Below are 72,089 nucleotides of genomic sequence, written 5' to 3'. Positions count from 1 at the left end.
TTCATTCTTAAGTTCCTCAAGAGCAGGAACCCAGATTATATATTCCTTTATAAATCCCCACCGCATAGCCTAGCACGGAGCTGGGCACAAATCCCCAGTTCATAGCTGCAGACAAAATAGACCCCAATACCAGGATGGATCTGATTTTCCTTACTCTCCCATTTCTAGGCCCCTCGACACATTCTGGGCTTTCACAGGCAGCTTGCGAGCCAGTAGTCTTCCTGATTTCCCGTTGGCATAGTGTGGCTTCTCCCCTAAATGAGGACCTGAGACTCAAATACCTACCCAGGTCTGGTGAGACTGTCACTTTAAAGAATCAGCAGACCTGGGCCTCTTTTGATATCACATTCATAGCTTCAAGTATTCATGAGTGGGTCTTAAAGGCCCATGACATGTAGTAATTTGTAATTTTGCTGAGGCATAAATTTGAATTGCATATACTTTAAGGCTGATGGGAGGGAGCAATTGGCTTCATCAGAAGGTGATAGTTCTTAGGAGGAAAATAGAAGTTTTGCAGAAGAAACTGCATGCCAGTTTGTGTAATTGTGGCATTGGTGAACTGGAGGGAGGTTGGAGATAAACTTTTCTGGATGTCCTTCCTGAGTGTGAAGGGTTCATTGTACTTCAGTTTCCTGATCACAATACTCCCAGAGTTAGCCAGCACATATTGGTTTCTCCTTAGTATTCATTCGATTAAAACTTTCTTAAATGCGGGGAGCCTGGGTGGCTCAGTGGGTTAAAGCCTCTGCCTTCGGCTCGGGTCGTGATCCTGGGATCCTGGGAACCTGTTTATAAAGTGAGGAGTTTAGAGCAGATTATCTCTAAGATTCTTCCAGGTAAAACATCTTAGGAGTTCATGACCTTAAGCTGCACATCCGGTTTCATTTGCAGCTCTTTTTTCTCAGTGACACCTTCCAGAAGAGATCAATACTTATCATTACTGCATGCCCACAGGACCAAAGCCATCAAATCAGGAGGATGCACTCACAAGTAGCTTTTCACCCCAGGAAAGGTGTGGACAGCTCCTAGGGCATCATTGGATTTAAATAACCAACCAACCAAATGAACAAACAAACAAATGACTCATACACTTTTATCAATTTGGAATCTTTGTTTAATTCCCTGGGTTTTCTTTTGACTTCAAAAGAGAAACATTGTTGTACTCTCTGATATTTCTTTTGAATTTTAATGTTTACTTTCTGGAACTAGAAAAGTGGACCAGGGATCTACCCTTTATTTCAGGGGGTTCAGCAAATAGAGGGCAGTGATCCAGAAAGCTTGCTGCCTCAGGAGTCAGAGAGGAAAGGTGGGATGGTGTCCAACTTGGAGTCATAAATTCGTCCTCACTGGAAGAGAGAACGGAACAATTACCTTTTGCTAGATGGAGGCGGAAATGGAAGCTTAAAGAAGGGAGGTAACTTCCACTCAACATTTATTTTAAACTTATACATTGAGTACCTAGTGTGTGCCAAGTGCTGGGGATATAGTAGTAAACCAGGCAAAGGCCCAGCCTCATGGAGCTGACATCACAGTGAATGACAGACGCTATAACATTAATATGTCGCACAAATAAATATGACATTTCCTAGAAAGGAGAGGTATGTGGTGCCATGGGAACGTAGGATGCAGTGCTTGACCAGGTCAGGAAGATCAGCAAATGCCTTTCCGAGGGAGTCATGCTATGGCAAGAGCTGAAAGATGGGTAGCAGCTAAGCAGGTGACAAAGGGGCCCCATGTTTGAAGGCTTGGTGGCAAGTAGTCCGTAACTAGCACCAGGAACTGCAAGCTGGCCGTCGTGGCTAGAGAGGAGAGAATTCAGTACAAGTAGCACAAGACAAGGCTGCAGCGGTGGACAGATGCTGGGCTGTGTCCAGTCCCTGTCCTAAGAGGATCTAGAAGCTGTTGGAGGGTTTTAAGCATGGAAAGGGCACAGCCATATCTGGGCTTTTAAAAGATCACTCTAACGAACTTGGGGCTGAGAAAGACACATAGTGAGAGACACGGCTGGGGAGGCAGTTGGGGTCCAGCTGAGAGAGCTCCTGAACTACAGGCTAAGGAATTGGACTTAGTTGTGTGGGCAGAGAGGACCCATCAGAAGCAGGGGCTGGTGAACTGGATGCTTATAAGACAGTCCTGTGCGAGCTCCACAGATGTTACTCGGATTTGGTACAAACCATGAAGGGGCCAATGAGAAATGGACGCCTTGGTCTTCATTCTCCATATTCTGAAGATGGCAACTGACACAGACGATCAAATTCTTGGCCTTCATCTAACAAGAAGTGTGATGCTATTTCCCCAAACACTGAAGTCACTGGAGAATATACCAAAAATTGAATTCTCTCTTACATACCTTTAACTCCACAAGGATTTATAGAGCCTGCGTTATGAACCCAGTTGCTAGGCTCATAGTATTAGTTATCTGTTGCTGTGTAACAAATGATCCCCAAACTTAGCAGCTTCTATCTAAACACATATATTATCTCACAGTTCCTCTGGGTCAGAAGTTCAGGCATTGGCTGGGCTGGGTACTCTGCTCAAAGGTCTCTCACAGGCTACAACTGGCCAGGGCTGGGATCTCATTCGAAGGTTGAACTGGGGAAGGATGTGCCTCTAAGCTCATGGGGTTGTTGGCGGAACTCAGTTCCTAGAGGGCTGTTGGATGGAGGGCCTCGGTTCCTTGCTGGCTGCTGGCCAGAGATCACCCTCAGTTCCTTGCCCTGTGGGGCTTTCCATCATGGCAGCTTGCTTTATCAACGTGTGGTGGCCAATGACACGAGAGACTCTTGATGCTTGCTCTCAGGGATTTGACCATCTCCTTTAGGGAAGCAAGATCTGTATATAGGGAACAACTGGCAGGCAATGAATGTGGCAGACTGTAATTAAATGTCCAAATGTATGGTAATAAGCTGAAGGATTCATGGCATTTTAATGGAGAGAATCAGTGACATAGGAAGCTAGAGCGTGCAGCGATATGGAGGCGGAACAGTATGGTATATTCAGAGGACAGCGAGACTGGCAGTCTGGGTGAGTAGAGCACAAGTTTTGAGGTATAACAAAAGCAGAAGAACTGAACAGATTCCAGGCGTGCCTCGGAGAGCTGAGGGAGAATCAGAGTCATTTGAGGGAAGACTCATCATCTTGCCAATGGATATTCCTGTCAGGGCCCAAGGGGGTGACCATGTGCCTGGGCCTCAAAGGCTGACACATTGATGAGTGTGTACTTTGACAAGAATCATGATTTTTAGCATTTACAGGGTAATTCAATTTACATAATCATTGCTACATGCAGGATATTTTTCTGAACATTTCCCTTTCAGAACAAAATAATTGGGCAGTAGCTTTTCTGTTGACTACTTTATGTTTCTTTTGTCCCCAAGAGTAGGCAAGAGAAACTTTTCTTGTTGCGTGGGATGCACCTCGGAGGTCGATATTAGGACGTCTTTCTCTCATGTCCAGTTCCCTAGCCCCGAACAGGCTCACCCCACTTTCCATCCACACGATTGTAAACTAACAAAAGAGTGAGCATTGCCAAAGAGTTGAAAATGATGGGGTTGGTGCATTTCATTTGTAGTATTCTGTGGGGATTAAAAGTGATTGGGGGACATGATTTGCTTTGTTCCAGCCCCTAGCCCAATGCCACGCAGCATCTGATAGCTGTGCCCAGCAGATGGACTGACTGAGCACAATGCCAATGATGTTTCAAACGTGACAAGGAATTTGACTTGACCCGGTATGATTTTACCTGGTTCCTTGTGAAAAATGAGAAATCAGTTCAGATGCAGATCACATTCGTATCATTTAAAACTGCTCTGGGGGCTCTCCACCTCCCAGGTAGAGGCTCTGTAAAACAATAAGGCAGTTTATCAGAGATGGGATTTACTGCTCGTTGTTTTTCTATTAGGGAGGAATTACGCTAAGCCCCACAGCAGCCATTTTGTGTTTCCATGGCAGCCCATATTTCCTGCAGGGTTGTGACCCCTAATGACTACAGTGGGAAGGCAGGAAAAATAGAGACTCTTTGAAGATTAGTAAATAAATGCACTACTTATGCAAACCGTCTCTGAGATGGCCCCACAGTACAGAGGAGAAACGAGGAAGCTCTTCAGACCCAGACCGAGCAAACGGTTCCTGGTAAATACCTCTCATTTGCTCTATTTCTTTAAAAGTCTGTTGGGGCCGATAATGAAAGTAATACCAACAGGACTTCATTCTCGACAACTCATCTGTTTTTCCCCCACTCGCTCTTCAGATATAATGTGGCTCCTGGAATGATTTTGCAATGTTCCTCGATGGATCATGGACAGGGGAAAAAAAATGGACATATTAGACTTGATGTAGGCACTGAGAAAGCAGCCCACCTTCCCCTGGCTAGAGTGGTTCAGTATTGGTTTTGGCTGACTTGATTTGTCTTAATGGACCTGATACGTTTCTGAACATGAAGCTGAAAATAGGGCAAAATCAAGCATCCATTTGGGGGTACTCTTTGTAAGGTGTTTTCTTAGTATGTACTTTTGACGTCACACCTACATTTAATCGTACAATAAATGCTTATTGAGTCCCCACTATGCTACTGTTCTAGGCACTATGTTCCGGCAAAAATGGATCTACCCTTGCCTTGTCTGGGTAGATCAAATACAAATGGATGTGATTTGCTTGGTGTATCCTCTGTCACTCTTGAAGTGAGTTATTTTGTTGAGTACAAACGGAGGGAGAAATATGGTATAAAGGGAGTTAACCACATACATCTGGGGTGTTGCTGATTCATGTCTTTTCATAGTGTGTTTACAGGAGAAATATTTATTTATCGGGAAGCCATTATGGGCCAGGGAGAGCTCCAGCCACTGGGGATGGAGCTGTGGGTAAGACGTGGCCTTTGACCTCAAGGATAACATGGGACAGCTGTGGTTCCGGCCGCTCACTTTGACTTGGTAGTTTGCCCTGCTGGTGTCCTAGCAGACAGAAGGGGCTGCATCAGGGACAGTGTCTCTGGTGGTGCCGATTGATTTGTGCTGACCCGTCGGTGGCCTCTCACCTGGTTCTCCTCATATCAACAGCGCAGATCTTGGCCAGGCAGTGTTCACTTCCATTTTATGACTTAGTCCTGCTATAATATTTTATACTGTATCTTCTGCGTGTTCTCTCTAGCCAGGAAGATTTTTCAGAGCTTTACTCTCTAAAGTTGATATATAAAAAAAAAAAAACCAACTATAGGAATGTTGTGATTTTATTCCATGCACTACCTCTGTTCTGTTCTTCGAAGATTCCATTATACCCTTCCTTTTGCCCCTCCCCACCCCCCAGCAAAAGGTTGAGACTTACTGGGGAAACTGGTCTAGAAATCCATTCCTCAGTTTTGGCTTTCATGGCTTTTGGCAGGTCTAGAATGAATTTGCTGGATGAGGAGGCCAACGTTTTAAGTCCTTGAAATTCCTTGGCCAAAAGTGCCAAATAAAATTTTACAGGCTACCACTCTAAAAGGCAGGATTTTAACAGGAAACACACATTGGAGGTGGCTGTCCCTTTTCCTCATAGAAACGAGACCTCAGCCACCGACACAAACCAAAACCATTGTTGTGCCTTGGCTCTAAGGTTGGAATGGCAGGTTCCATGCAAGGATAAATGGGCTAACACCTATTCCCTCTCCATGCCATCCCCAAGGGTGCTAGAGAAGGAAAGGAAGTGGAAATAGCCAAGGCCACTGGGAAGGGGGTGCCCAGGAAAATGGAAGGGGTTGATGGGATTGAGCACTACTGTGAAGAACTAATGTCAAACTAATGTCGTGTCTCCACGCTCAGTAGCCAAAAGGCCATAAGCCTTGACTTGGCCGACTTGGTTGCCGCTGATTGTGTGTGTGGATACCATCATGGGCCGTCCATCTGGTGCCCTTGGAGGCAGCCTCCTACTCCCTTGCTGTAAGGCTGGGAGATGAACACTTCCAGCCATCGGAGATATTTTTGGAGGGCAGTTTCTAGAACTCACTCAGTATTCTGTCCTTTCTTGCTTTCTGGTTTCCCTTATAATTATTCCACACAACTTCCTAGATCATGGCCTGAGCAAGAGAAGAGAACCTTTATCTTCGTCCCTTTGCAAATTCGGAGAGAACGAGACTTAATTGCCCAACAGCTGTGCAGCTATCGCTAAATAGAGGCTTTGGATGGCACCAGGGAGCAGGCACATGGAGAAAGTTGTGCCAGTGAGTCCCACTGCTGCTTCACCCTGCCTCGACCTCTTCCCTCCAGGTTCTAGGCATCTTCCCCAGACCCAGTATAGCTCCCCGGTATGGTTTCCCGCTACAACTTCAAACCAGAGAAGTTCAATGGCTGAACTTGGGCCATCCGAGCCTGTAAAAGGAAAAGGAAGAAATGTCGCCACCAGAATGCTGCACACCCCAGTGTGTTCCTTTATGGGGCCTGGGGTTGGCCTCACTCCTGTCCCTGGCTCTGGCAGCATGGAGACCCAGGAGTGAGGCCTCCGTACCTTTCCTGCCTCCGAAGTGAAATATTAGCTATGGGAGAGAATGAGCAAATACTCTTAGCAGGTTGCCGATTACAGAGAAAAGTCTTTCAAAATTGCATATGGATGGACTGCAGAGTAGTCTTCTCTGTCTGGGCCAGAAGAGCTCGTAATGGAAAATAGACCTTAACACTGTTTGTAGCATTCAAGAATTATTTTACAGGCAATCTCCATGACAAGACTGCTGGTGGAATCTGACAGCAATTCTAGGGGAGGGAATTTATGGAAAGAAAAATAGGGCTGTTGAAAGAAATCAGGGCTCAGAAAATGTAGGGAGATGAGCAAGGTGACAGGATGATTGGCGTGGCGTGTGGAGCCACACAGAAGGCTCCCAGGGGGAGGACTGCATTAACTGACCAGGATCGAGGGGGCTGGCCCTGGTTCGAAATTGCTGGTTGGCCACGAGGGGCTTGGAAGAGCGCTCCCGAGGGGCTCCAATAGAGAAGGCAGCCACCGTGTGAGGACTGGCGTGGCTGGGCTTAGAGACAGGTTTGCTTTGCGTTAGATCAAATCTTGCTTTCTGACTACAGGTGCCAGCATGCTGATGGCAAGAGTTCTGGAAAATACTGAACATTGTGCAGAAACTAAAAGTAACTCATAATTCTACCCCCCCCCCGAGATAGCCCCTATGAACGTGTAAAGTGCATACCCCATATGGAAAGTTCTTTATACGTGTGGGATCAGTATGTTTTATAGCCTGTGCTTGCCTCCCACATAACATGTTGTGGTTCTCCTCTTCACCTGTCTGAATCCTTCTTCTATCTGAGGGCTTGGCCGGAGCCTCTGTCACTCCCAGCGCCTTGCCCTGCACCCCAGATAAGAGGTACAGTCCCTATTCTCTGGGCTCCTGTGGCACCCTGTTCCTGACGGTTGTCAGTATACCTCCCGTTTGCTCATTTCCTGTCTCTTCTATGAGAATATGGGTCCATTTTGGTAGCTGCTATGTTCCCAGAGTCTAGCCCATAATGGGCAAAAACTCAGTGTCTGTTAAACGTGTGAATGAGAATGCTCGTGACCAGTATCTTAGGGGACCTAGAATTTAGGACCAGCACGGATGCATTAAGAAATCCCAAACTTGGGATCTAGGGTGGAGGCAGGGAGATGGATGGTTTCTCTGCACCATCCTATGCAGTCACAACTCACCCCGTCTGAATAAGGTTGATTTTTCAAGGCTCCTTACTTTGCAGTCAAGTTACTTTGTTCTTGCTCCACCGCTGGATGAACCCATGATGTGGAGAGGAGTTTACAGAAACATGATGCTGGAGTGGGGGAAAGGCTATGGTACAGAGGCTGCCATGATCCAAGGTGTGCTTCAACTCCCCCACTCCTAGGCTCTTAGAGCAAAGACACCGGGGAGCCTGGATATCTGCCTTCATCAGGCTTTGCTCCGGCACAAACAAAAAAAACCACATTCATTAGGTCTTTAAACCCCCTTGGTAAGGAGCTGCTAGGTGCAGCCGGAGGAAGAGCGTCTATATGGAGAGAAGACCTCAGCCACTCAGGACCTGATGGAACCCTGGCTCACTGCATGGAGGAGGATTTTCATCTATTTCAGGAAAGCAAGGCTGCCTGATGGATCTCGTTCAGCGGCAGCGCTGCTCTCTATAAATGTAAGTGATCCAGCCACCAGCTAGTTTCTTCTTATACTTTCGATGAAGCTGGAGGAGAGTAGACACTTTTGACAATAATTTTATTGAGAAGTTTTTTTTTTAAAAAAGTCCAGTAGAGTCTCGCCAAGCCAGTTTCTGTCATCGATACTGTTCCTGCAACAATGAAGTTAAGAGAAAATGATTGTTTTGATTTCTGATGAAGGGAAAGAATTGTAAAGTGGAACTCCTAAGTGTTTGATCATCTGGTAAGACTCTTCTCTGTCATTGAAAGGCCAGCAATCTTTCCAGAAGTGGCAAAGCCCACTCAGCCTCCAAGCAGTGTATGTTCCTTGTACATTTCTACAGTTAATTGCCTCTTCTTGTTTTCAAGGTTCTAACCAAGTCTAGGACTATACGGAAATGTCCTGTAAATTTAAAAAATAATTCCATTCGGAATTCTCGGTACAAGGAGTGACCTCCTTAAGGTCTACCATACATTACTCCATCCATTTGACAACCTACCATGGAAGCACTGGGCTGTGAGCACAGGGGCAAACAAAGGGACCCAGTAGAAGGAGGCAGAACCCTTCTGCCGAGCAGGTCCCAGTCTAGACCCATAGCCTTCAAGAGCTTCAATGTCAAAACTCTTCTGCTGGGCTTTTGTGGCCCTTTGCCTCTGAAAGTGATGTGATGCCACCTACCCTGGAGATTCTTTCTTTTCCCTCTTTTTTGAGATGTAACACACCGCATGCAGCCTAGCTCTTGTCCTCACACCTGTCGCCCTCTCCCATCCTCTCAAGACTCAGCTCAAAGGTGGTTTCCTCCGCATGTCTTCCTGGCTCTACCTGCAAAATTCGTATCCTGAGATCAATCACCTTTCACTCCCTCCACTGCTGCCATCCTGATGCAAGCCACCGTCATTGCTTCCCAGGATTGTTTGTAGGAGTCTTCGGCCTACCTCTCTGCTTGTACACGTGCACACCAAAGTCTGTTCTCCACATGCTCAAGTCCCATCGTGTCTTCTCTCTCTGCTCAGAACCTTCCATCACCTCCCTGTCTCATTCAGAGTCTGAGCCAAAGCTTTTGCCATGGCCTACGAGGCTCTGCATGACCTGGCCCCTCTTACTTTCCTGACCTTATTTCTCACTGCTCTACCCTTACTTCCTCTACCCTAGAGGATCCCAAACTTAAAAGATCTAGTACCCTTTTTTGATAACAAATACTTTTAATGCACCTTTTATTATCATGAAATGAAATGTATACATAAGATAACTTGCCTATGCCCGTATTTTAAAAACATCAATATAATGCCCCCCAAATGACATAAAAGAAACACAAGGAAATAATTTATAACAAAATCGTAGTTTAACATTCCATATGTCAATCCTGGGCCATAGCTACACTTGCCAATGTAATGAAGTAGTAAGAAGCTTTGCGTTACAATGAAAAGTCACAGCGAGAGGCACGGCTTGACAAAAGCATGTGGCACAGTCTATTCTAATACACAGAACTGCATTGCTGCCACTGATGTGGTTTTTTCCCATAATGATATGTATTTCTTGATAAAGTTCCAAACAAAATGAAATACGATCTTTCCTGCCACCCACACCCCTCTTCCAAGTAGGAAGTTCTAATCACTGGAACAATTGAGAAACAAAACAAAACAAATCCCCTCCCCTCCCCAAACACCCACTCATGTTTTCAAAATGCCCTCAAGGGGGCACTGGTGCCCCATTGAGAATTACAGCTCAGCCCATTGACCTTGTCTTTCTGTATCTATGCAGAGCTCATTCCTACCTCAGGGCCTTTGTACTTGCTGTTCTCTCTGGAAAGCTCTTCCCCCAGACATTTGAATGACTCCCTCCCTTTTCCCTTAGATCTCTTGTCAATAACGTGACTTTAGAAAACCCTTCCAGGACTAGTCTATATAAAATAGTACCCTTGCCCCATAGCCTTCTAGAGATCTTTCTACTCTTCTTAAATTTCCTCATAACACTATTACCATTCCTATCTAATATCACCTTTGATGTCTCTTTGACCATGCGTTTATTGCCTGGCTCTCCTACTAGACTCCAGTGACTAGAAGAAAATCTCCAAAATGAATGAGACTTCTGTCTTTTACATGGCTCTATTTCCAGGGTCTAGTAAGTGTTGCCTGGCCTATAGTAAGTGCTCAATAAATACTGGTTGCAAGTGTGTCTGGAAACCCCACCCCCACCCCATGCAAATCTGCCCAGTAATGGGCAAGCACTATGACATGTTGAGTGTGGCTGCAGTGAGGCTGGGGACCGTTGTCTTCAGCGGGGCTTTTCTTGTTATGAGCAGGTGCCAAAGCATCCAAAGGCAGGTGGCTAGCCATGTCATGTTTACATTTTTTTTTGTTTGTTTGTTTTCTTCCCATCCAGGGTAAGCATTTCTAAATCAACATTTGAATTATATGCAAGATAATGCTGTTGCTCTGCTTAGACATGCATGATTAATCTTCCTGGGCAGGCTAAAACATTGTCCCTAGGTCTGGGTGACCTCCTTGTTTGTTTGTGTTTGTGATTTTTTAAAATTTAAATTCAATTAATTATTAGTTGATTAATTGATTAATTACCATATAGTGTATTGTTAGTTTCAGAGGTAGAGTTTAGTGATTCATCAGTTGCATATAACACACAGCGCTCATTCCATCAAGAGGCCTTTTGACTAAGTATTTTAACAAACCAAACAAGGCAGCTTACGGGGTGTCTGATCCACGCTGTGGGAGAGGGACTGTCAGCCAGGTGGCAAGGTGAGGTCCCAAGGACAAGGGTTTGATGAACAGTGGGGGAGCTACCTGAGTGGCAAAAGATAGAGGAACCAGACAGTCCATGCAAACTGCATACACGAGAAAGCACCCAAGAGTCAAGAGGGGAGAGAATGAGAAAGAAGAACAAAAGGTCAGGAGTTGGATAAACACGGGGCTAAAGGACAACCTCGTTGGGGGTTGGGTCAGGAGGCAGGTACCACAGAGGGCCATCCCTCAGTTCATTCAGGTCCCTGTTTAAATGTCACCTCATCAACTGGATCATCTGTCCGATGGTGGTGGGCACGCCATACTCACCAGAAAAGTTATCTGTGGACTGAATGGGGGAAAGAATGTACCAAGGTCTGGGAACTTCCAAGAGACCTCTGCTTGGTGTCCAGTGTGGAAGTGGGAATACCCTAGTCCCGCCGTCCCCAGGCACCATAAGAGAGCCCTGAGAATAACATGGAAACAAACATGTTTGTCAAAGGGTGGCCTTTGACGCTATTCTGAAAGGTCATCTGTAGAAATGTTCACCGTGGTTGATTACTTTCCCTGACCGATTCCTTTATTTTCTTCTCTTCTTCCCTCTTTCACATTAAGGTAGACTGAAAGACCACAGAAGAAGGAGTCACCAAAAGTGGCCCCCATCCCCAAATATCTGAGTGACCTTGACCAGCTGTTAGGGGATCAAAAGTTCTACAGGAATGAAAGATTAGAGTCTAGACCACATATTCCTGGACATCTAGTTCCTGCTCCATTAGGAATTCATAGAGATACCAGGAGAGTTTATTAATGGACCCGGGTTTTTTTTTCCCTCTGATCCCAGGATGTCATGAATCATCAGACTTCCAGCCATGAAATAATCATAGTTAAGAGCTATCCCGATTATTGAGCAATTGCCATATACTGTGTATGGGGCTGTGTTTTAATGACAACCCTAGGAAGTAGGTATTATTATCAGGGAGGTTACTTTATTTGTCCAAGATCCCTGAGCTTCTGGTAAGTGGCAGAGACTGATTTTTTTAATATACTTTGCAATAAGTGGGAAGGGTAGGACTCAATTAAGAGGCAGTCCTCCCCCGAACCCCTTTGCCAGGCTAGCTCAAGAGTGAGGACTAATAGCTAAGCTGACACCTAGGGAAACTTCAGTGAACTTGGTACACACCCAACCTTGGCCAGGGATGTCGATAGGCTTGAAAACAAATACTGCCTCCCCCGTCCTTCAAAAAACCCCCATTTTGGGGCACGTGGGTGGCTCAGTCATTAAGCGTCTGCCTTCCACTCAGCTCATGATCCCAGGAGGATTGAGCCCTGCATCAGGCTCCCTGCTTGGCGGGGAGCCTGCTTCTCCCTCTCCCTCTGCCTGCTGCTCTGCCTACTTGTGCTATCTCTCTGTCAAATAAATAAATAAAATCATTTTAAAAAAACACCATATTTTCCCAACTTCTCTGCCCATTACTGTTATTTGTATGTACATATCCTATGTCCCCAACTTAGTAGAGACTCCAAAAGCCCCAGGGACCAAATTTTAGTCAGCTTATACTCTCCTCAGTAACCTTCAGCCTTCCAACCAGACTGTCCTCCCCCATCTGTCATGGAGCTTTGTACATCCCACTGGACGGTCCCTGGAGCTCCATGTGACACTTAGATATGCAGCATGCACTCAGTATATACTTATCGTTTGCTCGCCGTGTCATCTTTTTTTAAAAAAAATATTTATTTATCATAGAGACAGACACCGAGAGAGAAAGCAAAAGCACAAGTGGGAGGGGCAGAGAGAGAGAATCCAAGCCGACTCTGTGCTGAACGTGGAGCCCGATGTGGGGCTCGATCTCACAACCCTGAGATCACAACCTGAGCTGAAAGCAAGAGTCAGACACTTAACCCACCAGGCCACCCAGGTGCTCCTTGGTCTCTTTACAGCAAAACACCAGGCCCTCTCACTTTCTGTTTGCCCTCACTCATTCACTCATTCATTCCTTGTTTCCTTCTTTCTTTTATAAAACAATCTCCCTCCTTGAGTTTCAGAGAGAATAGGAATCTCTGTCTCTGTCTCTCTGTCTCTCACTTTCTTCTGGTCTGATCCCTGTAGCCTGAACTCGGGGCACGTATAGACCCTAACTGCTTAACATCCTCAATGACCCTTGAGGGTGATAAAACTCCCCCCAGGCCTGGGACCCCAGGTGGGGACAGCGATGATACCTGATACCTATGCTGCTCTTATCTCCGGAGTATTTCATATACCTCTTGTTTGCACACCATAGCATTCCTGTGAGTTAGGCATTTGTTATAAAAACCCCTTATACATATATATGGGAATATGAGAAAATAAAATAGGATATATATTATATTATAGATAAGGAATTAATCTTTGGGAAGTATAATGATTTTCCTAAGGCCACACAGTGAGTAGAGTGGCAGAACTGGAATTTAAGCCTGGGTTTTTGGATGTCTAGTTCAAAAGATGCTCTTTCTGGGAAACGTTGGGGGAGCAGAAGACCCTGGGATCTTTTTGCCTCTATCCCCCAAATCCAGCTTTCTGCCCCCAGTACCTCACAGGGATGGATAAATGGGAAGAACGGTTTCACTTCTCATGAGGTCTCTGTTGCTCAGTGTCCAGTTTGTTAACTAGTTATAAAGAGGAAACTGTTCTAGATCTCCCAAGCGGAGATAGGCTTATGTTCTAACCAAAAGCCCGAGGCCAGCCTTACTGGACCAGGCTTAAGTGTGAGAACCGTTGGCCTGGGCCAGACCACATCTGCTGAACACCAAACCACACTCTCTGAGACACCCCCTACTTCCGTTCTGGGCTTCTTTCTCCCCATTTGAAAGTTGCTACCATCACCTACATTCTGAAGATCATCCCCATTCACTCCTGTTGGCAGCATGTGCTGAACTCAGCCTGTGTTAATCAAAGAAGGTACCAGTCTCAACGCAAATGGCTCTGATCCAGCTCACCTCAACACAGCCTCACCACCATCCCTGGGAAAAGTTGGGCCCCAAAAGCCTGCTCCCTGAAAGAAATGAAAGAAAACCTGAGCAAATGGAAAGGCATCCTGGGTTCGTGGTGGAAAACTCACTATTGTTAAGATGACATTCCCATCCAAAGTGATCTATAGATTTAATGCAGCCCTTATTCAAAACACAACAACTGTTTGTGAAGAAATGAAAGTATCGATCCCAGGTTTCACGTGGAATTACTGAGAAACCTGATTAGTCAAAATAATCCTGAAAAAGAATGAAATTGGAGGACTGAACACTTGCCAATTTCAAAACGTACTACAGAGTTACAGGAAGCAAGTCAGTTGCAACTGGCATAAGCAGAGACATGTAAATCAATACAAGGGAACCAAGTGTCTAGAAAGGAACCCGTATGTCTATGGTCATCTGATTTTTGTGCAAAAAAAATTTTTTTAAATCTTGTATCTGATAATTCTAGCATCTAGAATATATAAGAACAACCCAATTTTCAAAATGAGCAAAGGACTTGAATAGATATTTCTAATATATTTTTATCTATATACATGGAGAGAGAGAGATGGTCAAAATTCATATGAAAGGTACTCAGTGTCATTAGTCATTAAGGAAATCCAAATAAAACCACAATGACGCTACTTTATAACCACTAGGGTAAATGTGTGTGTATGTATGATTTATTTATTTGAGAAAGAGAGAGAGCACACATGTGGTCAGAGGAGTTGCAGGGGGAGAAGAGGGAGAGAATCCCAAGCAGACTGAGCATGGTGCCTGACGCCTGGCTTGATCCCGTGACCCATGAGATCATGACCTGAGCCGAAACCAAGAGACAGATGCTCAACAGACCAAGCCACCCAGGCACCCCAGAGAGAGAGAATCTTAAGCAGGCTCACTCCACTCCCAGTGCAGAGCCCAACAACCCTGAGATCCCACAACCTGAACCCACAACCTGAGATCATGACCTGAGCTGAAATCAGGAGTCAGATGCCCAACCAACTGAGCCACCTGGGCACCCCAGCTGTGTATGTATGTATATGTATGTATGTATGTATCTATATATTTAAAGGCATATACATGGTGGCGAAAATCTAAAGAAATTGAACCCCTTGGGCATTGCTGGTGGAAATCTTATAGGGTGCAGCCCCTGTGGAAACCAGTTTGGTAGCTCCTCAAAAAGTGAAACACGTAATTACCACCTGACCCAGCAATTCCACTTCCGGGGAGATGTATTGCAAACAGGTGCGCAGAGGAATGCCTGTACACCAGTGTTCGTGGCAGCCCTATGCATAGTAGCCAAAAGGAGGAGTCAACCCAATGGCCACGGACTGATGAACAGAAAAACAAAATGTGTTGTAGTCACATACTGGAATAGTATTCAGCCAAGAAAAGGAATGAAGGTGCAATAATGCCACAACACGGATAAATCTAGAAAATATGACTCTAAGTGAAAGAAGCCAGGTACCAAAGATCGTGTCTTGTGTGACTCTCTGTAAATGAAATATCCAGAACAGGGAAGTCCTTAGAGATGTCAGTACAATAGGGGCCGGGAGCAAGGAGGGGCAGGGCCCTAGAATGTGAGTGCTTGACGCATACAGGGTTTCCTTCCGGGGTGAGGAAGTGCTTGGGGACAACATCATGAATGTACTAAAGGGCCCTGAATTGTTCATTTTCAAATGGTGAATTCTAACTTGATAAAATTTTATTTTCACTCAATAAAAACATCCTGCTGCCCTCCCGTGCAGCCCTGTCGCTAAGAGGGCTTTCTCCAGGGGCACCTGGGTGGCTCAGTGGGTTAAAGCCTCTGCCTTCGGCTCAGGTCATGATCCCAGGGTCCTGGGATCGAGCCCCACATCGGGCTCTCTGCTAGGCGGGGAGCCTGCTTCCCTTCTTCTCTCTCTGCCTACTTGTGATCTCTCTCTCTCTCTGTCAGATAAATAAACAAAATCTTAAAAAAAAAAAAAAAAAAAAAGAGGGCTTTCTCCAAGCACCGGGGAGCCTGGCAGTCTGGCAGGGGCTGAATCCAGGAGCATTTCTGCTGGAAGAACAGCATTTGGCCACCACTGCTCTGTGGGCATATGTGATGGCACCGAACCATCCGACTCACACCCTCTCAGGGACCCCCAAGGGGTGCAGCAAAGCCCCCACCCCATTCTTCCCACAACAGCTCTCAAAATTTGAGTTTGCCTGTAGCAGAAGAGTCACGTGGAGCTCACGGGCTCCCCTGGAAGCAAGGAAGAACACATTTTTCCCTCAACCATGAGGTCTCAGCTGAGCCTCTTTATGTCAGTGGAATCAGAGGTTTGTAAATGATTCTAATGTGCTAAAGATGAGAAATCGGATCTCCGCTCCAGTGAAGGATAATGTTTATTACATACTAAAGAGCGTTCAAGGAGATGGCAACTAACACGGTAGTTGTATGAACATGTGTGCCATTAAAAATCGTAATTAAGCCAACTCCCTGAGCACCAATAATGAAACCCAGTGAAGGCGTTTGGGGGAGGGTTGGGTTACAATTCCACATTGTAGAGGGATCTGTGACAGCATCTGCAAGGCTGACCGAAGCACCAGCATTGACCATGGCTCTTGGAGCAGCAAGGGCCAGGAGACCCAGGGATACTGGGATTCACCTGTCTCCACTTAGCATTTGGCAAGAGTAAACACAGCGGCATGGGTACAAGTGATAGGAAATTCTCAGGAAGTTACCGAGAGGGAAAGCAAATATGTTTGGAGATCCCAGAAGTAATTTCCAAGGAACACAAAAACAAATGGTAATGTTTACTGTCATTTTACTGTGTACGGGCACTCTGCCGAGCTCTTCATAGAAATCCTCTTGTTTAATTAAGGTAGGTGTTAGGATCAGCCCCAACTTACGGATGAGAAAGCTGCAGGTACGAAACCAGATTGTCACCTGCCCAGGGTCACACAGCTAGTGAATTAGAGAGCCAGGGATCAAACCAAGATGACTGACTCCTGGGCAGATAAGTGGGGACTTGTCTCAAGACCTTACTTGGGGCCTTGCTAAGGACGAGGGGTGGGAAGGGTGGGAAACCAACTTTTATTGATAACATATTTGGTCTCATTTCATCCTCACAACTCCGCTGGGAGGTGGATTCTGATCTTCCCACTTGACGGCTGAAAGAGTTGAGTGTGTCAGTGGCTGAGTCGGGCGGGGAGAGCTGTTACTCGGGATAAAGTGTTTGAAACCTTAGGAAGGAGCTTGAGGGCACTTCCACAGGCATTGTTAGGCCTCTGCGGGATGGTTTCAGGGTCTCCCCTGGTCTGTCCTGATTCGGACTTCCTGGTTTGTGCATATATGCGTGTGACGCTCAGCACATCACACATCAGTGGGCTGGGGCTCTGCGACCCTACAACGCCTGACCGCCTTCAAGTTCCTGTAACCTGGAGGGGTACACTGTGCTCAAGTGACCCTCCTTTCTGGTTGGGTTCTGTTGGTTTTGCCATTTTGTTGGGATGCACTTTGAGACTTTAAGATTCGAATAGACTACCGGAAAAATACTGGCTGCTGAGAGAGGCCGTTCCAGAGACTGGAGATGGGGGCTAGGAAAGGCTTAGGCTGCTGGTTCAGGGAAGTCACCAAGTTCATTCCCCCCTTAGCCATCCAGACTGCCATCCAAAACACCACCAGCTTCCCTGCTTCTCACGGTCGGGCTGTGCCGTGGGTGGGAAAGAAAACCCTGTTTGCCGTTGACTGACCTCACCATAAAAATGCAGCCTCCTTCAGGTGTGAAGTCCTTCCAGGCTTCAACTTGACCTAATTCAATCCTCACGAACAACCCTGGGTGGCACGTGTTGTTATACCCTGGACCCGCTGCCCTGCCTGTTTCTACTGATGAGGCACCTGAAGCCCAGAGAGGTCAAGTGAGCTGCTCGTGAGCACGGAGCCAGTCAGTGCTAGAGCTGGGATCGAACCCTAGTCTTCTGGGCCTCAGAATCAGAGCTCGGAATCTGAGGTGCCCTTGCTCCTTGGGGATGCGGGACTCCAACTGGCTTCCACGCCGCCAATTTGTCATCCCCTTGACCTCTTTGAGGATCTTCGCGAGGCTCAAAGCCCTGATTGTTCGGGGGGGGGGGGGGGGGGGGTCAGTGGACAGACTCAGAGGCGCACAGAGACAGATGCTGACATGGGTGTGGGAAGCTAGAATGGGGGAGGACCGGTTAAGCTGAAAATTGCCCGCCCCAGAGCCGACCCTAAGTGGAGTTGGGGAGAATGAGAAGGGTAAATTAAATAAAATTGTTATTCATCTTCCCTATTTTTTTTTTTCACTTTTGCCCTGAGAGGGCAATTAAGGAAACAAATGGTTTGTGGAGATTAGCTGGCTGGGAGCTTTGCATATCAATATAAAGACACTTGGCTATACCAGGCTGACTTTCCATTTAAGGTAGCTTTGTCCTTTCAGGCTGAAGAGCTGATTGCAGAGAACTGGCTCCTGAAGATTAAAAATAAAATAAAATAAAATAAGTCTGCACTCCATCTCCACCCTGCTTGTGTCCCACCAAGAAAATAAGACTGTTGACAGAAAGCGAAAGGGATGCGGATGGGCTGCCCACCCTTCTGGTGAGAGTCACCGGAGCGCAGGCAGCCCAGCGGTCCATGGTGCGGGGAGACCAGGCTGGCATGGGGGGTGGGTGCCGTCCTTTCTCATGAACGTCTCCACCTGACAGGAGTCGAAATTCAATTGCATTCAGCAAACGTTTGCTGGGCTTCGTGTTCCGCTAGCTCCTGCAGATGCCGAGAAGGTTAATGCCAGGTCCCTTCTCTTGGGGAGTGTCGAGCTTAGCTGGGGAAAAGGACACACCATACCTGCTGTAATTTTGTCTGAAGGGAAGCAGGGAGTTGACATCTGGCTTAGTCTAGAAGGATGGATAATAACCGGACAGCCAGGGTGCAGGAAGTGATTTCTTTCTAGAAGCAGAGGATGGTGGTTCCAGTGTGTGGTGGGCACTATGACACCCACTGTGACCCCGATTGAAACCTCAGCACTCCGGTGATGGCTGCCCGAGGATGGATCCTTGGGCTGTCTTAGCATCTGTGGCCAGATCAGTGAGCCCCCTGTCCAAACAGAGTCTTATTCCATGACCGCTCTAGCTCTACTGTAGACCTATATAAGGAACAGTCTGGAAAGTGGCTAAGCACATGAGCTTTTGAGTCACTTGAATCTATTCTAGAATCATGACTCTGCCTCTGCCACGCTGTGTGACCTTGGATAAGTCATTGTTTGCCATTGATTCACTTTCTTCAGGTGAAAAGTAGGGAAAATGACTAGTACCTGCCTTGTAGGGCTCTTGTGAAGATTATGTAAGATTCTGCTGATGTAACACAGATGTCAGCTGCTGGAGTCTTCTAACCCTTAAGATCTTGACAACATTAACCCCCATTGCAAGGTTGGGGTGGGGTGCGTTACAGTGCATGCTGATCTCTCTCTCTGGCCTTCCCCTGACTCCTGACTTCCTATTCTTCAAATTATGGCCTTTTGAGGTTTTGTATTAACACAAACTTAGACTTCAAACCCCTTCTTTGATTTCAGCCACAGTAAAACTTCCCCTCCCCCCTCTGGAATATTAACAATGACAGAAGCCTGTATTGTATAACATACTTCAGGGAAGATTTGGAGAAGGAGAAGTTGTTGGAACAAAGTCCTTCGGCAGCCCCTCTCAGATGCTCAGCTTGCCTCTCTTGACTCTCTTCTCTGCTCCCTCTCTCCTGGAAACAAAGGAACTAAATGTTTGCTATTTTCTGATGCAAAGCAATTCAGCTCTCTCCAGTGCTTGGCATCGGGCTTAAAAGAAAATTTTTTTTTTTTTTAAATAAACAAGGGTCTGGCTGAGGCTCAGAAATGACCTCCTACAAGGACTTAATTAAGTTTTTGGACAAGTTACCATCCACTTTCCTGTTTTTAATGGGGTGGAGAGTGATTTTATTCTCATTATACATGTAAAGCACTTTACACAAATCTCATCCATACTAAGCATGCAATAAAATAATAGCTGTTGTTATTATAATAATTTTAAAATATTTTGGACTGATTTGAGCATACATTAATCAATGCATTATACATTTATAATAGTGTAAGAGTCAAAGGAGATTATCTCTAGAAGAGCCTTTATAGATCCAGTATTTCTCAAAATGTGTTTTTTGGAATGCTATTTTCACAGATTGTTCGTAGGCCATCCAAGAAATACAGTTTTTTTCCTTAATTAGATGAGAGTCATGATGCATACTCTGTCCCACTCCTGGAAAAGGGATATTCACATTAGTCCATTAAAGGCTCTGAGAAGTCCTGCAATAAAGATCATCTATTTAATTTTGTTTGCTGCTTGGATTTGCCCACAAAGTTCTTTGTGTTCACCCAAAAAGTGTTGAAAATTAGTATGTCATTCAACTTGCTTTAGGGAATGCTAACCTGGCTCCAGGCTATCATTTTACAAATGATTAAAGTAAGCTGCACAGAGAGGGAGGACCTGAAGCAATGGCACCCAGCTATCCAGTGGTTTCTGAGTGCCAGGCAGAAAGTAGAATGGAGGTTGGGAGGAGTATTTCAGGAAAGATTTAAGTATGCCCACAGTCCTTTTGTACTGTTCACCTACTTCAATTTGATACAATCTGAAGGCCTCTGTTGAGAAAGAGTTGACCGGAAGAGTTATTCTATACTCCCTGTCCACCCTCCCTGATCTCCTCTAGTCCCTACTAGTCAGGCTTCAAATCCCACTGTCTAACTGAAACTGTTCTTATCAAAGTCACCCATGACCTCTCTGTTAACAAATCCAGGGGTCACTTCTCTGTCCTCATCTTCCATGGCTTCTTGGCAGCATGTAACCCAAGTGACGTTCCCGCCTTCTTGAAATAGTCTCCTTTCCTGGTTTCATATAACATGGAACCTTCCAGTTTTCCCCCAGCTCCCTTTACCACCGTCCATTGTTGTGGCTTTCTGTCAATTGTTGTGACTTTCTGTCATGGTGGTTGTTTGTTTGTTTATTGACTTTCCCGAACAAAATCTGTAAAGCCTGTATTCTTTCTCATGGGTGGCCACTGGTCTCTTTTTGGTTAGCTTAGTGGTCAGCTAGTGGTTAAAGATTTCTTTACATGTCTAGACACAGTAGATCACCCATTAATTCTTTTGAGGGGCTCCGTGTACATGTTGGGGCATACCTGCCACACTCTGGCAGGCAGTTGTCAACTCTGCCTTAGCCTTCTTTTCCGGCTTGTGGTAACTTTGGGGTGACAGAGCTAGAGGTGAGAGATTAGGGTCTTCTCGGGTGTTTCTGAGCATATGTACAACCTTGTACACGTGGCCTTCTGGATTCTCGGGAATACGTCAGATCTCTTCAAAGTTCCTTATGGACACCTCATTTCCCAGCTTTTCCTTTGAAGCTTTTTGGTTAGTCTATTGTTTGCCCCAAGCTTTAAACCCTGCCTCAGGAAGCTGTTTTGTTAAACAATTGCTGCTGATTGTTTTGACGAACAGCCCTGGGGAAGAAGCTGTTTGCACTAGCCAAGCTTGAGTCCCGCTGGCCTCTGTTTAATCTACATCCTGAATCCCACCACTTCTCACCACCCCGCCCATTGCCCTGATCCAAGCCACCATCATATCTCACCCGAATTACCATCATAATCTCCTGTTTTCCCTAATTCTGTTCTTCTCCTCAGAGAATGCATCCTTGATACAGTGGATCTTTGTTTTAAAAATGCTCTTCAAGTGAGGTTACCTCACTGCTTAAAATCCTTCAGTGGCTTTCCCATTGTCCTTTGGAGAAAAGCGTAGCTCTTCCCAGGGTGTCCTGGGCCCCGAATGATCTGGCTCCTGATTGCCTCGATTCATACTTTTCCCCTGTTGTACCCTAAGGTAACAACCCTGCTCGTTTCTTCCAATTTCTCCAACGCATCAATCTCTTTCCCACCACAGGGCCTTCACCCTATGGTTGCTAACATCCCATTTGTCCCAGGACCTTAGCACTGAAAGTCCCAGATCCCAGGAACCCCTCAATCCTAGGCAAATGGACACAGTTGCTCACCCTCCTTCATACATAGCGTTATCACTAATGAAAATGCTGGTCTCCTCTGTGCTTTGCCAAAATATAACCTGCTCACCCCTTACTCTGCTTAGATAGTCCTTTGGAGAGGCCTTCCCCGACTGCGCAATTGTGGTGGGGCCTCTCTGCTTTCCTCTCCCACAATTCTCTAGTGTTTTCCTTAGCACAGTTTATAATGATTTGTAATTATGTGTTTGCTGTTTATTTACTCTTATGGTGAGTCTCTTCCATGAAAACTGTGCACTCTAGGGGGGCAGGAACCGCTTTTGTCTTGTTCGCTCATGCATTCCCATCACATAGTAGGAGCTCAGTACATACTTGTTGGATGAATGAATGCATGCCTGCTACACTGTCATAGCTGATTTGTGCCTCTTTATTTAATGTTGGAGCATTTGTGTTCGGTGGAGGTTTTTTTCCTGTGGCCTCTCTGTCCTCCCCAGATGGGGTTAACACACCCTTCTCAGATGGGGATGCTGTGTGACTCCCTCATGCTCCGGAAATCCTGAAACCCCAAGGAAGTCAACGAGTCCCACGGCAAACTGCTCATGGGTACCACCGTGACCTGAGCAGGACCAGAGTGAGCCCGTCCAGGGCCTTTGCGCAAACTGGAGAAAAGTGTCCTCTTGAGTCAGGCACCATCCTTGGCGGGGGGGGGGGGGGGGGGGGGGGGGGGCGGCTGGGGGGACGGCTTGGTGAGAAGGGCACAGGCTGCCTTTCAGGCCCTGCCAAGGGGCCTTGTGCAGGTCAGGGACTGCACAGCGGTAAGCCATTCTGAGGGGAAATCTGTCAGCAAGGTGAGAGGAAAGAGCAGCAGAGCCCCAGAACAGGCAGGGCCTGCCTCTGGTGGAAACAGGCCTTCCTTTTTTACAGGTGGCTTTAGAGAGCTATTCAAACAGAAGGAGTACAGAGAGATTGGCTCCTTCGTATCGACTCGTGTCTGTGGTTCGGCTCCTAGAGCACATGTCTGGAATCCCTCAGCCCTGGGTGTGCACTCTGGCTCTGCCTTTTACGAGCTCGGTGACCTTAGAGAAGTGCCTCCATTTTCTCATCTGTAAAATGGCTCCCACGGTCCTTGTGAACATTAAATAAGATCATGGCTGTAATATATGCTTATTATAGTGTCTTCGACAGAGCAAACCTTAAATAGTCGTTACTACTCTTGATGTGTCATATTATTTATATTATATAAAATCTAATATATAGAACGTGAGCTCTTTGAGAGGTCAGAACAAGTTTCAGAGGCAGCCCCTTTCCGTTTTGAGTTTGCAGCTCAGGTTTTTATTAAAATACAGAATTGGAAAGCTTCCCAGATTACACAGCTGGCCCAGTCCCTAGCCAGCCCAGTGATCATGTCAGGTGACCAGCAAGGTGACTCACTTGTCCCAGTAGAGGGCTCATCTCCTGTGAAACAGCAGAGGTGGGTGTAGGTGTGCTGAACAAGATATAAAGAAGGGCCCCAGAGCCATGCCCATACCAAATGCCCAAGGGCTGGGCGGGAGGCTGGCTGCAAGCCTGTCCTCAGGAAGAAGGGGCAGAGGCCTCAGGGAAGCCTTCCTTCTTCGAAGGGTCCAGGCTTCTAAGGCAGCTCTTTGCCAGGGGAAGGCATAGCCCAGAGCCCAGTGCTACTGGACAGTGTCTAGGTAGCAGACTGGGTAGGCAGCTGGAACGTGTTGGGGCTCAAGGAGGCCAAGGACATGGAGAAGGGTCAGCCCAGCATTACAGCCCCTCTGTGGGGTGCCACTCACCTTCCACGCAGGAAGGCATCAAAACCCAGCAAAAATGGCCCAAGTGAAGGGCCATCAGTCAGCCTTAAGAGGGAAAGAAAGGATGAGAGGATTAGCTTGGGATACCAAGTACCAGGAGTTTTGAGTTTTGACAGGAAAGCCACATCCTTTAAGGTCATTCAGGCACTGGAAATCTCCAAAGCCTGATCAACTGTACAATATGATGGATGGGGTGCTTGGGGGGTACAGTCCATTAAGCATCCGACTCTTGATTTTGGCTCAGGTTGTGATCTCAGGGTCATGAGATCAAGCCCCATGTCAAGCTCCAGGATCAGTGGAGTGTCTCCTTGAGATACTTTCCCTCTGCCCCCTCCCACTCTCTATCTTTTTTCTCTCTTTCCCTAAAATAAGTCAATATATCTTTAAAAAGAACAATGCAATGGATAATGACAATAGTAATAAGAGGGACAACAGTAATCTTAGTCAGCTGTTGCTAAACATTAGAGGCTGGCCTGTACTAAGTGCCTATAAAGACTGCCTTGATTTGTCCTCCCAACAACTCAGTGAAGTCGTCACCATTACCATCTTTATTTTACAGATGAAGAGACTGAGGTTCAGGGAAGTACAGTAGCTTAGCCCGTGTCGGACAATGGAACCCACATTGGAACCAAGGTCTCTCTTAATGCTGGAGCTGCTAGCCCCAAATCGGAATACATGGTCTCATAATCCACAAACATGGGGTTTACCAGATGTCTCCAGGAAGAAAATCCAGAGCCTGTGGTCACCTCCCTCCTGTACAGCCTGGGCCCTGAGCTCAGAGAGGCCTAGCTTCTTTTTCACATGCTCAGCTCTGTCATTCACCATCATAGAACTTACTAGCCATGCAGCCCTGAGTAAGGGCCGACTTAGCACAGCACCTGGCATACAGCAAACACTCCATAATGTAGGCTGATGTGATGGCTGGTATTAGCCTTTCTGAGCCTGTTTTACCTGGATAAAACTGGGATAGTAGGGTCCATGTTCTTTACCTCACAGGCTTCTTGTGAGGTCCAATGAGATGATGGATAGAAAAGTCTTCGTAAGCTGAAAAGTTGGTGTGAATGTACTGTGCTCTCATTGATGCATTCATTTGTTCCCTCAGTGAACTTGTCCTACATGCCTATTATGGGCTGGGATAGGCACAAAGCTGAAATAGAGGGTCTGCCTTTGTACTTTGACATTCTCCTTGAAAATCTTATTATTTCTTTGTGGACCACAAGGCAGAGATTGTCACTATCATTTCCCAGAGGAGGTTAACTCATTTGTCCCAAATCACACAATGATACAGAATTAACAATAATAGGTATCTATGTGATCTTGGGCATGTTACTTAATCTCTCTGTGATAGGATGAATAATGGCCCCCAAGTATCTAGGTCCTTATTGCTGTGCCTGTATATGTTGCCTTACATGGCACAAGGGTGTTTGTTGATATGATTAAACCAAGGACCTTGAGATGGGGAGGTTATCCTAGATTATCCAGGTGGTCCGACATGCAGGAGAGGGGCAGAGAGAGACTAGAAACAGACAGAAGAGGAGAAGACAGTGTGACCATAGCATGAGCACAGATTAGAGGGATGTGGCCACATGCTAAGGGATTCTGTCAGCTGCCAAAGTTGGAAGTGGCAAAGCATGAATTCCTCCCTAGAACCTTTCAAGGGAACGTTGCTCTGCTGATACACTGGGTACTTCCCAGTGATACTGATTTTGAGCTTCTGGCCTCCAAATTGCTTCTGTGAAAGAATAATTGTCTCTTGTTTTAAGCCAACAAGTTTGTACTCATTTGTTACCGCAGCCACAAGAAATGGCCAATACAGGGGCGCCTGGGTGGCTCAGTGGGTTAAGCCTCTGCCTTTGGCTCAGGTCATGATCTCGGAGTCCTGGGATCGAGTCCCGCATCGGGCTCTCTGCTCAGCGGGGAGCCTGCTTCCCCCTCTCCCTCTGCCTGCCTCTCTGCCTACTTGTGATCTCTGTCTGTCAAATAAATAAATAAAATCTTTTAAAAAAATAAAAGAAATGGCCAATACAATTTCTATGGCTCAGTTTCCTCACTTGGAAAATAGGACGAATAAGTTCCACTTCATAAGGTTGCTATAAGGGTTCATTGGATTACTATGTGCAGAGGACTTTCCAGTGGTTCTTGGCCTGTTGTAACCAGTAGCTACAGTTGCCCTCAGGCTTGTCACCACCAGCCTAGCATTCCCTGCGTGCCATGTCCTATGCGTAGAACTTTAGACCCATTTCTTCATGCAAGTAAAAGTGCTGGACCTGTAACTCAAGTTTTCCGGATCCAAAACCCACGCATTTGGTTTTTTTTTTACATTTAATCAGTTATCGTCATCACATAAAGGTCCCATAAGCCAAGTTTATCTCTGGCCTTTGCAATACTTCTGTTCTACATCTTGCCCCAAGCCTGCTTCTCCAGAGTTTGGGGCTTCTTGCGCAGGAACTCTACCTTCTGAGAGCATGTGCTCCTCAGGGAGTGAGTCCAGCCCCCTCCTAGTCCCGAGCTACCCGCTGGAAATGTTGGAGAGGGGTTGGATAGAATGAAGCACCATTCCTTCCTGGGACAGAAACACCCTTTCCTTCTATTAGGGGGACCAAGTACATCATGGACTTTCTCATTTCTTCTCTGAGCATCGGCACCTATTAGCATTCCATAAATATTTGGTGAATCATTGAGTCTTTCTGGGATGGTTGGAAGACAAAATTCTATTACCCAGGGACATGGAGGCCCACAGATGTTACGTGAGTGCATCCATTAGGGCACTGGTGGCAAAAAGATGGTGTTCCTAGACAGGTAACTTGAGAATCCAAGGAAAGGGCTACTTACAAAGGTGTTTGTTGGGGCACCTGGGTGGCTCAGTCGGTTAAGCATCTGCCTTTGGCTCAGGTCATGATCCTGGGTCCTGGGATCGAGTCCCACATCAGGTTCCCTGCTAAGTGGGGAGTCTGCTTCTCCCTCTCTCTCTCTCTGCCCCCTGCTCCTGCTCTTTGTCTTGCTTTCACTCTCAAGTAAATACATAAAATCTTAAACACACACACACACACACACACACACACACACACACACAGAAGTTGTTTGTTGGCCGGGTAAAGGGAGCCAGCAAGGGATGGTGACGGGCCCCAACCTAGCCACAGCAGGGAGCTGTGACCACCCCTGGCCTGCAGCAGCAGCAGGTGAGGGAGCAGATCTAGCAACCACTAATGCCACAGCTGTGGGAGGAGGACTTCACAGCAGGAGATGTGCCTTTAGGTGAGGGAATGCAGGCTCTACCAACCCGGGGCCTGGTGTCTTCATCTACTCAGGCTGCTACAGTAAACTACCACACACTGAAGGCCTTGATACAACTAAATTTATTTCTCACAGTTCTAGAGTCTGGGAAGACCAAGATCAAGCTGCTATCAGATTTGGTGTCTGGTGAAGACCCACTTCCTGGTTCCTAGATGGTGGTCTTCTTGCTGTGTCCTTACCTGAGGGATGAGGTGAGGTAGCCCTCTGGGATCTCTTTTTTAAGGACACCATTCCCACTCATAAGGGCTTTGCTCTCTCGACCTGGTCACCTGTCAAAGGCCCCACCTCCAAATACCATTGCACTGGAGGTTAGGTTCCAATTTATGACTTTGGGGAGAGGGGGACACAAACACCCAGTGTCTGTGGCACCCAGACAGTAAAGGAGACAGGCGAACAGATAGTTCATTCTTTCTCTCTTTCCACCCTTTGATCTTCTGCCACTGATTCTCATTGGTCAGGCCCAACTGGAAGCCAGAGGACTAGGGAGCCCAGCTGATGTGGTCCACATGGTTCTGACTCTTGGGGCCCAAAGCAGAATGGAGAAGGGCAGTGAGTGGATCTTGGGGGGAACAAGTAGAAAATGTTGGGCATGGCTAATATTCCAAGGCCATCCAACAAGACCAGTGGGAAGTTGAAAATAGGACTTTTAGTGACTCTGGGCTCATTCCCTAAGACCATGCTTCTAAAAATGCTAACCAGGGGATGCATTTCACAATTGGCCAAGTGCTCCTTATCCTCCTTTGTTCTTAGAATTTCTGACATAATGGTTTTTTTTTTTTCCATTGTCAGTGGGTTTGAAAAGTAAAATCTCTCTAGCGTTGCTCAATTCTTTTAATTGATTTTTTGGTGACATCTCCTTTTTAATTATACTTTCCATAGGCCATGAATGAGTTGGTACAGGGGATAAATGAATAAAATCTCTGTAGTATTCCTACAGGCTGTACTTAGACACTTTCAAAGAATTAGACCTAAAGTGTATAGATTTTTCTAAAAGTTTTGGTTGATGATAAATTAGAATCAGTAATGAGAAGTGTTTCCCTGGGAGGTTGTACTTAATTGCCTGGAGATACGTTGGAGGAGAACAGAAGAAGCCTGATCTGTCTGCTGCAGGGATTACAGGCACCAGGTCCTCTGTTCGCAGGGTTGGAAAGTTCTGGCTGCTCAGCCGTATACACTTGCTACAGGCAGGTCAAGAGGACTGGCTGCCAGCTCTGTTACTCCCTTGCTACGTGGCCTTGACCAAGTCATTTCATCTCTCTGAGCCTCAGTTTTCCCTATGACACAGTGGTGGTGGGGCTCCTGGGTGGCTCAGTTGGTTAAGCATCAGACTCCTGATTTCGACTCAGGTCATGAGCTCAGGGTTGTGAGATCGAGCCCCATGTCGGGCTCCATGCTCAGTGGGGAGTCTGCTTAAGATTCTCTCTCCTCTTTGCCCTCTGCCCCTCTCCCTATCCCGTGCTGTTTTTTTTCTCTCAAAAACAACAACAACAAAGTAGGGGTATGATGTTACTACCTTTCAGAGTCACTGTGAGGGCAAAATGAGGTCACACCAGACAGCCTTCGGTGTGCTGCCTGGAGGGTGGTCAGCCTCCCACAAATAGTGCAGCTGCTGGTGGGAGAGCCGGGTGCAGGAACCTCTCCCTTCCCCCACCTCCGCTAGCTGCTAGCTGGCCTGTGTTACAGCCCATCTCCTGGCCTGGTACCTCCACTTCCATACCCACCTCTGGCTCCCTTGCATGAAACAGCCCTCTGGCCACCTTCCTGGTGGGCGCGCAGTCTCTCGGCTCCCTTGAACACTTTCCGGCTTCGGTCGTCATCCTGGCCACAGTACCCCTGCCCCTGTTGTCTAGGTGGGAACTCCCTGCTAGAGCCTTGGTCCAACCAGAACCTCAGCTCCCAGCCCAGCCAGGCTCTGGGTCCCAGGAGTTGAGGGGAACAGAAGGTGTTCAGACAGGGTCTTCAGCCATCATGCATCCACCCCAGCCCCTTGCCAAGGGGACTTTAGGGAAAAGCACAGGCACTGGCATTGGTCGGACCCGAGTTTGAACCCCAGTTCTGCCACTTACCAGCTGTAGAATCTTAGTTGTAGAACTTTAGCCAAGTCATTTCACATCTTTATGCCTTTTCTCATCTGTACAATGTGCTAACGATAGAACCTGTCTCATGGCGCGACTGGAGATTCTGAGTGAGAAACTATTCAGAGTGTGCTTAGACCAGTCCTTGCTTCTAATTATTTCACTTCTGACCCCCCCTTGCACAGTCCAGCACTGGCAGGACAGTCCTGGAGATAGAAGTGACAGTGTGCTCTTCTAGATTTACGAACCGTCATTCCCTGGCCCGCCAAGGTAACCGCCCCCCACCACCTGCTCATCTTGGCATGGTGCAACCCCGACATCCATCTGTCGTCAACCCTAACAACTTCCCTGCAGTAGCCCTCCAGGCCCAGAGAGCCCAAGTGGGGGACCGTGCCCATGGTCACCCGCACTCGGGTGCCATGTAGCCCTCAGGTGTTTCTTTGTCCAGGAGTTGTTCGTAATGTGGCAGCCCCGGGGACAGGGCGGGGGACTCTGACCAAGTGGGCTCCACCTCCCGTGCCACCTCTTACCACCTGCTTGGTCTCGTACAAACTACTTGGCCTCATGGAGTCTGATGTCTCCACTGTGAACTGGGGAGAATGGGCACCTCCTCCTCACAGGGTTTCCAGTGAGCTTGGGCCTGAGTCGTGGTTCGTTGTGCTTCTCTGTGAGCCTGAAATGCCTCGAGCCTCCCAACCTTATGGGAAAGAATGATGCCACAGAGCCACATTTCCCTGGCTCCCCTCAAGGCCACTGACATCCCTCTGCCAACCCCCTCAGGGCAGCTTTGCACGTGAGAGCCCTGCAGGCTGGGTGCCAGGTGCCAGGTCCAAGGTGAAAATGGCTCTGACGTTCCTTTTGTCCTCACTGTGCCCAAACCAGACCATGTTCTCCTCAGAAAGGAGGCCGATGACCCTGCCACACATGTCCTTCCACGGGGTGGGGGATGCTGAGATCTAGATGCTGGCCGGCGTTTCTGTTCCTGGCCAGGCCCCAGCCCCTCTGAGGGACCCCTTTGTGTCAGGCCCTGGGCTAAATGCTTGACACGAAGTGCCTTACTGAATCCCACGATGATCCCCTCACTCAACCCTCTCCATGCATACCAGCTCCTTTGCCTTTCCCATGCCTGCCAGCAGGTCCCCACATCAGAACTTTGCATTTGCTGTGCCCTCTGCCCTCTGCCTGGGACCCTCTCTCCGCAGGCATCCCCACGGCCTGCTTCACATCGTCATCTGTTCAGTAAGACCTTCGTGCCTGCTCCCCAATGCCGCCAACACACACCCCAGCCCCTCTCACAGATGCATGGTGTTTATCACTGGGTAACATGGGCTGGATTGACTTGGTATTTATGTCTCCACAAGAGCCAAGGCTTTTGTTTGCTTTGTCCTCTGCTGTGTCCCCAGAACCTAGCACCATGCCTGGTACATAATAAAAACTTACCGAATTAATGAAGGATCCCATGAGGTAGCTGGACTGACGATGCCCACTTCACTGCCGGGGGTGCCGAGAGCTGGTTAACTTGCCTTACTCCACATAGCCGGGATTCCCACACAGGGCCATCGGATTTTAGAGCTCTAACATGAAAACCACGACGCTGCACTTACCTTTGGAGACAGAGGGCTTCTGGGCAAGCCAAAGTAAACCCTCAGACCGGACCTGGCTATGGAACTGGGCTCAGCCCCCAACTCTGGGAAGTGAAGGAGGGATTACCAGCAGGGTATCAAAGCCAGGGTACAAGCAGAGTGGTTCAGCATCTGAGCGGGGAACATGGGACGGTGGGGAGGGGGTTGGCCCCAACCCCGCCCATCCAGCACCCTGCCCATCTTGCAGATTATTTCCTGGAGACAAGAGAAAGCCTAAGTGTGAATCCTACTTTCTTTGTCTCACTCTCACTTAAGGGAGCTAGTTCTTCCTTGATACTGAGATCTGCTTAACCATGGTCTCTGCCGCCTAACCTTCTGGCCACCTTCAAAAGCCTCTGAATATGCACGCTGCCTCCAGTCTCTAGGTCTTTGTCTTCTGGTTTCATGTTCGCCCATCCTTCCTTCCTTCTTTCCTTCCTTCTTTCCTTCCTGCCTTCCTTCCAAATTTATGAATACAGGGGGAGGGGCAGAGGGAGAGGATCTCAAGCAGACCCCATACTGAGTGCAGAGCTCCATGTGGTGCTCAATATCACAATCCTGAGATCATGACCTGAGCTGAAATCAAGAGTTGGACACTCAACTGACTGTGCCACCCAGGTGCCCTGGCTCCATATTCTTTCTGTAACCTGTTCTTTGCCAGAATCTTTGGGGACTTCTGAGTGTCCTGTGAAGATCCTGCCAACAGCTGCATCTCTGAGTTCCTTGACCTTCCCACTTTCCCTGATCCTCTGCTTCCCCTGACTTTGACCGTGCCACCACACCAAAGACCTCAGCCTCTCTCAGAACTGCTCCATCACTCCCATGATCTCAAATACTGAAATTCCTTCTTGATCATTCATGAGTCCCTTGTATTTTCCTACCCCTGCCACTTAAGTTGTTCTTGGTACATATCCCTTCCATTCTCTACTTTCCCTGGCTCCCCCCAATTGCCCTGCTCTTCCAGATGATGGATCAAACTTCTCCTAGCTTAAGCAATTTGATCCATGAGTCTACCCAACAGCTGGTGTCTGACCTCCACTCTCCTTTTGATATTTCTAAGCCAGGAAGGGAGTTCTCACCAGAGACCAAATCAGCTGGGACCTTGATCTTAGACTTCCTAGACTCTAGAACTGAGAAATAAATTTTTGTTGTCTATAGCATTTTGTTATGGCAGCCTGAGCCACATAATAGAATATGAAGATCTGCTTCAATCAACAAAGATGGTGAGAGGACTCTAAAAGCACCAAGCTCCTTGAAAGAGAGGAAAATGATAGTTACCAGGAGGTAGGGGTATAGGGATAGAATAGATGGGGTTTAAGGGCAGAGACTTGCAACGAGTAGTAAACAAGCCCAAGATCTAATGCTCAGGATAGTGAATATAGACAACACAGTTGTATTCTAATCATCAAACTTGCTAAGAAACTGGAACTTAATTATTCTAACCACTGAGAAGAAATGGTAATTATGTAACATGACAGAGGTGCTAATTATTGATACAGTGGCAATTATATCACAACATATAAATGTATCAAATTAACATGTTGTACACCTTAAATTCACACATTGTTATATGTCGAATATTTTTCGATTAAAATCAAAACAAGAACAAAGATGGTGGAACAGGCAGCTCTAGCTAAGACCGTGGTGAGAGCCAAAATGTTGAAACTAGACAACATCTGAGTGCCTAGATTAAAATTACTATAAATGTTAGTATAATTTAAATTGATTTCCACATATATGTGTATGTGTGCGCGCATGCGCGCACACACACAGAAAACCTCAGAGTCAAATGTTGACTGAGCTCCTGAAGCAACTGCTCCGGTTAGGTTCATGGCCACCATTTGTAAGCCATTGCACTGAAAAATAATAGGTAGGTAGAAAGCTACAGGCTTAAAAGACATTGACTCTGGCCCTGGCTCTAGCAGATCACAGAGGAAGGAAATAGAGGGCAGTCTAATTCATACATGGGCGCTTTCTCAATAAAATCAAACAAGAAGATTTCTGAGGATGAACAAATTTGCAGTCTTCTGGAGGAGGTGTGGGCAAGTGACTAGAGAGTGAACAAGGTTGTTTTTATAAAGGAATATGCTAGAATGGTCTTCTGGAATTTCTCAGAATGATGCAGGTTAATAGCAGCACTCCTAAACATCACTTTTCCAGGTTCATCAATTGCTGGTGTACCAAAACATACCCATTAAACCCACTGAAATGTTATGCCCTCAATTGAGAAAATATACGTTGCTGTTTATCCATATGTTGTGAAAGGAGTTGTATTTTTCCAGCTACCTTCTTTAAGTCAGTGAGCAACTCCCTTCCACTTCATGATTTCTTTCCATTTTTCTGCACATATCCACACTTGCCTCCCCAGAGTTCACTTTCCACACATCAGCCAGAAGAATCTTTTAAGAAGACGACCTTTGGACATGTGAAAAAAATAAGATGACTTAGAGCCATTTGAACATGAAAAGCAGATGCCCTCTCCAGCTGAGTGATGCCCTTTTATTCCTATGCATTTTTTCCTATTTTTTTTCCTTTAAATATTTTTCTGAAACACTATGGCTATGTGTCTAGGCCATCAGTGTCCTTTGTCCCCAACCCCTATTCTCAGGATCTGGTACATACTTTCATGTGTGGCTCATACTTTGAAAGGGAGCAACATAGGGAGTCACGAGAGTCAAGACATCTGAAGTCATGGCAAGTCACCAACGGTTTGCTGACCTTCCGCGTGCAGCGTGGCCCTCCTGGCTCAGTGGAGACTATGGAGATGAACATGCACGCTCTATCCTTACAAACTCTCAATTTAGTTCAAGCCCCCTCTCTGCCCCTGATTTGCCCTGGGGCCGCCAATGAGTTCCTTACTGTGCTTGTGCCTCAGTTTCCTTATCTGTCAAGTGTGGGGACTCAGACTCGTGGCTTCTTAGGACCTTCACCGTCTTCCACTGTGAATCTACAATTCCGTGAAGCTCTGATTCTTCGCCTCACTTCATAACACTTCCCTGGCCTATTTAAACAGCAGGTAAAAATCATGCTAACAGCCATGTGCCCTGGCCAACAGCAGGAAGTTAGGGAAGTACCCCGCTCAACTCCTTCTTTTTTTTATAAATATATATACAAATGTTTGTAGCATTTTTATTCAAAATTGCCCCAAAGGAAATGACCCAAATATCCTTTAGTGGGCGAATGTTAAAACAAACTGTGGTCATCCATACAATGGAATGGTACTTAGTGATAAAAAGCAACACGTATGAATCTTCATAGTGAAAGCAGCCAGTCTCCAGAAGTTGCATCCTCTAGGATGCTAGGTATGTGACATTCTAGAAAAGGCAAATCTATAGAAATGGAGCACAGATTGGTAGGTGCCAGAGGCTGGGACAGGGCAAAGGTTTGAATACAAAGGGAGCAGCATAAAAGAATTTTGTGGGTGATGGAGACGCTCTGTGTCCTGATTGCAGAGGTAGTGACATAAATGTGTTAAAACAGAACTGTACATACAGGGGACACCTGGGTGGCTGGGTCAGTTGAACGTCTGCCTCTGGCTCAGGTCATGATTTCAGGGTCCTGGGATGGAGCCCTGCGTCGGGCTCCCTGCTCAGCGGGGAGTCTGCTTTTCCCTCTCTCTGCTCATGCTCTCCCTCTCTGTCTCTCTCAAACAAATAAATAATCTTTATTAAAAAGCCAGATTAAAGAAAAAAAGAATTGTACATACAAAAAAGTTAATTTTATGGCATGTCAATTCAAAATTTTTTTAAAGTGAAGATAAGCTATGTCCCAATGAATTTCTCTTTAAAAAGCCTGTGAAAGAAATTTTCCATCTGGGCTTCTTCCAGAAAGGCTGCTTTGTGGGTCTGTTTTTTCACCTGTAAAATGAGAAGTCAGTCTAAAGCAGGGATTTTCCTTTCCCCCTGCATCCTAAAATTACATCCCTGCCTTTTATGGAAGTAGGGGTGGGATAGGTTTGGAAGGAGAAGGCGTTTGGCTTCTACTGAGCTCTGGACTCACAGAGCTACTGTGCTTCTGTCTGTCTCATGTATGGCTCGTCTGAAAACCTCTGGATGAGAATAGTTGGTCTTGAGTCAGATCCTCAGGCCCTTGGGGGGTTTGAACAACCCTGGATTTCCCGGCCTACAGGTGGGACCCACTCATTTGTCCCCGTGGCCCCCAGTGGTTAGCCAGCATTGGCATTAAAGGTCAGCAAACTAAACAAGGCCTTTTGGGGGAAGCTAGAAGTGTGCTTCTTGCTTTAGGACCCCGGGTCACACAGGGATTAAACACAACGGCAACTTTGAAAAGGCTACAAAGTCTAGGCCTCTTCTAAGGCAGAGTCTGAAAGGCCTCAAATCTCATCTCCCCCCCACCCCCGCCCAGGATGGCTTTTTGGAAGAGAATTTTGTAAACAGTGAAGGGCTGTGCACAGGTGGGGGAAACACCATCACGAGGATGACCATGCTGACCCACACCAGCAGGGCCACAGCATCATTCATGACGGAAGTTGCTGCCTAAGCACCTACCCTGTGCCGGGCGCCATGTTAAGGGGTTGTTGACTCTCCATGACAGTGCTGTGAGGAAAGGCCTGGCATGGCTTGGGCAGATGAGAGAGCTGAGGAACCAAGAGGTCCGGGTCACATGGGGAGGAGGGCACAGGGCGAGGTTCTGGTTGCAGCTCTGGCCTTTCAAATCGAGACCTGTGAGAGGAACCCTTGAAGCCTGTGTCAAGCCTGATCTCCACATGTGCCCCTAATAAGGAAACAAATGCCACCTTCTGTCAAAAGGTTGGTGAGGACTGCCAAGGGTCCTTTGAGACCTTGCTATGTACGACGGCACTCAAAACTGGGAATATTTTGAAAAACTTTGTACTGTGGAATGCTTTCTTTGAAAACTATGTCACATGTAAATCAGACCCAGAAAACCAGAGCTGGGCCCCTGGGGGTTGAAGGTGGAAGTGGGGTTGGCCTGGGTCCCCAGGACTCCCAGAGTACCACCTGAAGGCCACTTACCTAGTTGGTTGGCACGCCTACTGTGATGCCATGATGCTTAAGGTTCTGGCTTTGGGTTTGAAAGAGTTGAGTGGAATTGTGGCTGACTCATTCCTGGGTCGGTCTCGGGGATGGCAGCAGGATTCCAGGCTTACCAAATGCTTTAGGCGCTAGTCCATTTGACCTGGACACTTGGCCTCACTCTCCCTTCTGGCCCTAAACCATGACCTGTCGCTTCCAAGGGTAGGAAACTTCTCTGCACCACTGTACAGTTAGTGAAGTTGGTCTTTGAAGATATGGATAATCAGGTTAAAAGCTACAGCACCTTTCCTTTTTTTTCCTGGCCCTTATCAAAGGCATCATCTGTTTTTTTTTTTTTTTTTTTTTCCGCATCCACAAAAGTGGAATGTTTAAGTTCAGATCTTGGCGGAGTGTCCCCGGCAGATCTGCACCGCTGACCTGAGTGTGGGGGCTGATGGGACGGCTCACAGTGGACTCATTGGATGGACCTCCTTCTCGTAGATGTCAGGGATCACTCCCACAGGGGAGCTGACCATGTACACGGCTCATAGTGGATGAGCTGCTCTCAAAAGCCACTGTCGGGCCAGATGGTGGGCCGGCACGACTTGGTCCACGTGTGGGCACCCAGCAGGGACGTGTCAGGGTACTTCATGAGGTAGGCAAGGCAGAGGGCAGCTGAGGGGCCCTGCTTCATCCCTACCCTGTGGATGTACTCAGCAATGGAGTCGAAGAAGTCATAGAGACGCGAGATGGGTGTGTGGGCCCCTGGTACCTGTACAGACCGGATGTCCTCATATGAGATATTGACCACTTCTATCCAGACGTGGATGACCGTGGTGATCTGGTTGCTGGAGAGCAGGAGCTTATTGGTGGCAGCCCCCCTGCCCAACCCCCATTGCTGATGTACAGACTCCATGTGGCCCAGCCATGCTCAACTCCTTCTACTCTCTTCTTTCGTCCTGCTTGGCTTCATGGCTCCCTGGATCCTCTTGTGTCTGTCCCTTTTCATCCTGCGTCCTCAGACTTCCACAGGAGACATCAATTAGGCCCTCCTCTGAGGAGAGCGTCCATAGATGTGTGTGTGTGGATGGTGGAAGGTGAGCAGATGCTAACGTGAGCTTTCTTCTCTTTGGCAGGGCTGTCCCCAAAATGGCCCAGGAGAAAGTCATTGTTGCAGATACACCAAGTGCCAAATTACTACTTCAAAAGAAAAAGGTCTTACAGTTTCTCAGTCTAGATGAATTCCCATATTCCCTTCTTCCTATAGGACATTGGAGAATAATGGGATGAAGTATTAATCTGTCATAGAGAGATGAGAAATATTTCTAATGATTATTCTCACCTTTTTAATATTCATTGTCATTGAGCTCCTCACTAATACTAGAATTAGGCACTGTTGAATATGACTGATAACAATAATAATAATAATAATAATAATGACCTTTCTGGGAGTTTCATTTCTTCTTCAACTGAGAATTACTTTGAGGGTATATTATATTGTATATGAACGTGGCCCAGGAGATTTGGATAATGTGAGTTACTCCATCTCTCAGGTATACACACATTCCCTGGATGGATGAAAAAGCTGCTCTTAGAAACATGTGGAAAAGTGACTGTGATGAATGGAAACTGCTATTCTGGTTCTTTCCTTGCGAGGGAGTTGGCTGTGTCCATACTATCTTAGCACCCCTACAACTTCCATCTTTGTGGTTCCCTGGTGATGTGATATGAAGAGGAACAAAAGCGTTTCATTTTATAAACTTGTTCTGTAGGACTTTATTGAACAGTGTGATATAAAGGGAGGGTGATGAGGTTCCGTGGCATTGTACCCTTGCTATCATCCTACTCTGGTTCGGAAGCAAAACGCAAAGCCGTACATGACTGTGAGACTTCTCTCTGCTGTGTTCAACGGAGAGAAGTGGCAAGTTTCATGCCAAGTTACATGAATAAAGACATACAAGTCAGGATAATTCTGCTTCTTGAGGTGCGTTTTTGGGTAGCTAAGTAAGTGGACCCTGCAAGTAAATTCTACAACATCTGAGTTATTATGACTGTCTCTTGGCATTGATGGAATTAGCCAGATAATTGCCAACCCTCACAAAATTCTGTACCATGGAGCTCACTACCTGAGCTCAACTTTTGTGAAGGTCGACCCATCACACATCGCAGGTTAAGCTAAGAGCACGTGCAGCCACCCCATGTAACAGGGTTTACCAGTCTTAAGAACCATGAGCATTTGGATCAGGCCCTTATACTTGACTGGCATAGCCAGGATGCACAATTAATGGAAAGTGTCATTGCTTTATCTGTTAGGATAGCATCCAACCATGCCTTGTACTGAGAAGAAGAACTCTGAAAATAATGATGGTAGTATAATTTTATTTTGGCTTTGGCTCTGGCTTTAGCCAAAAAAACAAAAGCCCACCTAAAATTCATCTGACTAAATGTGATTTTACTCACATTTATTCATGCAATGGAAATTTACCTACTGGGTTTGGCTCATGGACTATGTCCTCTACTAGAGTTTCTTTTTCTCTGCTCTGTTGTTATAGTAACTGAACATATAACACCAAAAATAATGACTATAATATGCTTCTCCAAAAGTTCCTTTTGTTAATTGAGGTATTCATCCACACTGCTCCCTTTGCACAGCCTTTGGGGCCACCAAATAATACAGGGCTGGGAAGTGGTCATGCACACCAGAGAAGAAGAATAAAGGGAAAAAAAGAAAGAATAGGTAGGGTCATTCCATTACTTCCCACTACGCACACACACACACCCACACACACAGGAGATAAATCAATAGTTTTTATAATGCAAACAAAAGGGATCTTATTATCCGCCTTATTCACTTTAAAGAAGACAAACTCATGACTCAGAAACAGAACATGCTTTTTAAAAAATGTTAATTCCAGGGTAGTTAACATAACAGTGTCATATTAGTTACAGGTGTACAATATAGTGATTCAACAGTTCGGTACGTTCCTCAGCACCCATCAGGGTAAGCGCACTCTTCCTCCCCTGTACCTACTTCACCTGATAACCTCCCCCCGATAACCATTTGTTCTCTTCAGTAAGAGGCTGTCTTTCCATTTGTCTCTTTTTTCCCCCTTTGTTCACAAAGCACACTTCTTAAAATTCAAATTGTCTGACAGAGCGAATAGCATATATTTTGTACCTTGCCTTTAAAGGGATGGTGTATTATTTTGATATTACCATTTAGCATATTTTCCCCCATATTTTCTTACTTTTCTTCCCTCAACGGTTCCTTGGACTCAGCATAACCAACTCACCTTGGGCTTCTGGATCTAAGGAAGTAGTGGATGGGGACATCCATGATGGACCTTCCCAGGGGATCTGGGCGAGCTCCAGTAGCAGGAAGGGCCTCTCTGCTCTTCCCTACCATAGCCAGTGTTCACTGAAAGCTTCTCTGTGCATAATTCTATGGGAGGCACTTAGCGTACTTTCTTGAATTTAGTCCTCTCAGCAACCCCAGAAGGTAGGCAGTATTTCTGTTAGCGCTTGCTTCTGTAGCTTTATGTTTAAAGTGTTACTAGGCAATAAAAACACAACTATTGGGTGCCTGGGTGGCTCAGTGGGTTAAGCGTCTGCCTTCGGCTCAGGTTGTGATCTCAGGGTCCTGGGATCGAGCCCCGCATCAGACTCTCTGCTCAGCGGGGAGCCTGCTTCCCCGTCTCTCTCTGCCTGCCTCTCTGCCTACTTGTGATCTCTCTCTCTCTCTCTCTGTGTCAAATAAATAAATAAATAAATAAGTCTTAAAAAAAAAGACCCCACAACTATTGGGAAAAAGGTGCTAAAAACGATTATTGCGATTGTACCTTCAGAGATATGAAATCATTTGGGTGCCTGTGATAGAAACATGGAAGACATCAAGTTGCTTAAACTTTGGGATCGGCAAAATTCTAAGATGGCCCTTTGAGTTCCCACGCTCTAATACTTACACCTGCAGAGAAGCCCCTCCCCTAGAACGTGGGTGGAGCCTGTTACTCACTTCTGACCAATAGAATGACAAAGGTGGCAGGATATTGCAAATGTAACTAAGGTCTCTAATAAGTTAACTTTGATTTAATCAGAAGAAGGACGATTTGGGGTGTGTTTAACCTAGTCAGGTGAGCCCTTTAAAAGAGGTTTCAGGCCTTCCCTGAAAAGAGACTAGAAGAAGTCAGACTCCTTGAAGTAGAAGCTACCCCAAACTGCAGCCAGAAAGTGAATTTTGCCAGCAAACACGTGCACTTGGAAGAGGTTGAAAAGATGTGGTAGTAAGTGCTCTGGCTGTCTCAGCATGATCTATGCCGTGGCTAAGCATCTGGGCTGCGGTAGGAGGTGGGCTTGAGTTCTGGGACCAGCCCTGACACTTAACGAGCTGTTTGACTTTAAATAAGGCCAAGAGAGTCTCATGGGGGTTCATCCTCACACTGAATTCTCCAGGTCTCCAAGGGGAAAAGTTTTATAAAGTAATTCCTGGGTCACTCTTGTTTTAGACGAGATAAAATAGTGAGGATTGGGGTTGCTATAAATGCATTTGAGGGCCTCTTTACTTTCTTGGGTTTTAGGCTTCTGGGATCTGGACTAGCATTGGCTGGCTGCTCCTAGAATTTTAACTGCTTTGCTGTGAAGTCCCTAGAAAATAATTCCTACTGTTTTCTTTCTTCGATGTTTTGCCCAAGGCCTGCATCCTTGAACTTGATTACTTCTTGTCTGGCTGACAGGAAGTAATTTCAGCAACTGCCTAACTCTGATGGGTGCACCACTCCCCCCCCCCCCAACCCCAGGGCAGCTTCCATGGGTGCCCTTCACCACTGGGGTTCCCACTTCCTGCTGGCCCCAAGATATACACAAGGCTCACATGCACTTATCTGCCAAAAAAGCAAAGGCAGGAGAAAAAGACGTAGTGAAACCTACACGCACACAAAAGTATAGGAAACAGAGTGAAGCTAGAGCTTCACAGATTCCCAGACAAGCCGTGTGGTTCCTCCTGACAAAATCCTGCTGGTCTTTCAAGACCCAGCTTGGCTGATGCCTCATCAAGGACTCATTCTCTGTCTTACCTCGGGCAGAGCTTCCCTCGGTCTTGCCTTTGTACTAACACTCTTCATTGGTATTTTTCAAGTTGTTACTTTGCATACAGGCCATTCTGCCCAGGCTGGAGGCAGTACACTCAGCTCAGACCACTGTGTTACCCTCTTATACTCATGCAAGCCCCCCCCCACCCCGCCAATGCACACCAGGCTCAGAGGAGGTGCCCCGTCACTGTGGGCTGGCTTGAATCTAACCTCCCAATTGTTTTGATTCTGAGATTTGGTACAACGTATTTGTGATAGGGTGCCTTTGGTGATGAATGAAGATGCTATTGTCCCTCAGGCCACCAGGGGAACCACCAGATTCAGGGACAGCCTGCTGTTGGAATTAGGAAGCTGCCGTGAGCACTCTTTCCTTGGCAGCTGCCTCTAGCCTACAGGGAGCTGGGCCTTGGGCCATGAGGCCCGGACTCTGACCAGTACATTCATTGCCACGGCTTCCAGAAACCTGGGAGAATGGACACAGGATCCCCACTGGGGGAAAACATGGTGTCTCAGAGGCATCTAAAAGAGCAGGGCAGTGGCCTACATTTCATAAACCAAGCAAGTGCATCTAAGGGAAACTATTTTGCTTCCAGACGGTAGACCAAAACGGGTGGGGGACGGTGGCGATGGAGACGGAGGGAGCTAAAACACAGTGTTCCCACAAGCTGATTCAGGGAGCATCTGCTGGCCTTGCATGGCTGTGGTAGTTACGAGCTTTCCGCCCTGTGCTCAGCTAGAACCATTGTTCTAAAGACGTCATCATGCTAAATATGTCAGTTGTTGATTGCCCTGTCCACTTCAAGAGAAGCTTCCTGTCCCATAGCCTTGGTGAATGTCAGTGGATTATGTGACCTGGTCTCCTTGCTGTGTTCTCTGTGACTGGGATGAGCCATTAGCTCGATTGTGTCTCATATCTGTAGGCAAGCCAGAGACCTACATGGCTTGGATGGACTGGTTTGAAAAAAAAAAAAAAAAAAAGGAGCGGATAGACTTGTGCCCTGAGCAATTTAGCCTAGGAAACAGAAGACCCATGCTAGAGCACCTAAGCCAGGAAGTGATCAGAGACACTCAGGTCCAGGGTGGCCAGTGTGGGTGATGTACCAGGTAGAATTGTATGAGATCAGATTAGTGAAAAGATGAACAGAGCACTTAGGCTGGGGGAGACAGGCATGCCCCAGAGACGGCAGTCCCTGAGCAATCCCCAGAGAAAAGAGCTGACTCTGTTCTTTGCATCTTTGGAAGCCCGTTCCAACCCAAGCATGCCCTTGCAGGCCTCCCCTGCATTTGCCTTGCAGGTAACTTGAGTGGTTTACCACATAGCAAAAGAGTCTGATTAAAACCAGCGTGCAAGGGAAAGGGGATAGGAGACGCTTCTTCCTCCTGACCCTGTGGCAAGGGCAGTGCTATGTTCCCCCACCCTGGCCCCTCCTCCTTTCCCGGGAAGAATGTGTTCCCAGCCTCTCTTGGAGGGCTGCTGTAACTTCTTTCCAATGGGAATGTCAGTGCAGGTGCTAATGTCATTTTCAGCCCAAAGTATTTGAAAATGGTGTGCTCCTCCCGCCTGCTCACTTCCTCTTTGCACAGCTGGAAGCTAAAAGCTCCAAGATGGCGGCCTTGTGCTACGGAAGTAGCGGGGATCTCCCAGTCACTTGTTGGAGGACAACTGCCAAGGAGATCTGCTTCACCTTCAGCAGACTGTGCCACACCCTTTATTGTGTGGAGTGCTGGTGAAGGTGGGCCCAAGAAGGTGTCTGTTGCCGCAGCTGGTACTGATGACCCCCGTGAGGCCAGGTTGGCCTCCTGGCCCAGCAGCTCATGATACTGCTCTAGAGGTGCTGGGATTCATGGATGCTTGGGACCCACATGTTCTATGTCAGCTGCCAGGAGCATCCTTCATCTGATTTGCATATGGGAAGAATGAACACGAGCAATGGAGAAGAACTACATTTTCAGTGGCCCAGAAGCATTTCTTTATACTTTTCTAAAAAAACAGATGAGGCACAAAGAACTTTTAAAGCCCTTCGATGCCCAAGGAGTTTTTCCTTTTCAGCGATGGAAGCTACTTCTACCCAAGGAGGTCAAGAAAGGAGGCACATGGGCTCTTATAACTGAAGTCAATGGCAGTATTTCTGTGTAATTCAGTGACTGACTTGACTGTCTAAATTCCGTAGAGAAGAGACCATGGCTGCCTTGCTCACCACTCTATCTCCCAAGTCAAGAACACGCCCACTGTAGGTGTCTAGTAAATATTGTTGAAGGAAGGAATGAATGAGATGAAGGGAGATTCTGTGACTTTAAAGTCACTTGTAAGGGCTTTTAGTTAGCCAAGAGCTATAAGTTGGTCCCCATGAGCATTTCTAGACGTTCATAAAAAGCTCATCAAAAGCATCCCTAAGTAATGATTGCAGGCAACACCACTAGACATGGGAGATCTAGCCCCTCTAGCAAGGCTCCCAGTTTGCTCTGTGCACTCGGGCAAATGATGCCATTGAGCCACAGTTTCCTCATTTCAAGAGGAAGATACAAATCTTTGCCCTGTCTGCCTCTGAGAGTTAAGAGGCTCAAACAACCCAAGAACCAAAGAGGTCTTTTTAAACTGTAAAGTGTGTGAGGGGTGTGTGTGGGTGTATGTGTGCATACATATATACAACTACGTGTGGTATATGAAATACATCACCAGCAGACCTGTGTTCTCCAAAGAACATAAAACCTTATTCGTCCTGCAGCACTTACACAGGTGTTTTACTACCTTTGGATCTATATCCCCGCCCATTCTCTCGCAAGGCCAGGGACATTAGCTGCCACTTCTGTGTAACTGTTGACAGATGAAGAGAAAGAGGAAAAAGGGATCTGCTTGCCTCAGTATGATGAGTGAGGGACGGGGTTGGCTGGTTCCTGCTCCAGAGTTGGCTACTGTTCAGACTTTGTAACACCAGTGTATTTGCAGGTAGGCCTCATTGTGCATGAAAGTCTGCGTCCTTAGGACCACCTCGGATAGGCAGTCGCCTTAAGGGCAAGACATACTCACTAATTCATTCACTCACTCATTCATTCCCAGGGAACACCTCTCCTGTGGTTTGATAAAGCAAGAATTACTTTTCCACGGGAATGTTTACTCTCTGATTTTTCTAGTCGGTCAGCTTTCATCTCCTGAGTGCTTTTCATTGTGTGAAACTGTACGTGGAGCTCAGTGAGGGGCATGGCGATGTGTAAGGCCTGGATTAGTTAGGGAAGGTGCCTCAGAAGAGGTATATTCATTTTCTGTTACTGTAGACACAGTGACTACTACAAATCACACTGATCTGTTCGCTCATGGGTGTCTGCAGGATGATTCAACTGGCTTCTCTGTTTGGGTTATCATTAGGGTGAAATCAAGGTGTGGGCTGGGCTGAATCCTCATCTGGAAAGTCCAGGAAAAGTCTGCTTCCAAGCTGTTTCAGACTGTGGGCTCAATTCAGTTCATTGAAATTGCAGGACTGAAGTCCCTGTTTCCTTGCTGAGTGTCCAGCGGGGGTCATATTAAGTTCTGAAGGCTACCCACGTTCCTTGCCGTGTGGTCCCCTCCGTCTTCAAAGCGGTGATCGGGTGTCAAATCTTTCCCAAGCTTCAAATCTCTGACTCCCTCCTCTGCAAGCACCTGTAGAAAACTCTGCTTTTAAAGGGTTCACCCCATCAGATCAGACCCATCCAGGATGATCTCCCCTCGCCACATAATGTAACATAAACATGGGAATGATATCTTATTATATTCCTCAGTTCCGCTCACGCTGCAGGGGATTGGGCAGGCATGTGTGCCGGGGCAGGGGGAGGAGGGGAGTGGCAGATATCTTCAAGGCCATTTTAGGATCTTGCCTACCATCGATGGATGTCAAGCTAGTTCTTGCGAATGGCAAGCTGTTCATGCTACAGAACCATCGTGGAGAGATCTGGAAGGTGCAGTTCTCCTGTTTCTGGTATCTCATACCTGCCTCCTTCGTTGTTTTCTGATGATGGCTCTCCCTTCTTTGTTTGCTGAATACCAAAGAGCAGTTGGAGCAGTTAGTGTCTACATGAGGTCTTTGAGAGTGGTTTTCCAGATGGTAATTCTGTGGAGGGCTCTTTCTATAAATACCTAGAGGGCAGGCATATCCTCACATCTACCTCCAGACCGAGCCAGCACAGTAGACTTTTCCTGGCCCTCATATATCTGACCTTTATCTCTCCCAAACTTTACAACCAGTTGGGGGGAAAGTCCTCTATGTTCCCTGTCTCTGTCTCCTTACTTACAAATGACCCCTTTCTCCACTGCAATCTGGCTGTGTCCACCCCATTCCATTCCATTTGGTTTCAACAAGTGGCTGGATTTCAACAGTGGCTCAGTCCCTCACCTGATGTGTGACCTTGGGCAGAATACATAACTCTCTCAGCCTCAGTTTCCTCTTCCAGAAAAAGGGGACGGTATCCATACTGCAGCAGGTCCTGGTGACGACAAGTGACAATGCACATAAAACATCAACTTTTTCATGACTCCAAGCTTCTTACAGGCAGAACCCATATTTTAAAGGGGTACAGGACATCCTGATGCAGCTTTCTCGACACTGGCATTTCAATACAATAGCAACAAAATGTCCCACATCCAGATGGGTCTTGAAAACATCCTTATCGAGAGTTTCATATCCTTATCACCCACATTTCCTTGTACAGTGCTCAGTGCATCACTGGGACCCCATCTGTGCTTGTTAATGGTAGAAATGACGAATTAATCTCTTCCCTTCATCTAAATTGTGTTCTCCTTGAGGGCAGATCATTTTTTTTCTTGTTACTAAGATTCTATATGGTTTATTCTTTCAAAGGCAGTATTAATTTTATGATGACATTTTTCAAGAAATAAACAACGTTTGGTGGTGGATAATTCCTCCATTCATCCGAATTCTCAGACTTAGGTGAAACCCGAGGGAAGGCTGAACTCAAGCACCCTGGTAAGAAGATTAGCTGTTTAATGTTTAAGAATCATGACGAGGGGGAAGGGATTTGACAACCTTCCCCCAGCAACTTGATTCAGAGTTAGATTAGATAGAAGGAAGACAATAAAGATTATTAAAATCCCTCATGCTCTACTGAAGTCTATTTCCAAATGCTAATGGGGTCCCCAGGAAGTCAGGCAACTTCCTCCCTCCCTCTTTCACACGTGCACTTGCGTGTGCATGTGTGTGTGTGTGTGTGTGCACGCGCACGTGTGTGTGTGTGTTTCATGCACCAGAGAAGTGAGACTAGGTTGTTTGCCTGGCCTGAAGTAGGGAAGGAAAATTGGCTCTCCCAGAGGGTCTGAATCGAAGATTTCCTATAGCAGAGTGGTGAAGAAATAGAGCTTGGACTTTCAAAAATATGGATTCTGTCTCAAATTCAAGCTCCACTGTCTGATTTTGCATAACAAATTCTTTAGCCCCTCTGAGCCTCAGTTTCCTCATCAGGAAAATGAGGCTGATAATACCACCTCCGCCAAGGAGGGCAAGAGTAAATGAGAAGATTCACGTAAAGCGCTTAGCACAGGCCTAGTAGGGGCAAATGCTAGCCGTTTATATCATAAGTCGAATGGTCTCCGAACAAGAGTATTTTAATGCCAAACCTGGTGTGGTCATCACGAAGCAGTTCCTGTCTTGACAAACAATCCACACAACACTGCTTTGCTGCTGAGGATAAGCACCACTGGGATATAATTTTCATTCTGTGCAACCAGTGGTAGGTCTGTGTTAAGACTGTGTCGGGACAAAGTCTCCATGTTACATATCACATTAGTCATAAGAAAATGCAGTGTTTTTCCCAGTGGGTTAGCGATATATTTTTGTTGGGTGGATTGGGAAAAGAATGAAAGGTGTTACTTTGGGTTTGGGTTTGGGTTCAGGAATATGGATTTCCTGAGAGGTCCTGGTGGAATTCCTATTTGGGGGCCTAATCCTAACAATAAACTACCTTCTCCCTTTGGGGAAAAGGACAAAATCCAGGGCCAATTGGATGTTTGGCTGAGTTGCTGAGTTATTTAGAGGGCTTAGGACAGTGATTTCTGATTCAGTAGGTCTGGGGGGCAGCCTAGGAATCTGCATTTCTGACACGGAGGGAGGGACTAACAGCCCCTTCTGCCCACATAGTATTTTTTTCTGTGCCCGACCTGGTCATGCCCATTACCACCTTGCAACCTCGTCGAGGTCAGATTGAGACCAACAGTATTGCGGAGATCAATTGCTCATGAGAAAGAAGAGGTGAAGCAGGAACTCACAAACTTGGGGTTCTGCAGCGTATTATGATCCATGTAAACTGAGATCCTATTTGTGCAGGGGATAAAAAACGGGTCCCGAGGGCAAACACTAAGGAGGAGCTAGGGACCTGAGTCACCTGTGCCTCCACTCTTCTTGCTGTGTCCATGAAAACATTGCCAACCAGGCACACCTATCTTTTCCCATTGGGCCCAGATTTGCTGTCAGGACCCCTGTGATTGGGGTGCTCCAGGCAGCCACAACCTGCTGATCAAGGTTGACACATACCGTTCTGTTCCATTCATTCTCCGAGGAGTAATGAAGATGAACGACATAGAATGGGACGGACTGTGTGAATTACCAATGTAACTGGAGTCTGCACTTTGGTAAGTGTTTCTGAAGCAGACTAATGGGGTGGCTCTTTGTTGGGAGTTGGGTGAGGCCGCTGCAAGCACCCTGGCTTTGGGCACTGAACAATCACAGTCTTAGTATTTCCCCAGTTCAAGTCTGAAATGCAGTTTGGGTCTGGATGGGAGCTTTCTGCAGGCATGAAGGAAAATACAGCCTGGAAAGGAAAGAGCCTCCAAGTAAAAGGTGGACCATTCATGAAACATTTCTTTTTTTATTAATTTTTTAAATTTTTTATTAACATATAATGTATTATTAGCCCCAGGGGTACAGGTCTGTGATGTGCCAGGTTTACACACTTCACAGCACTCACCATAGCATATACCCTCCCCAGTGTCCATAACCCAACCACCCTCTCCCTACCCCCTCCCCCTGGCAACCCTCAGTTTGTTTTGTGAGATTAAGAGTCTCTTATGGTTTATCTCCCTCCCGATCCCATCTTGTTTCATTTTTTCCTTCCTTACCCCCCACTCCTCCCATGTTGCCTCTCAAACTCCTCATATCAGGGAGATCATATGATAATTGTCTTTCTCTGATTGACTTATTTGGCTCAGCATAATACCCTCTAGTTCCATCCACATCATCACAAATGGCAAGATTTCCTTTCTTTTGATGGTTGCAAAATATATATATATATATATATATATATATATCACCTCTTTTTTATCCATTCATCTGTTGCTGGACATCTAGGCTCTTTCCATAGTTTGGCTGTTGTGGACATTGCTGCTATAAACACTCGGGTGCACGTGCCCCTTCGGATCACTACATTTGTGTCTTTGGGGTAAATATCCAGTATTGTGATTGCTGGGTCATAGGATAGCTCTATTTTCAACTTTTTAAGGAGCTCCATACTGTTTTCCAGAGTGGCTGCACCAGCTTGCATTCCCGCCAACAGTGGAGGAGGGTTCCCCTTTCTCTGCATCTTTGCCAGCATCTGTCATTTCCTGACTTGTTAATTTTAGCCATTCTGAATGGTGTGAGGTGGTATCTCACTGTTGTTTTGATTTCTATTTCCCTGATGCCAAGTGATGTGGAGCACTTTTTCATGTGTCTGTTGGCCATCTGGATGTCTTCTTTGCAGAAATGTCTGTTCATGTCCTCTGCCCATTTCTTGATGGATTATTTGTTCTTTGGGTGTTGAGTTTGCTAAGCTCTTTATAGATTTTTGGATACTAGCCCTTCATCTGATATGTCATTTGCAAATATCTTCTCCCATTCTGTCAGTTGTCTCATGAAACATTTCTTATTGCCAGCCTGGAAACTGGCTTCCTGTAGTAATACTGTCGCACTAAAGACACAAAAAACAGATGCTCTAGGCTTTGGAAGCGGTGGCAAAGATTCAAGGATTGGTCATTTCCAGCTCCAAACTCTCTGTCTCTCTCTTGGACACTCACACACACATACACCACTGTTGTTTGAATATACTTGTGTTTGCCTCTCTTTCTGTGTTTTATGATGGGGAAACATTAGCATTGCTTCTAGAATCATATCCAATGGCACAAGGAATCAAGAAGCCATGGAAACAGCATGTCTAGTTTTATGTAACCATAAAAAGCAATTGAATTTTGAAACACTAAACAACAACAACAAAACAACACAAACTAACCCTAAAACACAACTAAGGTCTTACGAACTGTCTCACAAGTATATTGTTGTTTTGTACCTCATTCCTTAGTGATGGCTTGCTCTCTATCTATCTGTGTCTATCCCTATCTATCCATCTTGCTCACTATCTATCTAAAGCTAAAAGATATATAAAATATTTGTTATTTTAGCTAAAGCTACTCTATCCCCTCAACTAGGACCTGCAGTGGGAATAGGGGATGGTGGTCACCTTATTCTCAAGTTCTAAACCTTGCACTTCTGTTCCTATCCCCAACCTGGCTAACTGCAGTTCCTGTGACCTCCCCAGTGGCCAAAGCAGAGACAGGGAAGAGACATAAGGGGCATGAAAGACCTTCCTTAGCTAGTGCTACCATGATAATCCAGCATCAGAGCTCTTTGGGCTTAGCAGGTGTTGTAACATGCTCTTATTCTCTGACCTACTTCATGGGTTCCTCCTTTATGCTCGCAATGTTGGAGAAAGATTAATAATCCAAAGCCACTTTGTAAAACTTCCTTAGGCTTCAGGTCTCAGCCTTGACAACTAAGACAAAAAGAGATTCTTTTTTTTTCCCAAGATTTTATTTATTTATTTAGGGGAAGAGAGCGAATGAGCGAGAAAGGGGAGGGGCAGAGGGAGAGGGTGAAAGCATCTCAAGCAGACTCCACACTGAGTGCAGAGTGGGATGTGGGGCTCGATCTCAGGAACCTGAGATCGTGACCCACGCTGAAACCAAGAGTCAGCTGCTTAACCAAATGAGCCACATGGTGCCCCAAAAGCAGTTTCATTGTAACATCCTCTTATGTATAGCTGATTTATCCCTTCCTAATGCTGTGGCTAGACTCCCCACCAGCTTTGGAGCCAAAGAAAGAGATTTTGACTCCAGGTTGCTACTCCCTAGCTGAGTGGTTTGGGGAAATCTTTCTTACCCTAAGTCTCAGTTTTTAAAATCTGTAAAATGAATATCATAATTCCTATTTCACAGGTGTAGATTGAGATGGTGTGTATTAGGTGTCTTAACATATATTAAGGGGCATAAATAGCACTCAGTGATTGGTAGTAGTTTTACGTAGGCAAAGCCGACCCCAATGAGCATTTCAGGGTAGATATAGCTTGTCTTTCTCATCATCCACTCCCTCTCCCGCCTCCTATAGCCCAAAGGCCTCACTCTTTCAGAGCTTGAAATGGTTCACCAGCTTATCCTCTCAAATAAGCCTGCCAGCCTTGCCATACAACTCTTTTCCCAGTTGTAAGGATAAAATGAGACCATGCATTTAGAGTGATTATCTAGCATCAAGCCCTGGTAAGTGCTCAAGAGATTGGAGGTGCAATTATTATTGGTTATACTGTTGTCATTATTATGATCTTCCCACATCCTTGCTTTTTAGAAAATGCTTCTCTTACTCACCATCTCAACTCCCTCATTCTCAACAAACCAGGTCACTGTCATCTTTAACCAATAGCTTGAGATTCTTCAAGGTGACATAGTAGATTGGTTTTAAGAACAGAGGTCCTAAAATCACACCAGCTTGACTTCAAGTCATAGTTTTATTTCTTACTAGCTGTGCAGCCTTGGATATGTCAGTCAACCTCTTTGAACCTCAATATTCTCATCTGTCAAATGGGGACAATAACAGTACATGCATTGTGGGTTTACAGTGAGGATTAAGTGAGATAATGTATGTAAGTCCTGGAGCCCAGTGTGTCAATGATCACCTGTTGGCTACCACGAGCTCCTCATTGTGCTAGAACTAGGGATGGAGGGATAAAAGGCAAAAACCCAGTTCCTATACTCAAGGAATTTACTCTCCGAAGCAGTGATTCTCAAACTTGCATGTTGGGTTCACCTAACAGGCTTTTCACTCTCAGTGCCGCATCCATAATGACTAAGTCAGAATCTCTGGTGAGGGAGTGTGCAACCTGAGCATCAGGATAATTTCAGCTGGTTTGACTCTGCAGCCAGAGTTCTAGATCTTCCACAGGGGGTGCTAAACATTTTGGGAAAGCTCCAGAGAGTAGATATTTTAGATGTCATGGGCCATGTATTCTCTGTCGCAACTACTGAACCCTGCAGGTAAAGCACAAAAGCAGTCACAGACAGTTCATCAATGAACAGGCATATCTGTGTTCCAGTAAAACTTTATTTAAAAAAAAAAAAAAACAGAAGACAGGCCCTAGTTTTCTGACTCTGATGTAGAGTATCAAAGTAAACCGAAGATTCCATTAGAGCATGGCAGGTCAAGCGTGATAGGTCAAGAAAGGCATTCAGAAAGCAGTGAAGTTTAAGCCAAGTCTTAAAGAATATGTAGGAGACAATCAGGAGAGGCCAGGGGAGGGGATAACTGGAGGAAAGGGGTCTTCCAAGGAGACAAAAGATTTCAGCAATAGCTGCTTAGTAAGCATGGGCAGTCGGTGGGCCTGAAAACAAATAACATGGAGGACATGGGGAGATGGAGAGGAGAAGGGAGTTGAGGGAAATTGGAAGGGGAGGTGAACCATGAGAGACTATGGACTCTGAAAAACAATCTGAGGGTTTTGAAGGGGTGGGGGGTGGGAGGTTGGGGGAACCAGGTGGTGGGTATTAGGAGGGCACGTATTGCATGGAGCACTGGCTGTGGTGCGAAAACAATGAATACTGTTACGCTGAAAAGAAATTAAAAAAAATAGTTGGTATGACTTGAGTGCACAGTAGTTGTTAGGGGAGAGGTGGTATATCAACCTGGAGAGATACAAACAAATATGCAGGACTCAGACCATGACAAACTTTCTTTGTTGGGGTGAAGAGCCTAAACTTGAACTTGAAGACCACGGGGAACAGTTGCATTATGAGGATCACATTTTTTTAAAGATTTTATTTATTTATTTGACAGTAGAGATCACAAGTAGGCAGCGAGGCAGGCAGAGAGAGAGAAAGGAAGAAGCAGGCTCCCCGCTGAGCAGAGAGCCCGATATGGGGCTCGATCCCAGGACCCTGAGATCATGACCTGAGCCGAAGGCAGAGGCTTTAACCCACTGAGCCGCCCAGGTGCCCCGAGGATCACATTTTTGCAAGAGTACTCCAGCAGGTGACAATGAGGGATGTGTGTGGGGGGAGGTGGGGAACAGCAGGCTGGTTGCAGTTAGGGAACTATTACAGCGATCATGTAAGAAGTAAGGAGCTTGTGAGCTAAAGTAATTGCTGTTGTGATGAGAAGTGGAGGAATTCATAGTACATGAAGGAGCAGAAGAGACAGCAGGAGGTGGATTGGCTGAATACAGAGGGTGCAGTCGGGGAAAGGGGTGTGTCAAGAGGGAGCCCAGGTTTATAGCTGGTGCAGCTGAGAGCATTTGATGCTCTTCCCTGAGCTGAGGAGCCCTGATGGAAGATGAAAGACCATGAGTGTGGTTTCAGACACGTGGAGTTCGCAACGCCAATGGGACATTGGTGTAGATATGTCCGTAGACAGTCTTGAGCCAGGGAATGAAGTCGGGATGGGTAATAGAGACGCACAGTTGGTAGCATATGGATGTAGCAAAAGCAGTGGTTTTTGAGGCCTTCAGCCATGCAGTAAGGATAAAGAAAAGAAGGGATAACAAAATCATGATCCTGGTAATGTACATGAGAAGAGAAAAATACAGAAGGTTATAAGAGGTGGCCACATTCTGATGAGTGCCTTCCTGGCCCCTGAGAGCCTAGGGACCCAGCGCCCCCACTCTTGCTAGCCCCAGTATGTCATGTTGGTTTCCGGGAACTTGGCTTCCACCTTTCTAAATGGTCCCTTCATTAAACTCATTTTAAGTATCCGGTTTGAGTGTGACATCTGATTCTTGCCTGGACCTGGACTGATAGCCAAGGTGAAGTCATTGACTGAGAATGAGAAGTGACATGACGTGGGAGAAGTAGGGAGGACAGAGAAGGTTGGAAAATCACTTTCTGGGAGAACCGAGGTGGGAGCCGCTAAGGGGCATGCAGGAGTGTGGGGCCCCAGAAAAAGAAGAAGCCCCAGCAAAGGCCGAAGTCTGCCCCTATGCGGGATCAGAGAAAACAGTTGCTTGCCTGATCCCTGGTAAGAATTTTGCCAAAGACCAAATGTATTCAGAATACTGGCAAAAACTAATTGAAAAGCAGGCCGACTGAGGAACAGGGCTGGGAGGGAAGTCATAAAGCTAGCCTGTGGCTGACAGGCTGAGGGAAATGGATGACATGAGGACTCCTGTCCTCCCTGCAAGGACACAACTGTAGTCATTTGAAAGAGGCTTCTTTAGACCCTGTCACATTTTGTCACCTTGGCAGGGCCCAGACTCACTGTCCAGGGACCCATCCTGTGCTTGAGTGACCCTCAGAGTGTGTGCCTCCTTACACTGGAGACCCTGGCACTTCCCTTGTTCCCCCTAGCCCAGCACACAGAGTCTCGATCCCAGAGACAACTATTAACATTCTGGCACATTTCCTTCTGGTCCGTTCTCCGAATCATTTCTCGGGTTCACTAAAGTTGAGGTCACACTGCTTATACAATTTTGTATCTAGCTTCATTTGCTTGACATTATAATAAAATTGAATCTTCTTTGGGACTGTTTTTATTATGGCTCTGCTCACCAGTAATGCATATTCACCGCAGCAAAACCAGACAATACAGATAAGCAAAAGAAAAAAAAAAAAAAAGGAACCATCTGAAATCTCACCATCCAGAGACAATGACTCATCACTTTGCTGCATACTAAAATTGATTCTTGAATCAAAAAAAGGTACTTCTGTTGTAGAAATATGCTGCCAGCTTGTGGAGGGCTGAGCACAGAATGTTTGCAGTTAATCAACCATCATGAAGTTGGGAGAACGGTTTTGGGATAGAAGGAAAGGCACCAGGGCCACGACCTCAAGTGGGAAGTAAAGCTACCCTGCCTAAATAAGGACCCTACATTTTAGTCTCAGCATCAGCAAGCAACCCAAAGTGAAAAGACTGAATTTGTGGGGAACTCGTTGTGGGGGGGAGGTTTTAAAACAATTTTCTACTTGTTTGAATGCTTCATAATAATTACCCGACAGGCCTCTTCAAAGTCTATAACTTTGTTTTTGGGGGCACCTGTGGTCCTGCTGTCCTCCACGTGGAAGATAAATGATGTTACATTCCCAGGTGAGAGGCAGGATGTCTGGTCACGGTTCCACTAAATGTAAGTAGGCTCGTCCATCATGTGTAATCACCATTTACAGAAATACTTGAGATTCTAGTTTTCCATTTGAATACTTGGATAAATCTGGATGGCTCCTCCATTTCCTGGAGGGAAGAAAACCCCTCCCCATGATCTGGCCCCAGGCTAGCTTTTCAGGCTTTGCTCTTTCTCCTCCTTGCTTCAGAGCCATCACCTGGGCTGCCATTTCCGCCATTTTCTTCCCTTGCGCTACTACTCCTCTTCCTGTCTACCTGTAATTCTAGCAAATGGGATTACTCCATCTGCCTGAGGTCACCCCCCACCCGCTGCGCTCCAGCTGCCCTGTCTTGTTCTGCTCAGATCACCTCAGAAGCCTTCCTTTCCCCCACATCTACGTGTGCAACTTGTAGACTCAACCCAAATGACAATTCTAGGGTGAAGTCTTCCCAGATCCAGCCGACCGGAAGGGATTTCAAAGTGGATTGCTGATACTGCTCAGGTTCTTATTGAAATGAGGGCTATCGTCTTGAGTAAAGTCAATAAATATTTTCTTGTAAGGATATTTGATGTCAAGGTACAGAGACAAATAGAAAAGTCTGATCAATAAGCTGGTCTGTGGATAGTCTGTTAAATGGTTATTTGCAGCCTAGCTAGGGTTTCACTTTGAAGGGCTGCTGGGTGCCGGGGAAGCAGAGATCTTATTTCTCACAGGGGTTGGTGGTACTGGACCAGTTAAATACGAGATAAAGAAGATGAAACAATACTGAGTTACGTTCTCTCCCTTCAGTAACGGTGGGGCAGAGTAGAAGGGACATGCAGTTTGGATGGGAAGAAGCTGAGAGCTGAGCTGAGCTGGACCCCATGCAGAGTACTTTATAAATACTGTCTCAGTCTCCGAACCCCACTTTGTTGGAATTGGCCAACCTAGATGTGAGTCGTGCCTCTGTCCCTCACTAGCTTTGTGCATTTGGGCAAAGTCACATGGTACTTGCCAAGTCTCAGATTCCTCAGCTGGAAAATAGGATAAGCAGTGATGGTTCTCTAAAGGGTTCTTGCAATGATCAAAGGAGATCATGTATGTAAGGAGCTCTGGATGGTTTGCCCGCATCATCGCAGAAACACCTGTTATTATTGTCATAGAAAAAGGTACGAGTGAAAGAGGAAATGTTCAATTACTACTTCACTCATTCTGCAGCTTCCATCACCAAGTTTGGTCTATGAATGCTAGCACCTAGCTGGGACTTGCCATTACAAGGGACTTGAGCTCTTGGGGCATTCTTTCTGAGTCACACTTAATAACTGGGCAACCTACCTAAGGGAACCTACTTCCTTGAGGGGCTAAAGGGACCAAAAAAATGTCCAAAGGGAGTCCAGCTGTCCCAACAGCCAGGACCAGAGCTTCCTGAGATGAGTCTTTGAAAGGTCCAGGACCAAATGGTCCAAAATCTAATTTGTCTCTCGGGCACTGAATGAGGCTGGATCACCAGCCCAGACTGTATGGCCGTGGTGTTGGCTTGGCCATGTGGCGTGCACCCCAGTCAGTCTCACATCTGTGATTGATGATGCCTCTGGGCCCCCCAGGCTAGTGTGGTTGTTCTTGAAGGCAGGCTGGATGTGAGAAAGACTACAAACTCAGGGCGATTTTCCCCCAAGGCAGTTCCCTGCAAAAAGAAGGACCCCAGTCCCCACTGGTGTGAATGAGAGTAAAATTAACTCGGGTTGATACAAGCCAACACCTGGAATTTGCTCACAAATGTCTGATACTACCTCTACTCCTAGTGAGGTTTGGACCTCTACTTCCAGGTGAAGAGACTGTGTCTCTCTCTTTTCTAGTTAGGGAGAGGTGTGATTAATAAAAAATAATCAAGGAATCATTGTGAGTAACAATCACCTTTCAGCCCCTGAAACAGACAGACTAGAACCCATTGGTTGCCTGCCTTACTCATCTTTTGTGCTTTTGAAATAATGGTGCTCTGTCAGTCACATGCCGTGACTGTGAAACCACATTGTGATCAGCGGGGGAATTCGCAGAGGAAGACCAATGCGCATGCGTTTCACACACGCAGCCCCCATCCCCTCCCTCACTTTCACCTTCACCATGTCCCTTCTCTCCTGGCACTGGAAGAAAGCTGTTTCCCTGACATTCTCCCCAAAACTCTCCTACTTGGCCTCACTAAGGTGCCCAAAATGCCCCCTCTGGCCACTCCTGGGATTATATAGTCCACTGAAACCAGTTCCCCTTCAGGACCCTGGGCCAATGACTTCAAAGTCATTCTCACTTGTTCTGCTCATTAAGTTGCTTCTTGTTAATTTCTTGTCCCAAGGGCACACTGAATCCAGTTTTCTCTTCCACCCCAGGCCTCAGTGCCAAGGACAAGCCGGATAGAATGTCAAGTGCTGACTCCCCAGCTCACAGACTAAGGACTGGGAATTCAATTCCAGGACCCTGGTCAGGTGGGCGTTTGCTGGATTGCTCCGTCCAGGTATCCTGTGAGCCCTGGAGAAGGGGAAAGCCTGAAATAAGAGAAGAGCAGGCAAATAAGGCCCATACTGCTGTTGAGAGGAGAGAGACAAGATTAGAAGTGTGGTCCATGGATAAAGACAGAATGGCTATGGGATTTGGTTATTTACTGCTGTCATCACCTGTGGCTCTCTTTTTAAGATCATCGCAGATCCTTTTAAGAGGGTTTGAGGGGTAGGTGAGATCTAATTGCACAAGCTTCAAGCTTCAGGGCTCTGGTCTTGTGTTGGCCTTTGATTTACTGACCGTGGACTTTGCTTTCTTCTCCCTCCCTTCTCCCGGAGATAAATCACTCCTTCACAGCACACTAGGGCTAGTATGTTTGGCTGGCTGGAACATGGGTTTTCTGGGTGCTGGAATCCTACCATCTGCCCTGACTTCAGACTACACTCAAAGTACATTACATGCAGAGGTCTCTGGGCCTCAATGTCTCTCTCTGTATCATACATGCCACTGACGGAACTTTGGGGACCAAGAGCTTCTATATGAAAATTAACATGTATGTTAGAGTTCTTCAAATTGAGTGAGACAGTCTCCATCATCATTTTGATTGCTTATTGGCTTTGGACTTGTTTTGTTTGAGTTGAATGAGGGAACTGGGACATTTCCAGACTTCGAATTTCCTGAGCCTGTCTTCATTACGTGCAGGTCAGCTCATGTGACATGGCTAATGAATCAGAAAAATCAAAATACTGCTTCTACGTCAAGAAAGAATGTGAAAAATAGGAAGGTCTTGGGGAGAGTTAGCCACAAGGAGAAGAAAACTAGCATCTTTTCCAGCACTTACGGTGCACCAGCACTCAACACACACCATCTCGCATGGTCCTTTTGCCAACAACAGTGTCCTCTGTTGTACAGTGAGGGAACTGAGACAAAAGACAGCTCAATAACATGCCCCAAATCATGCAGCTAGTAAGTGCCCAAATGGGGACTGAGAGTTCTAGAAGACTCCCAAGCTGTTACGCCACGAAGCTTCCAGAAAACCTGCTTTCTCTCTTTAACCTATTGTGCTCTTCTGTGACCGGTCTTGCTGCCTGAGGAAGCCATTTTGGAAGTCTGAGCCCTGTTCACACCTCCAATAAAACTGAGCCAAAGCCCTCCCAAACTCAGTGAAACTGGGGAGACCTGCCAGGTGGGGGCCAACAGAGAAGTTCTCAGGAGCCCAGGCAATCTGAAGGGGCCCGAACTCACTGCTGTGAATGCCAGAGAGTAACTGGGTCTGCTGAGCCAGGACAGCTGGGAGGGCAGGGCTCCAGCCCTCAGGGTGACCTGTCGGGGGTGGGGGGTGGCAAGAGATTCTGTAGGGTGAGTGGCAGCTAAGTTGCAGGGGACCCAGGGACAGATGGGTGGGGTACATACTACACTCCACAGAGCTCTCTGCTGAAGTGTGGCCATGTGGGTGACAGAGGGAGTGAAACTGGGCTGGGGAGAAGGAGAGAGACTGAGACAGACAGATACACAGTCAGAGAAAGACAGAATACATCCGGGTGGCCCTTTTGCAGCCCAGCCAGGGCAGGAGAAATGTCACAGAGCCATTCAGTAGTCCCAGAAATGCCATAATCTTCGCACCATGCAGACACACACACACTAGAGCATTTCCACATCGCTCTAATCACTCAGGAAGACTCTTGTGACTTCCCTTCTGCCATCCCTCACCAGAAAGCCCCAACAACAATTACAAGGAGCTTCCAAATTACAGATGCTTAGATACAACATGAAATTTTGTCTCACCACAAAAATGTCCGTGCTGAGCTCATGTTTATGCACCTATCTAATTTTGCCACCTTCCAAAATAGCATCGCACAACACGAGGTATGGGAGCATGTGCGTCCAGGGGAGTGGGAGTAGGATAGGAGACAAGGAGTGGGTGGGGAGATGTACATTTGTCTAGTTCAACACCCCCCCTCCCAATTTAAGGATTTCCATGTGTTGTCTGCTGTTGGTACGGTGGAACATGCCATATGCAAAGGCTCACAGGTTCTTCTCTGGATCTCCGCAAGTCAGCAGGTGCTCTTGGAGATGATATCGACAGGAGACGACGAGATGTTGTCAACGAAGGAAACAGCCCCTGCTGAGAGGGAAGGGCAGCTCGTGTCCATAGATGATAGTCTAGGGGCTGGGTCCCTACCCCTCAAAGAGATGGCAACACACATTCTGCTGGTCTCCCAAAGCTGACCTCCCCTTGGGCCTTTCCTGGACCCCTGGGGGAATTTGAGAGAAGGATATCTTGCTCGTGCTCTTAAGTAACGTCATTTTTCAGGTCATCAATTGACGTTGACATTAGAGGCAGAAAATTGGGTTGCCCAGGTTTGGGGGCCAGGCCTGAAACTCCTTCTACATCTGGGCCTTTAGGCAGTAGAGTATCTCCCCACTCTTACTGATCCCCACTCTTACCCCTCCAATAAGAGGCTCAAACTGGGTATTGGCTTTTCTTGATGGTCAGATTCAGTGTTGCTTTGTAACCGACATGGAAGAAACTTCTACTCCCTAGAAGTCAGGAGGTTGTACTCTGCCAGCTCCTAAATGAACACCCACCTCTCCTCCTCCCCGGTTCAGATTCCCAGAACTCAGCAAGGCTCTCTCCTTCTCAAAATGTATTCTCCTGTTCTCTCTCTGTCTCTCTGAAAAACAAAAACAAAACAAAACAAAAAGGAAAAAAAGTGTGAGGATCTCAAAGGGCACTTTTGGATTCTGCTCCTCTGCCTGCAATTACCTTTAATAATAATGACATTTGAATGGAATCATAATGGGTTAGCCTGGGACACTGGAGTGGGTGTTTAATTGGCCCTGCTATTCTCAAAATCACAGATAAAAATAAGACCGCTTAAGAAGGCCCTCTCAAGCTGGGCACTTGGGGAAGAAGCAAGTTGTGCCACTAATTCCCAAGCTGCATTATATGCCCTTCTGCCAATCCTTCAATTAGCCCATTCTGAGCTTGGGCAATCAGGCTGTTTAGCTTCCTGGACTGATGAGGTTCATGGAGGGTTATTCTTTTAAGCCAAGTCTATTTTTGTGGTGGGCTGGCAGCTCTGAAATGTTTTTCCTCCTCAAAAAGCCTAGCACTTTTTTTCCCCTTTGGCAAAGATGTGACTGTAATATAATGTTTGCAGGTAGCAAGCAGACTTTGGAAGAACAAGTTGGTGTCAGAGTCTGGGTTCTCAAAAGGGGATCAGAGGAACCCTGAGGGTCCCTGAGATGCCTTCCTCCTTTTGCCAATTACGTTTCTACGTGCAACAGGTTCTTCCACATCCACTGCCTCCCAAACAGCATAGCTGGATGAGTTTTACTAAGCCAGACACTACAGAAATCTGCAAACATCTAAATGCCACTCTTCTCACTAAATCTTCCTTTGTTTAGGAAAACGTAGTGATTTTTCATAAAAATGCCTGTGACAGACTGCTTATTCTTTGCAAATGAATCAGTAGATAGTTTTAAATTTCTCAGTTTTAATTTCTAGTTTGATACATAGCAGTAGATATGGCCACATCAACCAAAGGCCTTTGGAGGTTCTCTGTAATTTTCAAGAGCGTAAAGGGATTGTTTGATACAGAGATGCATGAGAATCGTGACTTTAGAGAGTTTAGAAGAAATGCTCAGGGGAGAACAAAAATCAAAGCGCCTGTGTGTCGAAGTCCTCTCCCCGATGTGAGGCCCTTCAGCAGGGAGACGGGAGTCCCTCTGTTCTTCCTTGGCTCCAACCTTCCCCCCGTCCTTTCCTCACCCTATCCCCCCTCGCCTCTCCCTCCCTCCTGCCCCATGGTCATCTGGCCACTGTATTTCTCTCGCTTCTGCTGGATACGCCTGGAGCACAGGGACATTCAGAATAGGCATCAAGAAGCACCCAATTCCAGGTAACCACCGCATTTTTCAGCATCGAGGCTACGAGCTCAGGCGTTGGGAATCAGGCAGCTTCTGCTCAAGGTCCTGTCTTTGCAATTTACGAGCTAAGTGACTTTGAACAAGTTGCTTCATCTCTCTGAACGTAGTGATGTCTCTATCTGCAAAATTGAGATGCCTGTTTCGAAGGGTTTTTATGAGACTTGCATATGAAAAAATGAGTTTGGAACACACGCACTGGGAGACCTTGCATGAGAAAGGGGACTGGACAGAGGCAGTGCAAGGGCTCTCACTAGGGGTGCACCTGTGCTCTGCCAGCGTCCCCTCCCTGCGTGTGCCCTTGTGTCTGTGCACTTGCACGGACACGCACTCACCGAGTCACCAGACGTGTATTTACTGAGCACCTACTACGGGCCAGGCACAGTTGGGAGTAAGGGAGAAATAGTGACCGTGGCAGACCTGGTTCCTCCTCTCAAGGCCTTCCTGACTAGCTGGGGGGACAGAGAAGTAAGCAGGTGACAGCAACGTGGTGCTGGGACGCAGGTCAGTTAGGTGGCTGCGGGAAGCCCGAGAGCGATTTATTCTCACATCTTGGCTCCGCCATGGCTCCCTTATTGCAGTCTTCTGTGTGGCCTCCCGTGCTCCGGGCTGACCTCACAAAGCCCTGCGTTCTTCCCCGTCTGCGCGATTCCCTCGGTGTGTTCCTAGGGAGTGGGATTGCACCGCGGACATCTGTCTTCCCCACGAGGCCGTGGGCTCTGCGAGAACAGACAGTGTGTGTGTTTTCTCCACCGCTGCCTATCTCAGCGCCACAAAAGGAAGATCTGCTCTGTAAATGTGCTGGAAAGAGAGCGTGCGGTCCCGGTGTTCCCCCTGACCCATTTCTGCTGTCAGCCCCCCGCCTCCGCTGTGCACCGGGGAAACGCAGGCTCGTGGCCACTGCTGATTTCCTCAACCTCCCTATCGGAGGGATCTGGTCCCCTCCCTCTGCCCGACAGCTTCACGCTTGCAGGGCTTGGCTCAGAACACACCTATAGCTTAAATGAATGAGTGCAATCACCCCCAACGCGCCAGGCCTGGGCCCTCCGTGACCGGACCCTATCTTCCCCATTCAACTTCTCTACTGCTCTGTGGTATTAGAGATCAGCTTTTCCTAAACAGGTCTTGTTCCCTCTGAGAAGGGAAGGAAGCCTATTTCATATGAAATAGAAATAGAAATAGCCAAAGAGCCAGTGGCTAAGTATCTGACTTTGAACTTGCCCTGCCCTGGCCTCAAATCCTGGTTCTGCTACTTACTGACTGTGCCACCTTGGAAGGTCACCTCCTCCCTCTGGCCCCCAGTGTCCTCAGCTGCAACATTACAGGCGGGAATGACATGACCTGTTAGGTCATTTCCCACTCCGAGGATTCTAGGAGCTCTGTGAGATGCTAAAGAAATGGGTGCTCTTTGGCGGTGGGGTCCTTACATGCTGCCCCAGGAGAAGAGGGAAAGGGGGAGAAAGACGCACAGATACCATCGAAGGCACCATCCAAATCGAGAAAAAACAAAGATTGTTCTAAAATGTGAACAGTGGGGGCGTCTGGGCAGCTCAGTCCATTAAGCGTCTGCCTTGGGGCTCAGGTCATAATCCCGGGCTCCTGGGATCGACCTCCATGTGGGGCTCCCTGCTCAGCGGGGCTCCTGCTTCTCCCTCTGATCCCTGCTCGTTCTCTCTCTCTCTTTCTCTCTCAATTAAATGAATAAAATCTTTAAGAATAAATAAAATAGGGGCGCCTGGGTGGCTCAGTGGGTTAAGCCGCTGCCTTCGGCTCAGGTCACGATCTCAGGGTCCTGGGATCGAGTCCCGTGTCGGGCTCTCTGCTCAGCAGGAAGCCTGCTTCCCTTCCTCTCTCTCTGCCTGCCTCTCTGCCTACTTGTGATCTGTCTCTGTCAAATAAATAAATAAAATCTTTAAAAAAAAAAGAATAAATAAAATAAAATGTGAACAGTGGTAGTTTCTGGATGGAATTACAAGTGACTTACATTTGCTATGTTTTCCGAGGTACTGGCTCTCCACATGGTGGTTTCTAGCCAGTTCTTCCCACCCTATTAAAACTAGCCCCCAAACCCAATAATATGGCCTATTTGTAGTTTCTGTACACACGTCGGGTCTCCCTGTGGTCTCAGAAGTTGCTGTGTAAAGAGCCAGTCCCTGAGCCCTCGCTGTAGGCCAGGCCCGGGGGTGGTGGGGGTGGTTTGCCCCATTTCCGAATCTGGTCTGCTTTTCCTCTGATCTGTTTCCTTCTGTGAGGGGTTGTCTTTTTTCCTCTTTCCTTTTTTTCCCCTTTTTTCCCTTCCTTGATTAATTAGTCCCAACGAAGCAAAGGAGCCCAAAGGAATGACTTTTCACAGGCCTCACAAAGTGGGCCTGGCCCTGACAACATTATTCCCCCACCTCTGAGGAGGAGGAAGCCTGAAGTAAACTTGAACCCCTCTTGCGGCTTCCTATGAAGGGTTATGAATAAAACTGAGCCACTCTTGTTGAGATGAACCAACTTGCAGCATACCGTGGGTGCTCATTAAGTGTTAAGTAATAATAATATGTTTGGTGATGCAGGAAGCTTGATTTATACTCGTAATCCATGGAGCTGGATGGTGTGGGTTGGGCCACCCCATTGTTAGCGGAAATTAGTGAGGGAAATTAGTGACAGGCTACACACATTTCTCTCCACCTAGCACACCATAACGACAATTTACCTGTCAGCCTTCCTGACACTAATCTTTGCCTGTGGCTCTTTCTGGTCTGACTTTCTAAATCCCCTTGTAGTTATTTAAGTCTTTGAAGGCTGGATCTTTAGGAAGATTGAGAAATGATGGTCATGGGCAATATATTATTTCTGGGCTGGAAAAAAACAGCCTTTTCAGAGTTTCCTCTCACTACCACCCGAGCTTGAACTATATTGTGCTTCTCCCAGGTATCAGCAAATATGTGGGTGGCTGCACGGGCACTGCTTTATAGTGTGGGGAATTGCTTGGTCACGCCTATCAATCAGCAAAGCCTGTACTTGAATTTCTCTGATTAGCTACAAACATTTTCGGGGAATATTTGACCTGTGACTGAGTTTCCACGATGCACACTTTCTCTCGGGGCTCATCTCCATGTCTGAAAACATACTAATTAGCACACAACCTATTAGGTAGTTTTCATATGCTTAAATTATGTAATTGTGGAAAGAAGAAGGCAAGAATGTCTATTTAAAAAATAAAAAAAAGCTTTTGAGCGGACGAGTTGGATTTGATACCTTCCACTGCATGACCCTGGGCACTCTCTGGGCCACTGACTCCACAGAGCGCATTTCAAACTTCTCTTCCTCTGCCCTGTTCCTGCAAACCATGACATACAGCTCTCCGGTGGTTGTGGAGACAGTCTCTGCAGTCAATCCATTGGGCTTTTCTAGATTCCACACAAGACAGAACATGAGCTTTAAAAACACTGGGCCCTGTCTTACCTCTTCCCTGTCCCCACACGGCACCCAGGCTGACTGCCCAGCGCATAAGGGAAGGAAAGCCCCGGGACTGATTCACGGGATCCTCCAGCTCCTGAACGGGATCATGTCAGTCCAAGGAACACAAGCGTGTGGGTGAGGACAAGGAGGTAGACAGCATAATATGGGGATCAGCATGCAAAATTGCAAGTCCTCAGGGTTACCATAGGCTCAGGCCAGTGGCCTCCTAGTATCGTGATGTTCTGTTATCTTGGGAGCTGGTATGAACCTTACCAAAGCAACTCTCACATATGCACTTGTAGACCAGGGGGCAGAATCGCCCTGCCACATGAGCTTTGGGGTCGGCTAGACCCGCATTCATATCCTGGGTCGGCCCCTTACTGAATGGGTCACCCTGGACAGTGACAACCTTGGGGCCTCTTAGTTGTAAAATGAGGGTCATCACAGCACCTGGCATACAGTAAGGGCTAAGTAAACGTAAGCTAGTATGCACAGCATTGGATCTGGTTATCTTTTTTTTTAAATCAAACAATCCATAAATTCACTCAAGTGCTTGTAGTGGGAGAGGGGAAGAGAAGAGTACAGTAAGCGTGGCCAGACCCGAGGCCAGCAGCTTCCCAGGAATCAAGGTATCATGTCAGTGCCCAAAAGAGAGTTCTGTGTTGAGACTGTGAGGGTACAAGGGTCTGCGTCTGGTCTTACCCTAATCCCTCTGGGTGTTCTGGACCACTCCGACCCATCTAAGATGTTTGTGATCTTCTGAGTTGAATCTCAATGTGTCTGGGTAGAGAGGTGCTGGCACATGCCGACTACCAGGTCACTCTTGTTGACACCATTCAAGGAAATTAATTGTAAACCCAGGGGCCCTAATGTACTGAACATGCATACAAGTGAGGGGGGTTTTCGGGGTACAATAATTATCAGTTTAGCCCTGGGACAAACTTACGATTAAAAGACAATTTAATTTAACTACGATTAAATGACAATTAATACTTGTAAAAGTATTTTACAATTACTAAAGGAGCATATTTAACAATGGTTAATTTAACAGTGTCGCTACATTTAAATGAATATACATGACACATTTCGTTAATGTCATCTTAAGGTCACCAAATGAAACATAGAATACAAAAAAAAAAAAAAAACCCACAACAAAAAACCTCAATGCTTAAAACAAAGCTCATGCCCATCCCAGGCAGTTTGGGACTCTTAAGCTCCCAGTGTCTTAAATCTAAACAAATTGATATCCTAACCTGCAACCTAAAATCAGTCTGTGTTCCTGGGCTGAGAACTTTTACTGCTGTGTTCCTGCCCCTCATGCTTTCTGACACCTACTTACTTTCATAGTTGTCCAGATTTCTCAAAGTTGGCGTCTGCCATCTCTGTGCCCATGGCCATGTCCATGCTGGAGCAGAAATACAAAGTCCATTAGGACTCATTACAAGGCTGTGTTAGGTTAGCTTGGCCTCCAGGGACAACAAAAGAAAGAGGAAAGTTCCAGCGTCCAAGCCTCCCAGGATGAAAGCTGGATGCTAAAGGTGTCCTTGAGGGAAAAATAAAACAACATGAAAAGAAGAAACACATGCGTCTGCGGGCTTGAGGTCCATCCGCTTGAGTATTTGAAATGTCACTGCAGTTACATTGGAGTGCATTCTTTTAAATGAGAACTTTTAAAATGAGCACTAACCTTTTAGGGCTTTGTCATGAGAACACTTAATCCAAATTCATATTTCAGTTGTGTAATCAGAGTCTGTTTCTCCGATGTTCCCAGCCCAAGCCAAACACTCGCAGGTCTCTTTGAGAGTTTACATTTGTTGGATGGCTGAATTCAAGGAGATCTTCATTAAAGTCAATGGAGAAGAAAATTAAGTCATTTAAATTGCTATTTCTGGAGTGGTGGAACTTGAAAGTGTCCAAACAAGAAATATTCCATCATTTATGGTGGTGACTCGATTTGTGACCACTGAGGTGCTTAACTAGTCTTCCTCTTTCACTGGTAGTGTGTGCTGATGGCAGAACTGAGGGAGGGAAAGATAGCACATAAAGCAAAGAGTGGCTCTGGGCCCCGATGGTGAGGCTTCTTAGTGCCCAGTGCAGAGATGTAAAGACGCATATAACAGATGGTGAGCTGAAATTGTGAAACCATCTCTTGCCCAACAGGGAAGAGGAACTCTCTCTGGAATTTCACTCTTCCTTTATTTCTCCTTCTTAGTACAGCCCCTTGGGCCCAGGAGGAATTCACCAATGATAGTATGATTCCTTTGGTGGAAATTGTAGGTTATTGGTAACAAAATGGTACTCTTGCTTGGGATCATTAGGGCCCGTGTCCTTAAGGGAAAGCTTAACTAGTCTCTTCTCATTTCACTCAATACTGGGATAAACACAGGGCAACAATTTTGCGGTCTCTTGGGATCTGGAACTCCCAGCACATCCTTGGAGGCATCACTTGCAGGCTAACCTGTGTCCTTGGTTCTCAATCTGAGCTTAACGTGGTCCATAAACCCCTTGAAATTGCCTGTAATATTTTGCCAATAGGTGCCCATCTGCTTCTTTCCTGGGAGAATAGCTTTCATTGGTTGTCCAAAAGGATCTGTGGCCCCAAAGAGACTAACAGCAATTTCCCGGTCTGAAGAAACTTGAACTAACCTATCATGTTGCCTTTCTGTTTGGAAGGCATCGCGTTAACCCAGAATGACCGCTACGTGCATCATTTCTTCTATTCCCACAACCTCTTCATTTCTGAGAGTTTTCTCTCCTTCCCAGCCCCCTGTGGGTATTCCTATCCTGACAGAGGCCTTGATTCGTCAAGCCAAGGTCCACCTTTGGCAATCAGAGGTGTCGCAGGGAGGTCTGTCATGGACATCAAGGCTCCATGGGATCTACCCTCAATAAGGAGGAGACAAGGGCCTCTCCCACTTCTGCTCATCTCATCATCATTCCATGGGAAGCAGTGAGGTTGGCTTTCTGTCCTCTGTCTGAATGCTTCTGCTGGCCAGTCTGCTTAAACTCCTGTCTGCCCCAAGTTCACTGTCTGCATACTGGAAAAGAGTATGGCCTCCTTTCCTCTCTACTTACCAGCCCTGCACACTGCACCTGCTGCCTACTGTTTCCAAATAGCTGCCATGGTCTGGAGAGGGTGGGCTGTGCTCCTAGAGAGGGTGAGTGATGAGTGTTGGTAATTTTTAAAAACTACTCTAAGTAATAGCTATCATTTTGCCAATGCTTACGATGTGTGGCACTTTATACACCTTAGCTCCTGGAATCCCCACAACAACCCTGTGAGCTGTGAACGGTGAACCATTTTTGCAGCTGGCACAGCTGAATTTCACAGTGATCAAGCTCCAAAGTGGGATGCAAACCCAGTTTCTAGCGCGGGTGCCGCTACTCTCCACGCATCTCAGCATGAGTGGGCTTCTGGAGCTAAGATGGCCGCCGCTCCCAGTTTGGCTAAAACCAGCATCTGATGTTCCTCTGCTAACGAATCTGCTGCCATCAGACCCTACTTTCCGAGCTGATGCCAGAGTCTTATCTGTGGTTACTTTGTTCATTTCCATCTCGGTACTTTTCTTGGAATCAGTACTGATAGTCACAAAGCTTTCCTCAACTACTAGATCTTGAGTGAGTGACTCATCCAAACACAATTATTACGCCATCCTATTTGCCCATCATAATTAGCTATCCATTTTAAACCTCCAAAATGCCTGTTTCAGTGGTTAATAGCAATGGAAAAATAAATTAAGGCATATATGCCAGTGTGTATGTGTGGTCATTACCGCCTTATTATGTGCATCAGCCCTATTGTCCAGCTCAGAGCTATAATCGCAGGCGAGCTCCCTTCTCCCCAGCACACTCCAGCAGCCGCCTGCTCCTGCTGTTCAGCTCGAATGTGCTTAGTGAATGCAAATTAATATTAATATCAATCAGCCTAAGCCAAATCAGCCTCTCCTAAGCAGGGAAGTGAATCTGCATAAAATCAAATGAGATAATGTATGTGAAAGTACTCTGAAAATTATAAAGCACTATACAAATCAAGGTATTTTTATAATAAAATTGTAACGTATTACAAAACCAAATATGAATTATTTTTTAATAGTCTGCTATTTCAGATTAGCTGCACCATTAGCAAATACTCAATAAATATTTGTTCAATTGTATTGTTGAATTGAGATAATAAGGAGTTGACTGCACATGACAACAAAGAATTCCATGAAAGATTGGACTCATACAAAAGGTTAGAGAGCATGTAATAAATGAGGTTTAAAAGAAGAGAGATGACTTCAAATACAAAAGAATATAATTTCCTGTTTTCATTCGAGGATGGAAGTCTCTTTTGAAATCCCTTCTTTTTTAGGACCAGGTGATTACAGCTACCTTGTTGTAAGAATCTTTTACAAGTTACTGTACAACCACATCTTCACTGGATTTAAATCTGAAGCAAACTGTGCAATCCTAATTAAACAATTTTTAATACTCTTCAAGATGAAAAACATGTCAGATGGTGTCAAAATACTTTGGTGGCAGAAGTCAGGTTTGCGATGAATCTTTTTGATGTCTCATTGATTTATTTTCAGCCTCCATTCTTTACTAGTTTATAACTAATTTTCAGACATGCTGAAAGAGGCTTCCGGTTTATCTCGAGACATATGGTTTGCAACAATGACAATTTTTATTCATTTAAATACAAGCCATTATTTTTGGAGCTGAAATGGTGCCCGTGAGAAATAAAGAGTGAGCACATTTCACGATGAAGGCACAATTTCCCTTTGTCTTATGGTGTATTTAGCCACCTTTTAGAAGGAAAACAGAAGATACCTGGATAATTAACTGAAATCTGTCAGTGAGTCAACAGAGCCCTGGGCCTGGCATTTGGAAAAGTCGAACACCTAGATCTATGTGGTGAGTCTTAAGAATTTGATTCCACCTATGAGTTCTGAAATTTTTGTAGATCTTATCACTTGGAAACTGTAAATAAAAACTGCTAACATTGGGAACATTTAAGTTAGGCTTAAAGAAGCGAGCGAGGCAGACTGGTGGAAAATGGTAACAACAGAAATAGATGAAACTTGCAAAACCCTTCCTGTGGCTTTATTTGCTAAGTGGATAAACCAGTAGCATGCTCAACTTAGAAACAGGAGAAATCCCAGGTGCAATTTCATGAGCTTCTGGAAATACGTTTTCTAAGAGCACTTCTAAGAAGAATTTTGGGAAATAATGCTGACTAGGGAATTAATATCATTTTTTTAAAACATGAAGAATGCATTGTATACATTTCTTCAGGATCAATGTACAACTAGTGTCAAACAGAAAATTTGACACTGAGCACAGATAAGAATTGTGTTCTTTCCCAACACAGCTACATAATCACATTAATATATGAGTGGAATCCAAGGCTTAAAACAATGACTATGTATCTCCACTGTAACATTGGTTTTTTTTTTTTTAAGATTTTATTTATTTATTTGAGAGAGAGAGCACAAGCAGAGGGGAAGGGCAGAAGGAGAAGCAGACGCCCCACTGAGCAGGGAGCCCAATGCGGGGCTTGATCCCAGGACCCTAGGATTATGACCTGAGCCAAAAGCAGGACTTAACTGACTGAGCCACCCAGGCGCCCCTGCAACATTGTTTTAAAGAAGTGATTCCAAAAACCAGTTTTCAAATCATAGTGTTACCTTGGTTTAAACCATTTTCATTTACTCTCCAACGCCAAAAGAATGAATGTAGCTCAGCCATGGATTTTAGGCATATAATATAATATAGTATATAACATAATTAAATAACATTTGAGTCCCATATTGATAAATTGATACCAAGTATAACGTTGATTTCAAAATCAGTTTCATACCAAGTCACTATGGAAAGAAATATAAAAAAACTGAAAAGTTTGTCACTTATCTCTCCTTCCATTTCCCCCAAGGTCTGATACTGCCTGGTATAAAGAAGACATTTTATTTCTCTTTCCTATGACAGTGTACATTGTTTCCTCCTCGATAGGCCTACCAGAATTATGATTGCAACCAGATGGTGCTTCTGTTTCCTAAAGACTATGACACTCAGTTTACACATGGCAGCCCAGGGCGTGACGGCCATCTAAAAACCTGTAACCTGGAAGAAGAGCATGCAGGTCAAACAGAAGCTGTCACAGAGCTCTTGCTTGGGTCTCGTGGTCTCTCTGTTGCTTGAAAGGAGGTGGAGACCACTTTTCTGCACTATGCTCCCACAAGCTTCTGATTATTCACATCCTTCTCTCCTTTCAACACTGTCTTCTCCTTGGTTTTGAGGAAATACTCCAGCTTCTCTCCCTCTTTTTGCCGTTCCTGCTGCCAACTTGTGGGTGATGGCCCTTGACATTCGCTCCTTGAACACCAGCTCACGTCTCTGCTGTCTGCATCAACACCTGCTCACGTCTCTGCTGTCTACTTCAAAGTCCTCACCCGCTCTTATGGTTCCAACTGTCACCTGTTTAGAGGGGACTCCCTGAAAGTCTATCTCCTACCCTGATTTCTGCCCTGAACTTCACTTTCCTGTCTTCAGCCCACCCTACAACTCCCATGTCCACCCATTACCTCTCCCCTCTGCTTGCCTACAACCGGACACCCCTTATTCTCTGCCTGCTCTTCCTCCCAGCTTAACCACCCTGTCACAGTCAAGGTTAGCACAGTTCTATCTACTGCTCATCAAGACTACTGATCTTGACAATTTCGACTCAAACCCTTAATAATCTCATGATTTTAAAAAACATTTTATTTAAATTCAATTTAGTTAACATACAATGTATTATTGGTTCAGAGGTAGCTCATTCCATCCAGTGCCCTCCTTAATGCCCATCACCCAGTTACCTCATCCCCCCACCAACCTCCCCTCCAGCAACCCTCAGTTTGTTTCCTAGACTTGAGTCTCTTATGGCTTGTCTCCCTCTCTGTTTTCATCTTATTTTATTTGTCCTTCCCCTCTGTTTTGTTTCTTCAATTCCACATATGAGTGAAATCGTACGGTATTTGTCTTTCTCTGACTGACTTATTTCACTTAGCATAATACCCTCTAGTTCCATCCACGTCATAGCAAAGAACCCTGTTATTTATTAAGAACCCACTCTGTGCCAGAAACTGTTCATTATCTCATTTAATCTTCACAACAGTCCTATGAGCTAGGTATTATGATTATTTTACCAGTGAAGACACCGAGGTTCAGAGAATGTAATGTTGCTCCAGGAATAAGTTCAGGTCCATCTGAAGCCAAAGGCTGAGTGCTTAAACACACGCAGAGGTCAAACACTTGACTGCCTTTGAGCTGCCAGGAAGCAGGCCCGGTCCCAGCAAACAAAGACCAGTGCAATTTGTCCCCATCGGGGAAACAATAGGAGCCATGGGTTCTGTCGGGGCACAGCTCAATTCCAGCTGTAGAGAAAACCATCCTTACCAGGTGTTCCAACTTTTTAAGAAAGCCATATATCTAGACCTTTATGGAAAAATCTTCCAATTTTTAAAGATTATTTATTTATTTATTTATTTGAGAGACAGAGACCACAAGCAGGGGGAGTGGCAGAAGGAGAGGGAGAAGCAGACTCCCTGCCGAGCAGGGAGGCTGACGCGGGCTCCATCCCAGGACCCTGAGATCATGACCTGAGCTGAAGGCCGACACTTAACCGACTGAGCCACCCAGGCACCCCCAAAAATCTTCCAGTTTTTAAATGTGGGCAACCTGTCTGGTTTTTTTCTCCATTTTATTTCTACCATTTTATTATTAAAAATTTTAAACACACACAGAAAACTTAAAAGAGTTTTCCATTGACACTCATATATATATTCACTCATTATCTAGATTCTATTACTGACACTTTCCTGTACTTCCTTTATCATGTACCTATCTCTCATCTTTTCAGTGCATTTCCAAGCCAGCTACAGGCATCAGGAGGCTCCCCTCTAAATACTTCACAATGTATATCATTCGTGTGAAGTATTGGTTCACAGTACTTTGTTCTCGTTCTTGAGGCCAGATTTGCAAACAATGAAGTGCCTGAATGTGAAGTGTACCATTGGATACATTTTGACAAATACATCTACCTGTATAACCCCAATGCTATCAAGATATACAACATTTCTGTCACCTCCATAAATTCCTCTGTGCCTCTGCCTAGTCACATCC

At 46.3% G+C, this 72,089-nt stretch overlaps 1 pseudogene; it reads right to left on the bottom strand.

The window, feature by feature from the left end:
* Positions 1-36,112: 36,112 nt before the first annotated feature.
* On the bottom strand, positions 36,113-38,985 carry LOC111139343 (annotated as a pseudogene).
* Between the last annotated feature and the right edge of the window lie 33,104 nt (positions 38,986-72,089).

The sequence above is a fragment of the Enhydra lutris genome, unplaced genomic scaffold, assembly GCF_002288905.1.
Source record: "Enhydra lutris kenyoni isolate GAN:26980312 unplaced genomic scaffold, ASM228890v2 scaffoldscaffold101, whole genome shotgun sequence".
NCBI classification, from domain to species: domain Eukaryota; kingdom Metazoa; phylum Chordata; class Mammalia; order Carnivora; family Mustelidae; genus Enhydra; species Enhydra lutris.
This window is presented reverse-complemented; position numbering and strand designations above follow the sequence as displayed.